At 32.7% G+C, this 72,089-nt stretch overlaps 6 protein-coding genes across 6 annotated transcripts in view; 2 read left to right on the forward strand and 4 right to left on the reverse strand.

Moving 5' to 3' along the window:
* Window positions 1–543: 543 nt before the first annotated feature.
* LOC132733443 (MAM and LDL-receptor class A domain-containing protein 1-like) lies at window positions 544–27,788 on the reverse strand (the record flags this gene model as incomplete). The annotated part of the gene is made up of 6 exons (XM_060720085.1): window positions 27,716–27,788; window positions 27,179–27,183; window positions 26,653–26,754; window positions 25,257–25,325; window positions 24,715–24,838; window positions 544–683 (listed from the first exon to the last, which is right to left on the reverse strand). Coding segments are annotated over exons 1-6 (513 nt in total), but the record flags the coding sequence as incomplete, so codon positions are not given.
* A 3,719-nt stretch (window positions 27,789–31,507) lies between these two features.
* LOC132733437 (uncharacterized) lies at window positions 31,508–32,744 on the reverse strand. The gene is made up of 3 exons (XM_060720080.1): window positions 32,620–32,744; window positions 32,121–32,273; window positions 31,508–31,746 (listed from the first exon to the last, which is right to left on the reverse strand). Exons 1-3 carry the CDS (start codon window positions 32,660–32,662, stop codon window positions 31,589–31,591), a joined length of 354 nt encoding a protein of 117 aa, XP_060576063.1. The 5' UTR covers window positions 32,663–32,744; the 3' UTR covers window positions 31,508–31,588.
* Window positions 32,745–62,991: 30,247 nt separating this feature from the next.
* LOC132733438 (uncharacterized) lies at window positions 62,992–63,618 on the forward strand. The gene has a single exon (XM_060720081.1). The coding sequence runs from the start codon at window positions 62,992–62,994 to the stop codon at window positions 63,616–63,618; it is 627 nt and encodes a 208-aa protein (XP_060576064.1).
* Window positions 63,619–63,942: 324 nt separating this feature from the next.
* On the forward strand, window positions 63,943–64,467 carry LOC132733439 (uncharacterized). Its single transcript, XM_060720082.1, has one exon. It carries the CDS (start codon window positions 63,943–63,945, stop codon window positions 64,465–64,467), a length of 525 nt encoding a protein of 174 aa, XP_060576065.1.
* Window positions 64,468–66,531: 2,064 nt separating this feature from the next.
* Window positions 66,532–68,117, reverse strand: LOC132733441 (uncharacterized). Its single transcript, XM_060720083.1, has one exon. It carries the CDS (start codon window positions 68,115–68,117, stop codon window positions 66,753–66,755), a length of 1,365 nt encoding a protein of 454 aa, XP_060576066.1. The 3' UTR covers window positions 66,532–66,752.
* Window positions 68,118–68,183: 66 nt separating this feature from the next.
* Window positions 68,184–72,089, reverse strand: part of LOC132733442 (E3 ubiquitin-protein ligase Midline-1-like) — a 7,021-nt gene continuing 3,115 nt past the window's right edge. The window contains exon 2 of the mRNA XM_060720084.1: window positions 68,184–68,570. Coding sequence (XP_060576067.1) covers window positions 68,184–68,558 — 375 coding nt within the window. The 5' untranslated portion in view covers window positions 68,559–68,570. The remainder of the gene's footprint in view (window positions 68,571–72,089) is intronic.

Here is a 72,089-nt window from a genome sequence, read left to right on the forward strand (position 1 = left end):
CGGGTTTTGGCTACTTTTTTTTGGCCAATTTGGGGCCTTTTTTAGCCCAGGTTATTATTGATTTGCCGGTATTCCTTTTCCAAAATGGGGGGGGTTTTTTGTTGGGCCCCGGTAACCAAGGTAATTTTACGGGGCTGCCAAATTTACCAGAAGCCAAACATTTGTACCAAATTTCTTTTACAGTTTCCCCCATTTTTTTTTTTTGGTTTAAAAATTTCCCCTGGCTTGTAACACGTCCTTATCTCCCACCCTTCGAGGGGGCACGGTCTCAATATATTTTAAAATTTCCCCTAACAGGAAATACAAATACTTTTGGGGGAAAAGCTAATAATAAATAATTACAATTTTTTTTTCAAAAAAGGGTAAAAATTCCTTTTTTTATAATTTCCCTCACAAAAAGGGAATGAAAATTTTAAAGGGAACGCTTGGGGTTGGTTGTCAAACCAACAAACATCCAGGGGTTGGGGTATAAAAGTTTTTTAAAAAAAAGTTTAAAACAGTCATGTGATACACATCTCAATTGCGTAAAAATACACGACGTACCTTATTATCTTTGCGGGTGTGGTCATACCGTGGTCCTGTTCTACTCGAGGTAGTTGTTCCATGTGCTATTATCCAATCAAAATCATCTGTTTTTAGATTGGTCCATGCGCACATAGTGTCATCGTCAAAGTTACAGTTACCTTTGTGAATGAAAACTAAGTTTTTTTAAAACAAGAGCGCCTTGACGACCCTTTTTTCGACTGCAAAGCTACCGAGTATTTTTAGAACTTTGAAAAAGTCGCATGAATTTGCTGCGGAATGACACGATTAACTTTGCGAGTCGTCAATAAAAACAAATGTATATTTAAATATTCACATTCATGAGCTTTTACACTTCAGGACCAATTTAAGATTTCTTGCTTTGTTACAAAACATTTTATATTAAAATTTATATATATGAATTATTAATGTCCAAGGTATTAGGATAAACCATTATATACGAGCGTGTCAGCTCTTTCTATATATAAAAAGATACATTGTTTTCGGATTGCTGACACAATACGACATTGATTAAGGGGATCCTACATGTCACAAAATAGAAGAGTACTACTAGTACAATGGTAGGAATACTATGTCATCCGCGCATCGCCTGTTTTAGAAAGCTCCGACTCGGACCATTTTATGCCAGAAAATCCGTCAGACTCGAAGGTAAAAACCCGATTTTATTATAAAAATAATAAGAGTATCACAAAGCGTGTAGCGCGCCAAAAAAAAATGGCTTATAAGGGGTCGAGATAATTGTTAAAAAAAGTGGGTATACATTTTTTGGGCCTTGGTATAGGCCTGAAAACGGGATAAGAGTTTTTCTCTGAATGCTCCCACTCGGACTTCTCCTGAAACATGTAAGAAATTAGGTTCAAAACCTTCTTGAAAATTATTTTCAACGTACCGGAACATAAACCGAGTCATGTTTTCACATTTTTCTAGATTGGTTTCAAATATTTCTATTTAAAAGTCAGTTTTTCTCGGTTTATGTTCCGGTACATGTTCCGGTACGTTGAAAATAATTTTCAAGAAGGTTTTCAATATTATTTCTTATATGTTTCGGGAAAAGTTCGAGTTGAAGCATTTAGAGAAAAACACTAATCCCGTTTTCAGGCCTAAACCAGGCAATAAATGTATAAACTTTTTTTTACAATTATCTCAAATACTATAGACATTCTTTGGTGCGCCCTAAATGCTTTTTTGATACTATTACGTTTTCTTATAATAAGATTGTATTTTACCTTCGAGTCGACGGATTTTCTGCAGAAAGGGAGCATTCAGCATGTGCGCGATGTAGTACGACGTATTGAAATTTTCGTGTCGTTATGCTTTCCCTTCAATTTCAACAGCTGCGCAGATCTTACCAGACATTCGTCTTTATGTATACGCAGCAATTTACTGGTTATTTTAAAAGAATGCAGTACAAAGCTGACCATTCCGCATTGCGTACAATCTCGCTTGATGGCATTCCGATTGGTGAAAGGTTAGATTTCGTTTATTGATTTATTAAAAACGAAACAGTAATTTTTCTCGCGCTATGGTAAGAAATTAACGAACCGGAATAAAAAGCAAACATATTCAACAATAAATTGCTTTCTTCATATATTTATCGAAAAAATATTAAAAGTGTAAACATAGACCATTTTTTTAAGAATTGTTATATTTTTGTATCATCATTTCGAATTTGTCCTTCCATACCGGTAATTAATATCTCCTTTCTTTTCTCAAGGTCTTGATTGCAATTCTGACATTTTTTTCACCTTGAATATTTAAATCGACCCTAATTTTTCGAATTTTTACTTTAAGAAGTCAATTCTATTTTGTTTCAAGGCAATCGAGTTTATGGTTATTTGAGTGAAATGGTGATTTGCCGAATAATGTGACGTTTTAACGACAGTAACTTTCGTCTGCAGTTTTAACATGAGGTGTTATGGGTTAATTGATGGGAATGGCGGGTCTGGCAAAATAGTAGATTGTTAGCTGTTATATCTTTGACTCGCATGAACATGATGTTTGTGACGTTCCTCACATCTGTCTAAAATTCAGGTAACAGTAACAGTAATCCATAATATTGAAAAATAAAATGTTTCACGATATCAACATGCCATAAAAATTTATTCATGATTTTTTTTAATTTTCCATTATTTTTATTAACGCGTATAACAAACCAACCATTTGAATTTGGTCTGTTTGACATTCATTCCATTTTTTTCCATTCCAGTGTGTGTTCTCGTTCAGAATATATCTGGGTCTTCAAATATAACTACATGTACTTCATATTAAGTCCCATGTATTAATAGAAACTTTTATTATAATTTGACATGAAAAAAATGCATGATATATCATTATATTAGTCACTTTTGTTACTATTTTGATACACTGTTTGTATATTTGCATTTAAACCATTACGCGATATACACGCATTTTAAGGCCTTTTTCAACCCCCCCCCCTTTTTTGTTGTCTCAAATGGTGGAAAAATGCCTTATTTAGGCCCATAACACTTGTTTTTGTTTGAGAAATATTGTTTAAAAGTGACGACTTTTTCGGCGCGGCCCCAACCAAAAGATACATCAGGGGGTTGACGGAAGGGGGGTGTGCCCCCTTGTGTTTTGTGGGTTTGAATTGGGCGGCAGTCCCCCTCATCGCCAAGAATGTTTTGGACTTTTGAGAGGTTAAAAATGACCCCAGAACGATCATAAGTTAACGTGTAACCAACACTGAAAAGCATTTGACTCAATCCATTGAGTAGTTGCAGCACTTTGAAATCAATTTTGATGGAAAAAATCAACTCAAAATAGTGATTTTTGGCAATTTGGAGATGTCCCTTCGTTGCTATGGTAACAGAAAATTTAAGCCTGAGCATGTTGTTGCAGCAGTATTGAAGCAGTTTTTATAGTTTTATAGCAATTTAAACTTGTAACGGGAGGCTTTTCAATGAAAACAGCCATTTTTTACAAAATGTTCATGAAGTAATGGGTTAATACAGAACAGACTTTGTTCATTTTGAGTTCTGTTTTGTATGTTCTCAAGAAAACATTACATATTCTAATCTCTAGCAGGTCTACCACAGTTCATTATGAAAAATGTCTTTTGACCGCCCATTTATCTATGATATACAATTTTTGTATAATCCAATTAACCATTGAAAAGTTAAGAAAAAGATATTTGGTCATCAGATGTCTACTAGTTCATCGTCACTTGCTTCATTTCTTGCATTTCTTGTATTTCTCACTTGAATACCAATACTCTCCATGAAAAGGAACAAATAATATTATAAACTACAGACGAAAGCAGATATAAAATGTTAACCTTAAACTGATATCATCAACAACATATTTGTTTCTGAAATAGTGCACTTGTAAAAACATAATTGGTTGCTATTGCTCATGAAAAGCAAAAGTTTCACAAGAAGCCAATGGTGGTTATACTAAATAAATGGCTTCCTTGGAAGTCAGTGACTGCTATGAAATTCACTCGTTGCTTTGGGGTAAAGTAAGTGTTTGCTGGTTGCTTTGAAAGTTTACAGATTGCTATGAAAAGACAATGGCTGCTATGAAATTATTTGTTGCTATTGAACGTAAGCTTTCTTAAAGTTTTAACTACACACATTTAAGGCAAATCCATGTTCCCCCGGGGCGGCACCACTTTTTGACCCCCTGGCTATAATTTGAAAAAAAAATTTAAAGGTCCACATTGCTATGTTTATACCAAATATCTGAGCTAAAGCCTCTATAACATAATAGATGAAGATGTTTTAAAGTTTGTACTATAATCATATGAGGAAAATCAAAGACCCCTATGGCAGGACCAATTTTGAACAAACTTAGTAAAGGTCTACTAGATAATGTTTCATAAAAAAGTAAGCTTTAGCTCTTGCAGTTTTATAAAAGAAGTGTAAATGTCTCTAGGTCAATTTTTTTTGGCTACATGTGCCCAAGTTGAAAACTAAAAAATCTTTTATAATGTTAAGGGCAAATACTACAAATATTGAATAAATCCACAAGAAAACCTAAAGTACACATGCTGACCAACATTCTTGTAAACTTTCAGGCCTTCAGGTCATAAACTTTTTGAGTTACGTGCAACACAAGTTAAGTATTGTAAATATTTACTAAGTCAAAGGCAATATCTCAAAAATATTAAAAATATCCACACAAAAATACCCAGGTGTACACTTACACATGCTGAGCAACATTCTTGTAAGGTTTCAAGACTCTAGGTCAAATCCGTTTTTAGTTACGTGCGACAAAGTTGAAAATTGAAAATTTTTACTAAGTCAAGGGCAAAAACTCTAAAAATACTAGAACTATCCACACGAAAATACCCAGGTGCAAAACTGCACATGCTGAGCAATATTCTTGTAAGGTTTCATGACTCAAGGTTAAATACTTTTTTTAGATACGTGCGACACAAGTTGAAAATTGCAAATTTTTTCTATGTCAAGGGAAATAACTCTAAAAATACTAAATATATCAACATAAAAATACCCAAGTGCACAACTTCACATGCTGATCAACATTCTCTAGGTCAATTACTTTTTGAGCTACGTGCGACACAAAAAGGGAACGGACGGACGAACAGGCGGAAGGAAGGACGGACAAGGGTAAACATCATCTTCCTTTGATTATGTATTTAAAAAATGTACCCGACAGCATGTTTGACATGTTTTGTTATTTGTTTTATATTATTTTAGATTCTGGAACTTTTCCTGAAGTTTGGAGTAAAGAGATTATTTTATCAATATATAAAACAAGGGTTGCATAGGAGACCTGGGGTAATCATTAATTGTAATCATTGATTTTTTAATTGATTACATGATTACACTGTAATCAGCATGTAATTGATTACCATGCCCAAAAATGATTTATTTAATTGTAATTAATCAATTACAGCTAAAATTCAGCCAGTAATTGTGATAACAATTTAATTGACATTGATTACTTTCAGATTTAACAGAAAACTATTTAAATTCAAAGGATGCCTTTATTTTACATGATACGGTTTAATTTTTGTTTTTCATTTATACAGTAAAAGCCCTTGATAAAGACCATCATCTGGGCTGGACAAAAGTGGTCTTAATTGTGGGGTGGACTTAATAAATTGTGAATATTCTTATCATTGCTTACAAACTTTATGACCATGGTCTGTTTAAATCATTTTGTATAATAAAAAACAGTATGTATCTTAAGCTACAATCAATATGAAAGACACAATAAAAGTATGCTTTGATACTCTGATGAGAGGAAAAAATATTACGAAGAAATTTAACATTAGATTCTCTTTGGTCAGGTTTCAATATAAATTATTAAATGGTGTACTTAACATCATTCAAATAAAATTAATTTTTCACAAAATAAATTTGCTGAAAGCAACATTAAACCACTAATTAATGTACCTTTTCATCTTATTAAAACATACAATAACCCAATAATAACAGTTTTTCACATCTTGTGAAATTATGTGTCAAGCAGATCATAACAACAAATTTAAGATCTAGATAGGTGTTAACTTTAATGGACCTTTTCGGTTTTTCATAGCGGAACATTTAGCCACCCCTTTTCCATTCATTGCTAGGTCAACTGCTCACAAACAGAATCACAAACATAACCACGTGCTCTTTTGTGCAAAGCAGGTCAACCAGTGACTATGTATTATCTCAGTGTAGCAATTGGATAACAAGTTAGCCAATTTACATAAAACTGTAAACACTGGAAAGGTCGATATCAGTGGTCTCAATAGTTTGGTCAAATTAAGAATAAAGCAAAGAATTTGGACTGAATCAGGCGGTCTTTAAAGTGGATAAGCAGTTGTTCTTAATTCTGGATCATGTAACCATTAACATAAAGAACCTTGTAAAAATAGTCTTATTAAGGGGGTGGTCTTAATTCAGGGGTGATTTGAAGTAGTGGTTCTACTTTACATTGAATGTAATCAATTATCAATCAATTACTCTCTTCAAGTAATTGTAATTCAATTGATTACAGAGGCAAGTCTAAGTAATCAATAATAATCAATTTCAATTAAATCTGAAAGTAGTTGTAATTAAATCAATTACTGATCAATGTAATCATCCCCAGGTCTGTTACATAGACGATCCACATAGTTATAGGGGAATCACTATACTTAGTTGTTTTAGGAAACTTTTCACGAATGTTCTTAACTCTAGACTCAATAATGTTTTAGAAAGTAATAACATTCTCTGCGAAGAACAAGCTGGATGGAGGAAAAAGTATAGCACCACTGATCATATGTTTTCTCTGAAAATTTTGATTAATTTATATCTGTCTAAAGGTAAAAAGTTACATGTATATTGTTCTTTTATTGATTATAGAAAGGCTTTTGATAGCATAAATAGAACTTCACTTTGGCAGAAATTGATTAGAAATAATGTTGATGGTAAATGTATAAAGATCATTTTTAACATGTATTTACAAGCTATTTATTTATCTCCCATACTGTTTTCTTTATTTTTAAATGAGTTTAACTATTTTCTGTCACAACATTTTAATGGTCTGGATATACTATCAAACATTGCAAATGATATCCTTAGTGATTTTGATGTTGAAATGCATTTTAATTTTATATTCTTTTATATGCTGACGACACAGTTATATTGCTGAATCTGCTGAAGAACTGCAAAAAGCACTAGATGCAATGTCAAATTATTGTCAATTATGGCATTTACAAGTTAATCCTAATAAGAGTAAAATTGTTTTTGTTTTGTAAAAGTAAGAGAGGTTTATGTAATATTCCAGCCTTTAGTTTTGAAGGTAATTTGTAAGAGATTGTAGATGATTTTTCATATCTGGGTGCAAGTATGCAAGTTCATGTAGTTGATAGCATGGTAGCACCTATATTGTTATATGGTAGTGAAGTGTGGGAAATTGAAAATGTGATTATCATAGATAGATTTCAATTAAAATTTTATAAATTCATATTAAATCTGAAACAAATACTCCAAAATCTATGCTTTATGGAGATTTAGGGATCTATTTTCAAAAAAGTAGAGTTTTGTGCTTGTGAAATAAGATTTGAAGAAGCAAACAATAATCAATAAGCCATATCTTGTATAATATGTCACACACTTTGAATTGTAGAAATGTGTTGAAACTCACACGGATAAATAGTGTTTGTAGATTACTAGATTTACTGGGTTTATCAAATTTTGGATTAATAATGTTGCCACATCTCTTCCATTGTTTAAGAAAATTGTTAAAAATAGACTAAACAATCAGTTTATTCAAAATTGTCAATGTGAAATGTTAGAATCCAGTAAATGTCTGGATTGTAGAATGTACAAAGGGAATTCAGATTTAAAAAGTCTTTAGATATTTTACCATCTCACTTAGCTTTGGCACTATTGCGTTTTAGATGTATGAACCATATATTGCCTATTGAGTCTAGTAGATATTGTAATTTACCAAGAAAAATTATGAGTGTGTAACTTATGCAATATTAGCTCACTTGGTGATGAATATCATTTCTTATTTTATTGTCAATTCTTTAATAGAGAAAAAAATATATTACTAGAGAGTATAGTACTAATGCTAATTCAATCAAGTTTTCTACGTAAATGAATAGCACAGATAGGAGTTTATTGTAAAAACTTGCAAAATTCAGTAATAAAAAATTATATCAGCATTTAAGTGATAGCTAAGCTTATTTTCATAATGGAACACTTTTGTTTTTGATTTATATTTGCCATGTTGTACATTAATATATTTTGTGGAACTCTTTTTATGATATTTCATATTATATGTATATTATTGCATATGGACTGATGGCTCTTAGAGGCCCAGTATTTCCAATAAACAGTTCGAACAAAATGTCGTTGTCGCGAATAACGCGAGTCATTGTTATATGAGCGGTGCTACTTTAAAATCATGGAACGGTAAATCAAAAGTGTGAATAAAAAATGTAGATCAAAAGATGTTTTAAGTATAAGAAGTGGAGTGAAACAAATATAATTAAAATTCTCTACATCAGAAAATGGCGAGTATTCAATATATTAAAGGTGTAAGGACCAGGTTCCGAAATATCTTAGAGTTGAAAATACAAAAGGGTGATGGTCTGTTGGACACAGAAATCGATGAGAAATATGATTTAGACAGAAAACTTAACGTAGTTTCGAAATGTTTTGAAAAGGTTAAAGAATATAAAAAAAGGTTGAGAGACAAAGTGAAAACTTAGTGGAATCGATTGACAAAAATGAAGGCGAGATGATTGAGGAAATTATTGACGAAGATCTTATCTTGTGTGAATAAGCCTTCGACATGTGTCAAAATTTACAAGTGTGCACTAAAACGTTGGTGCAAAGTAAAGAAAAATTAGAATGTAAAATTGATCAAAAAAATTACACCCATGATTAAATGGAGGTTCAAAAGAACATTCAACATTTACTTGAAGCTCCGATGAGACAACAAGAAAAAAGAAAAGAAAACGAGAAAATGTCATCAAACTTCCAAAGAAAGATATGATCTGTTTTAATGGTGACAAAACAAGATGGACAGAATTTTGGGACAGCTTCAAAAATGCTGTACATAATAACAAATACATATCAAATGTTGAAAAAATTAACTATCTGAAGGGAAAACTAGTTGGCGAAGCAAAATCTGCAGTGACAGGGTTAGCATTAACTAATGACAATTACATAGTAGCGGTAGATATCTTGAGAAAGAGATTCGGTTATACACAGGAAATTATTGATTTGCATAACAGTAAGCTTATTAACATTTCAGTCGCTACAAGTGGAGTCAATAGTTTACGATGTTTGCTTGATGGTGTTGATTAACATATAAGAAATTGGAAATTTTAGAATAGAATGTTAACCGGGACATAATAGTAACTATATTAAAATTAAGTTGCCTGAAGTCAGTGAATCTTCATCAATTGAGTTATTGATTGGAAACGACTACTACCTAGTAAAAAATTAGAACTTCAAATGGTTATTATTTGCTTTCGTCTAAGTTTGGATGGATACTGAGTGGTAGATCTAAGGGCACATACGATGATTCAAATAAAAAATATTTTGCTCATTCTAACATAAGGCAGTTAACAGAACAGTACAAATGCATTCACTACTGTAGATTATGTAGTATCACCAAAGACAGAACTAGAAGACTTTTGGAACGTTGAAAGTATTGAAATTGTGGATATAGAGTCACAAAAAGAAGACAATCTAGTCAGGAAAGACTTTACTAGAACGCTTAAGTATGAAACCGGCAGATAACATGTAAAGTGGCCGTGGAAAAATGAAAGACCCGATTTACCGAGAAAGAGAGATTTAGCATTAGGCTTATGAGAAACAATCTAGACATACTAACTAAGTATCATAATGTGATTCAAGATCAACTCCAGAAAGGTATAAAAGAAGAAGTCAAACCAAATAAATCAAACGGAACTATGCATTACCTAGCTCACCATGGTGTCATTACACCACAAAAACATTAACCAAACTTCGGGTAGTATATGATGCATCGGCAAAGACTTCAAAAGAAAATAACAGTCTGAACGACTGCTTGTATCGCGGTTCTGTTATGGTTCATGACTTATGTGGAATATTGTTGAGATTTCGAAAACATCTGATAGCAATTGTAGTCGACATCGAGAGGGCGTTCCTTCAAATAATACTTTCCTTTTCTTCTTGGTGACACTTTTCATAATGAAATTTCAAACAAAATAAAAAAAACGATATCTATAAATAACAGGTGCAAAAGACAAAGCAGAAGCGAAGATTCTTTATAAAGATGCAAAAACTATGTTCAATGCTGGATCAATGAATCTTAGAGAATGGGCTTCAAATAATGAAGAGGTCAATTCACTCTTTTCTCCGGAAGACCGTGCAGAAGTGAAATCAATGAAAGTCCTAGGGCTTGAATGGAACTTGGACAATGATACTATTTCATATCGTCTGTCATAGTCGTCATGCTACCAAAAGGGAAATTTTAAAATTCATTGCATCCATTTTCGATCCACTAGGCTCAATTAGTCCTTTTATCCTTGATGCTATATATATTTTGCAAGAACTGTGGAATAAACACCTAGACTTGGATGATGCTCTCAGTGATGATGATCAAAAGAAATGGATCTCATTAGAAAAACAGCTGATGAATGTGGAATATGTCTGTATACCAAGATCTAAATCTGCAAACTGTCCAAAACTAGTTAAATATCACATTGTATGATTCTGCGGACTGCGATGCATCACAAAAAGTGTACGCTGTTGCAGTATACTTACACCAACGGTCAGAAGATACAACAAAAGTAGATCTCATCTTTTCAAAAACACGTTAAGCACGTTTGAAAAAAACTCTCAATAACAAAACTAGAACTCTTTGCTCTTGTTTATAGGTTTGCGATGTTTACAGTTTGTTAAGAGTCATCTTCAGTTACCAATATTTGATTCATCCATATGGACTGATTCGCAATGTGTTCTACATTGGTTACATACAAAAACAATTATCAGTATTCATGGAAAACCGTGTTAATGAAATAAAGAAGATATCAGAAAATGCTACAATATCCTATGTTCCATATAAAGACAATCCAGCAAATATTGCATCACGTGGCAAACTTTGCCAAAATCTTATGAATAACAAACTTTGGTGGGAAGGACCAGATTGGCTCAAGAATGAGCCAGGTGAATGGCCCAAATATAAAGTTCCGCATAATAGCAAAGAAGATAACACTTATGAATCTGAGATACGTAAATTAAGGAAACCTAGTGAAATAAGTTTGGTACAACCATCTCGGGGCACAAAAACAGTTGAAAACACCAGTTCATATGAAAACACTAGTCCATGAAAAATACACAGCCAACGGTTCTCTTCACTGACAAAACCTCTTAGTTACTGCTCTTGTGCTTAAATTTTGTGAGAAAACTACAAAAGCAAAACACAACAAGGTATATCACATATGACGAAATAAAGATTCTGAAAACATGTGGACAAGACACATTCAAAGATTATTTTACAAAGACGAATTTGACGCCATTTATAGTGGTAAGCAAAACAAAATTCAACAAAAGCTTAGAATTTACATTGATACATACGGGTTCTTACGTTGGAAGGGGTGACTTGAAAATGCTGACATAAGTGAAAGTGCACGTTGTTCGATTCTCCTTCCAAAATATGACTGGTATACACGTCTCATTGTAGCTTAAACTCATAAAAAATCTTCATAGTGGTGTTTCACAAACGTTGTCTTTAAGGCGAAATCGTTTTTGGATTCCGCATGGTCGTGCTATTGTTAAATCAGTGTTAAAATCATGTATGATCTGCCGCCGATTTGAAGGTGGCCCGTACAAGATGCCATCGCTTTGCCCATATTCAAAATCCCTTGTGAACGAAGGTTTTCCATTTTATAGAATTGTAATAGATAACATGGGTCCTTTATATACAAGAAGAAATAAAAACAGTAGAAAAAAGGTTTGGATCTGCCTGTTCACATGTCTTTTGACGAAACGCAATTCATATAGAAATTGTTTTTGGCATGACAACATCTGATTTTCTATTGTGTTTCAGAAAATTTGTAGCACAAAGAGGTTCTCCTACCTTTATAATCAGTGACAATGCCTTACAGTTTCGTACGGCAGATAAAATACTTGATCATCAGGAATAAAATTCCTAAAAATGCTGAAGTGATGAGTTATGTTTCAAATGCTGGAATAAAATAGGTGTTTCACGTAGAGTTGTCTCCTTGGATGGGCGGCATTGAAGAACGGTAGTTGCTTTAGTAAAAAGGTCATTAAAGAAAGCCATTGGTAGAAAAAGGTTATCAATAGTGCAGTTACGCACTCTTATAAAAGAGATAGAAGCAGTTATACATTCAAGACTTTTAGTTTATGTTGGAGATGACCTGCATTCTAATATCCCTATCACTCCTGCTCATTTTCTGTGGAATTCCTGAATTAGAAATCGACAGTGATGACGATTATATCCCAACTTAAAGCACAAAAGATAATTTACTTAAACTATGGAACAAAATGCAAAGCTTATTGGATATATTTTGGAAAACTTGCAAAGACGAATATTTACAAAGTCTCCGAGAAAGGTTCCAAAACACGTTTAAAATCACCCGGGTCAAATGCAATTTAAACCTAAACTTGGAAATATAGTCTTAGTAAAAGATGAAACTTCAAGAGGAAATTTGAAGTTTGATAAAATAACACAATAAATTACAAGTAGAGGTGGTAAATGTCGGTCAGCTAAAGTTTTAATTTCATCTGGAAATGAACTAGGATGGCCGTTAAATTTTCTTTTCCCATTAGAAGTTTCGGGAGAAGTACAACAATCATAGTTTAAAGATGAAACTTCAGGACTTTGAAAAAATACAATTGATTCCGTTGTCAAAGACAAGCAGCGATAAAAGAAAAATGTAAAATCAAACAGTTGTTGAGTGATAACAATAAATAAATATACATAGCACTTAATAAATAGCTAAAAATTAATAGTTAGCTAAAAGTATAAATATTAAATTAAATAAAATCAAAATGTTTTATTAAATTCGATCAATAAATAACATTTAAGTATATAAACATGTTTTTAAGTAGTGCGATTCAATGACCCTTTTCAAAAAAGGTCATACGCATATTCATTTGATTATGCTTCAATTGCCATGAAAATTTCATGCGACGGTGGCATTGTTTGTAAAACATTGTATGTAAAACTTGATCATTGACTGCTGACCATCCATGCGCGAATTCTGTACAGCGGTACCAAAAATTGATTGGAGATTTAATAATTGCCAATGCAAATCCACGAAAATCCCGTGCGGTGTCCAAACATTATAAAAAAAATCTATTTTCATTCCATATTTACTTCATAAGATTTTGGATATTTACTGCGAAATTATCTATTCAAGATAAACTATTGTAAATTTGAATTCTGTCGACGCTTTTACAGCAAAAATAAATCCTTACAAACGACATGTTTAAGAAATTCATTCTCCGGAAAACAAAATAAAATATACACATGCATTATAAGTGGGTGCATAGTTAACTTTAAAAGAAGACACTACCTCATAAAACATTTAGAAATGGTGCATCAAATGAAAAAGAATGATGCAAAGAAATTGACGTACAATATCAACACAGAAATTATAGAAAATAACATCACAACTGAAGCAAAACCAGTTAGATCACCCTATCTTCCGATAACAGAAGTTGAAGAAAATACAAATACAGCCGATATTTTGCAAATGCAATAGAAGTATCAACACAAATAAAAAAAAGGATTTCAACAATAATGAAATTTTTTATGCAAGAAAGATAAGTGCTGAAGAATAAGAGTCAGATATTCAGGTAAAATATCATTATGACGATTGTGATTACACATTCTTTCTTGAAAATATTAGACCCTGATAATGTGCAACCCGTTAACAGCATTTTACTGGACAAATTGTCAAAATTTCAATAAGTACCGTCTGGATTACAGGACTACTTTAATATTGCAACCGACAGTCATTCTTATGATGGAGTTACAATTGTACTATACACATCTGGAATTTATATAAATATATGTTCATTAACTTAGTTTATTTCTTTTTGCGGTGGAATGTCGCGAATAACGCGAGTCATTGTTATATGAGCGATGCTATCTCGATTGTTTATTTTAAAATCATGGAACGGTACCGAGGACGGTACTTGTAGAACGCGTTATTATGTCACATGGCAAGTATTTCCCGCTCCTTTTCAGACGGTAAATAAGCTATCGCACATTGTTGAACAGGCAGAACGAAACGAAAAGTGCTAAAATAAACTGTAAAAGAAAAAATTAAATCAATTTTAAAAAAAGGAATTACATTTTACAAAAGTATTTTTTTTTTGGTTATACATAAAGTGATATGATGAATAAAATTAAGAAAACTGTATACGTTATTTTTCCATTTTCAGTATGAGATGACTTAAGAGTTTTGTTTGTTTGTTTGTTTCATTTTACGCCTTTTTCCAACAGTATTTCAGTCATATAGGCGGGTAGTTTCCTTACCATCGTTCCTGGAGAGTTACACCAGTACTAGACTACCTTCCTCCGCGCTAAACTACCAAAGCATCTCCCGGGGATCGAACCCATGCCAGAGAGTTAACTGGATTAAAAGTCATCGACTCTAACCCCTCGACCACGGAGGCGGTGACTTAAGAGTTAATACAGTCCTAAAAATAAAATCTGTCTCTACTACAGTCGTTACATAACATCCTGATCTTGGGGCAAACATAGATGATTTCAAAGTTTCAATTTCTTACAGTGTTAAAACGATTAATATGTACTAATCTTTTTTTTAATTTTTTTATAAGAAAGAAAGGAATTTGTTGTATAATTAAGATAAATGTTGTACATCATATTATCATAAATGGCAAGTCGACATATATACATACTTTTAGGCTTTTATTTAGTTTTGCAATTCATATATATGAATGTGCACAAAGTTCATATGTCAGAATGATTGATAATATATTTGAGAGTAAACGTATTTTGTAAGATCTAGGTGGGAAACTGTCATGAATAAAGACGGATTGAAGGGTGCAGTTGGTCAGTTTAGAGTTCGAATTTGGATTTGACCATAGTAGTTGTACGCTATGTAGTATTAAAATGTAAAACAGGTGTGCGTTTCATTTATATTACACCACAGGTGCTTGAAACAAACTTTTTAAAGTTTTATATGGGCTATATACTATAATAAGATATCTTTATATACATATATGGACCGGTTATGTAAAATATTTGATTATGTGACTAGCGCCTGTGTATTACACCACATGAATTCTACATGTTAAATATCTAAACTCTACACTTTTAGTTATACAAAAGAAGACTTTAATTTATTTTCCTAAATAAGTCTATTTAAACTAAGTGACCCCTAGCGTGGAGCCAATTTTACCCGATGGCTATAATTTGAACATAATTGGTTAAAAAAATCTGGAAACAAAGTGATCCCTCGGAAGCATTAATCACAACAAAATTACTAGAGAATTGCAGACTCGGTTTGATTGAGTCTGTACATGAGGGATAATGAATACGTGCAACATTCCTCACGCCCCCTAGCACCGGCTTGAGCGGTACTCAATTCTCAACACTTAACAGTGCTGGCATCAGTGATCCCAAAGGACCAGAAAAATATAATAACACTGAAGTGAAGTACGGGGCAATGATCCCGAAGGACCAGAAAAATAAAACAACACTGAAGTGAAGTACGGGGCAACTTTTAACAGCTAAATATACATATAAGGAAAACTAATGACCCACAGGGGTGGGGTCAAATTTGACCCAAGGGCTTATATTCGAACAAACTGGGTAGACACCCACTTTAAAAGTTTCATGCTAAATATCTAAGCTCTATTGCTTTGGCTTTTTAGAAGAAGATTTTTGTTTATGTTTTTTACTATATAGAAATAAAGAAAGAAACAATGAAAGAAACCCTGGACATGCCTAGCTCTTTTCTTTCTTTCGGTTACCATCGAAACCGGAGTTCTGCATGAGATGTCTTTTAAACGGATACTCAGTCAAATGAATGACAAAATATCAAATTTATCATATTAACACAAAGTACGCTAATACGACGTTTTTAAAAGTCCAAGCTTAGTGTATTCATTTTGAGAACACTTACAGAATATTTGAAATCGAATACATTAAAATTTTGCCTGTGCCTTCCTTTAAAGTAAATATTTACAAACGGACGGACGAATGACGGATGGACTGACGGAAGGACGTCGGACGAATTGTGATCTAAAATTTTTAAAAGTTCGATAAATTGCTTTATCACATGAAAGAATTGTATAATATTTAATACGGCATCTTAAGCGATTTGTTCTATATAGCCACCTGTCTTGACACAGATTTTTATGTTCTAATACAGTCCCCTGGGGCCCGTTTTACTAATATTTCGTAAGTTTTTCGTAATTATTTTCGTAACTTTACATTTACGTTCAAACTTACGTAAATCGTAAGAGTGTTTCACAAAACGTTCGTAAGTGTTTTCTTAAACTTATGTTAAAATAGTTCATTACTCTTCAATTGAGGTTAAAGAATTAGTCGATGAGGAGGCGTTTTGGAAATATTTATTGAAATAAACTTTCTTCCACCAGGCAATCAAATCTGTGACTGCAAAATAGTTTAAAATAAGGCTAAACTGGAATTTTGCATGGTCATTAATGGTCACACGGGAATGTTGCCCATCAATTTGTATTTTTAAGCACATATTGTGCCAACGGCCATCCATATCACACAGGGTTTTCTTATGATTTAAATAAATGTATTGATACAGAGTAGTAAGGAGAACCCCATATAATCCATTATTTGTCAATTGTTCGATTCATTTGTTGGTTCTATTTTAAATTATGCATCAGAAATATGGTGATTAAGTAAATGTAAGGAAATTGAAAGAATTCATCTCAAATTTTGTAAAAAATTATTAAAGGTCAAAAAGAACGACATGTTCAACGGCTGTATATGGTGAACTTGCACGATATCCTCTTTATATTATGAGTTATGTAAGAATATTGAAATATTGGTTTAAACTGACCAAAACAGACAATATAATATTACAGCATGCGTATAGAATTGCATATGATGATTGTTGTTTTTTGGGGGAAAGAAAAACTTGTTGTCAAATGTGAAAAAAAAAATTATATTATTATGGTTTTGCATATGTATGAGATTCGCCTGAAACTGTTTGTGAAATACTTTTATATTATGTTTTAAAAAACGGATTATCGATAGTTTTGTTCAAGGTCCTGTTTTAGAAGTTTATAATCATGTTAAAAGTAATTTTGAATACGAAAAATACTTGGGATATTTTACCTTGCAATTAAAGATGTTATTTAACAAAATTAAGGTTATCTTCACATTCTTTCAGTTTGAAAATTTAAACAGGTTGATACAGTACCCAAAGAATCGATAGAAATTAACGTTATTGTACATTTTGTGATAAGCACGACATTGAGGATGAGTATCATTTCATTTTGATTTGCTCATGTTATATTGATTTAAGGAAACCGTATATAAAAAGTATTATTTTGTTAAACCAAGCATGTTTAAAATTGTAGAACTATTAAAAAATGCTAAAAGAACAATATTTACAAATTTAGCTATTTATATTAAACGTGCTATGAGTTTAAGAGCATCTGCTACACATATTTAAGTCCATCCTCTTAGATTAGAAAACGATGAAATTGTATGCCTAAAATATCATGTAATTGTAATTTTATTAAATGTAAATGTATAAATGTAACTATGTGTTATTATTATTATTATTATTATTATATACCACATTTCTATAGCACTCTTTTCATAAATAATAAATGTTCAAGAGTGCAGTTGCGATTCGATACTTATAAACACTGGTTCATCACGTGACTGTATTAAATTACATGTAAATGTATCAATTTTGAAAATATGTAACGATGTTTTACTTATGGTACATGTTCTTATGGTACAAATCTAATTAAAAAAAAATGTTCTGTTCTGTTCTGGTCTATAATCCATTATGGCTGTAAATATTTGTTGAAAATATTTAGAAGGTATTTGTTTGTTTTGAGAAGTGAGAAAACTGTAACGTTGTCCGTAAGTGAAAATGTGGATTTTTCTCTCACTTTTATATAAAATAGTTAGCTTATTCACGTAACACCCATTTTTTTGAAAACAAATATTAATTAATTAATTAATTAATTAATTAATTAATTAATTAATTAATTTATTTATTTATTTATTTATTTATTTATTAAGTTATTTTTTTTCCTATCATATAAAGAAAACCGCGTGATCTTTTAAGGTTTGACACTAAAATATGAGAAAAATACCCGTAAAGAAAATGACATAAAACTTCTAACTGCTTAGCGTAAAATACTAAATGTACATGAAACAAAAGGTATTTAAGACTTTATTAATCATTGCAGTGTAACTATTCAGTATTTTAGTGTAGTAGTGGTATCTCATTATTTGCCATTAAAAAAACTGCAATTGATACTTGTGTGCACATAAAGTTTATAACTCTTGCAATTTAATTCGCACAAACGTTCATCATCATTTTTAGATACTCTCCCATTCTGTCTTCACTTACTTTAATATAATTAAACAACTCAGTTTCATTTTGCATTATTTATCATCTATAAAATTCTTAATAGATCTACATTTAGCACCAAAAGCTCACGAAGTAAAAAGAATATAAAACACTAAAAGCAGCAGGCCTCCAGATTCATGCTAATTTTCATGAGAATATGAGAATGTTTTTATACAGTATAATATTGTGAAGTTACCAAAAGCATGCAATTTACACATCATCAGTGGCACTTACAACCAATGTAAAATACCATAAAGGGGTCCAAATATCCAAAAATAGCCCTTAGTGCGTTATATTAGTAACGCAGCAGAAATATAGTTATAAATACTGAAAAAACGGTCATTTATCCCACATAACATGTAAATAATTACTATAGTCTGTCCCATCAAATTTAAATATTCCATTGTCTATTAAATATAATAGTAAAACCATTTAAATTAATGTCATGTTAACCCTGACGTCAATATCTCTAGGCATGTTTTTTTTCTTCTTCCATAAAGTCAATAATATGGTCAAAATGTTAAAATTATATTTTTTCCCGTTGACTTATGTTTTAACCTGACGTGACGTTCATTCCAAAATGGCGGCGCCCATACAGACGTCATTAAGGGTTCGTCTCACAATTAGCGTGAAATGTACTCGGTCATTATAAAAAAATGATCATTTTTATTTACTTACAGATCAATAGCTAAGTGTTATCATTAAAAAGGAAAAATGAGAACAAAGTTGGTGTCAAAAAGGCAATTTTACTAGCAAACCATTTAAAATAATCAAAATAATTTGAAGTGAAATATCAGTAACCGCTTTATAAATTCTAACAGACAAAGATTTTTATAATTATATAAATACCATGGGTACTTTCATATTTTATAATCTTTTTAAGAGAAAAAGAGCAATAAAGTGATTTGATTAGATAGCTTTTCAATTGAACGTATCTTGAATACAGCAACGCGTCGTAGGGGTATGGGAACACACTAGCTAGAACACTAAAAAAATGGTTATTCGCTAATGTTACTTAATTTACATAATTCTGCAGTCCGATGGGATACAAAAATATGTTGCCCTTCTTATTTCGGGTGCGATGTTCGTGCACTAAAACTTTTCGCAGGTTTTAACTTTCACAACAGAAACCTGACGTTAGAAATCGCCAACAAATACTACGTACATTATCATGCAAATCTGACAAGAAATATATAGAAGGGGGAACTGATTAACTATATGTTCAGTATTGGTTTGCACAGTGTATACTTTAACTAGCTCGTCCGCTTATGAGAGGATACAGACTCGCATGCGAGAAAATTGTAAGTTATATGAAAGTAATCAATCATGTTTTCTAGTTTGAGCAACCAAACGCAGGCCTTAACTCTTTAAGCTCGTAAATACAGATTTAATTTTCCGTCTCACAATTAAACAAAATGTCCAGAAATACGAGAATGATTTGAAATTATTCAGAATAAGTTTGAATTGGAGCGTTCAATAAGGGGCAATAATTTTTTTTGTAGACTCAAAGTGTTACATACTATGTTAATATGAAGGGAAGATCGAGTCAAAGAGAAACACAGAATGATGTTCTCTATAATTTTAGCCTTCCTAAAATTTGAAAATATTCAGTGAAAAACCAATAGCTCTTTTTTTCGGGGGAGTAAAAAATACCGCATATGGTATATTTTGGTATATTTTTGAAGCTAAAAGAGAAGGATTTACAGAAGTCTTGAATAACGTACGGTGGCACAACGGTGACATGTATGTGTTTTTATTTATCTCATGGCAACGAGATACTGTGTCGTGGCCACGAGTTACTTAGTCGTGGCAACGAGATATAGCTAAGTCGTGACCACGAGATACTATGCTGTGGCCACGAGTTACTAAAAAATGAAATCAATAAAATAAAATCAATAAATAAATACAATGAAAAATATAAACAAAGATAATTAAATAAATGAAATTTATTCTCATTTAATCAAAAGGTACACCCGCTAAATGAATTATTTCAACAGAAAAGCCCTTTAATCTTGAATTAATATTGGTAACAGTTTACAATCCGCCTTTAACATTTAATGTCTTTTGTATATTTTTTTCGGCAGCAATACAATTTGAAAAAAACTGCCTTATCATAAATAAATGTAATGAAGCTAACGATTTATTTATTTCTATTACAAAAAAGAAAAGCCGGGTCCGCTTGACGGAATTGTCAAATTCACGTAGACTCTCGGACAAAGATGAGTATATGCACACAATGCCCCAATGCTCTCTGAGGAAAGACTGTCATTCTGCACCTTCATAGGTAGCAATAGTTGGTTGTAAAAATATATTAATTTAAGAACGATAATGGTGTGAAAATTGTGATTAATTTCAGTGAGTGTTTTAGCCTGTTAAATATTTCATTACATTACAATATATAAAAAACGCGTTATATTACACGTTATATTATACGCAAGGATATTTCAAAATCGCCTTTCAGTAATGTCAGTAAATTAATTAAAAATTGTTGCATATAACATAGATCATGTGAATACCATAAATGACTTATTTAAGACCTTTTGTGATAAAGTAAATTCATTAGCAGATATATGCATGTACGACTTTAATAATGGTGTAACTTGCTTGATGACTCATCGCAATGTTTTGCTAACTACAGAGATATTCAACAGTTAATTTTAGAATATTACTTTTCTTTTAAATAAATGCATAAAATTGAGAAGGAATTGTACATTCTTTGTCTTTTTCTACCCCTTTTGGCACGGCAAAGTAATTCTCTCAATCAATTGATTAATATGCCATTGAGAAATTACACCAATTTGTTACTTGTTTTCTGATTTAAAGATGAGAACAAAAATCCAACATACAAGGCTACGTTGGCAGAACTCAGCCTACCTACACAACCCAGCCACACCAGCAGGGCACCCAGAAGGCACCCGAGGAAACAAAAGGGCCGATAAGGGAATAGTGAAAAGTTTGGGGAAAAAATTACTGCGTGCGACCTGCGGGCCGAATAAGAAGCACGTTGCGCAAAACGTGCCACCAAGCAAATGCTAGGGGAATATCTCGGCCAAAAATAGGTTCTGAACCAGACACCTAAAGGTTTCATAAATTTCCTTCGTTGAATCTATGTAAGATATCGCAATATAGATCATTTTAAAAGATATTAATTTATACTGTATATGTTTTGAAATATTTATATAATGAATAAGTCGAAAGAGTCAGTAGGCCTGTTTGTGCCCCGACCACACTACCCCCTATGTTTTTATCACATGTTTAGAACTTTAAGCGCATGTGATTTTTTAAATACAGAATTGATTTGTACGCACGGGCGTACAGAAGTACGCCTAGTTACATCACTGAATGGGAAAATGTTTTAATAATGAGATGGATTAACAGTTTAAAAAAAATCTGGATCATTAAGTGTAGGAGTCATGCCAATCATCAGTTTTGAAGTAAAAACATGGGATCTACGGAACTGGATAGAAACCGGCAATGAAGGAATATTCAGAATGCAAATTGTCGTGACGTTTATAAAGATCTTTTTCGACATTCATAAGGATTCTATTCAGCTTAAAAGTAAGTACAATTTCTAAATGCACTCAATGTGACTCGATGTTGCTGTTGCTTATTATTCATATTTTAAAGTTTTCCATCATGCATTGCAACTTAACTGTTACATCTTCTAGATCCAGCTTTATAAAATAATTATGAAACGACCCAAGAACATCATGTACAATTTAGAAGCATGGCACGTCCTTTCTCCCATTCATCTTCAAATGAGGAGTACTTTGGCAATGGCTACGGAAAATAAACAACAGAGACTTGCCGTAGAGAAATGAAACTTTGCTTTTACAAGAAAATAAGACACTTTAGAGAAAAGTACTGAAAAATCTGGAGGGTGACTTTTTTAAGTTTACAAAAAAGTCTTAATTTTTATTTAACGTCGTTTTGTTAATTCATACCGGGAAAAAGTTCATTTCCATTTTAAATGGGACAGACTTAGTTCTAATATAAACTGAATTGAATCCATAATTTTATGCAAACATAACGCAAGTCATACTCAGACCTGGGGATGATTACATTGATCAGTAATTGATTTAATTACAATTACTTTCAGATTTTATTGTAGTTGATTATATGAGTATAGCTTTTTAATCTTTACTGTATACTTTTCTAAAAATCATAGTACAATTTTCTCAGGTTTGATTTTATCGAAATATTTTTGCTCATCTGGAGGTGTGCAGCTTTAATAACTGATTAATAATACTTTGTGTCGAGGTCAACCTCGAATAAGGGCAGTATGGGATGCATATTCTTGAAGAAGATTGTAATTATTAAACGACTTTCTTCTCTAAGCTAATAGGATGCCTTTTATGATTATAAAATGATATTACATGCAAAATTTCTTTAAATTTGGCCCATAAAAAAGTTATTATATTCGTTGCATATTCTATATAAAAGTCATATCAGTGGCGGACAGAAGATTCCGAATATGACACGTTATTTTCAAACGTTTTTCTTGATTTTCTTTTTTTATATAATTTATAAGCTTAAAGTGATAATACATGCAAAAGTAATCAACGTTGAATACAACAATATTATGACGTATCATAAAAATAAAAATACATAATTATTAAGTCATTATTCGTTGGCGCAGTGCAATTTCTATATTCTATGTCTCAAAAATGTAGTTATAATAAATTGTAAACAGTTCTTTCATAAGTCGGGGATATTCGCATATGTTTTAAATTAAAAATATAATTTTTAATAAACCCGTAAAGCCACATTATCTTTTCCGAACTTTTCTAGAGTAGCCATAGAAATATCTAACCAGTTACGTCCTTCTCTAAAATTCTTTCTTACTTTCTCTGCCATTCTTCATAGAAGATGTAAGTCTTATTAACGAAAGTTTTAAAGTAAACAAATTTTAAGCGTAACTACGTAAAAACTTACGAAATTCTTACCTATGCAATTTTATAGGGTTAACGCACGTTTTTCCGTGTTATAACGTCTGCAGAGTCTCGAGGAACAATTGGTGCCCGAGCCCGGTAGGGCGAGGGCTCCAACAGTTCTGAGGGACTCTGCAGACTTTATAACACGAAATAAACGTGCGTTGACGCTGTTATAGCATAAAATTTTCAAACAGATTCGTGATGTATAGTTAATACAAAACACAATTACATTAAATTCTTGTCCTTGGACTGTATTTATCCAATTCTACATGTTTTACGTATGCGTTTTATTTTTCCGGGGCCAACAACTTGGGAAATTCTCGGAACCGAACGAAATTTGGAATTTTAATTGATTTAACAAAGCTTGGCCTTTAGAGATTTATTATCACAAGAAAAAAACAACGTTACATTACTCTACCCTCTGTCCAAGACAAAACATGACCCTCAGAAATTCTTAGAATGATTTCAGATTGACGGTAGAAAAAAGATCAGTGATCAGAATCGGTTTTGTTTTTTTTTCAAGCAAACAAGTTTATAAAAAATCAGGCACTAAGCATTATTCTCTCAAAGAAATATAAAGAGCAATTATCAACATTAACATAAATGAAAAACATTTTCTCATATTAATTTTGTGTTATCTAGTTTTGTAAGTTAATCGGAGTGTTAAACTGAATGACAGGTAGGTTCAACTGTATTTGTTTACATTGACAACTGTCCGTTTCTTAGAAAGGGCGACAACCAAGATTAGCACCGATGTCTATACGCCGTATTTCCGGCATAGTTACTTGAATTTGCGATTGAGGCCCTCGAATAAATTTCAATATAAAAAAAGCGCATGACTCTTTGGCAAACAGGCCAAATCGTCATTTTTTTGTTTGTTTACTGGGCCCTGTTTGTATTGCGCATAGGTGAAACCGGGCTATAACAAGAGCGCGTGACTATGTTAACACATGGTTTTGGTCCCGTTATAACATGGGCAAAAGAGGGAAAAATAGCCGATTTTATGCTACAATAGTGAAAGACGCCTAAGTTACGTAAAAAATCAGACGTAAGTTAAAACTTACGGAACTATTAAGGGAAGCTTTCAAATCTTGAAAGTTTTGCTTGAATCTTAAACTGATACCTATGATTTGTTTTTTAATTCTATGAGTTATTGTTTGAAATCATGTCTTGAAAGGTTATATCAATGGTAATATTTACATGGTGCCTTTGCGCACAGATATTTATTGCAATTGTACGTGCTACAGCATTCGTAACAGTCTTGCAACGTCTCCCGTTTATATCCTAACACAATTGATCCGCCATTTTGGTTTGATCCGCATTTCTAAAATGAAAAAAAAAACATTGAGACCTTTTACAACGCGCTTTGTTTTTGTAGGTGATAAATTGTCTTCTTATGTCGTCGTTTCCTATTGTATAGGAAACAATAAAAAACAATGCAATAAAATAGTTCGGTGCCATTTAAGTAACTTAAAACAAAACGTACATTAATGTATATCAGGTACAAATATTAGTAATCATTGATTTTAAATCATGATATTTGGCGTTTCATAAAAAATATTTCAAACATATTATTTGGCAATTTTCTTACGCGCTCTAATCCTTTTCCCAGCCAAATTATAAACTTTCTCAGTAATCAATTTCTTCATTTAAGAACTAAAACGTATTAATATGTTTTATTAATAAATAATCTTGCAAAAAACAAAATCCCTTTCAGTCAGTACTTTAAGTACTTTGATTACCTGATTATCTGTGCATCCCATTGAAATCAAAGCCAAACCACCATTGTCCTCTATGCGTTGGAAACAAGACTAGAACATAACACAGAAGTTGACAACCTCCCATGCACTGATCCTTTACAGGATTAGATCTTTGCCGTCAAGATTTTTGACGATATGATTTTTTTCTATTTAGATATTTTTAAAAGTTAACACGGATTTGCTTATGTTTCAAGACCATAAGATGTTAGATATGAAGTAAAATAAAAAAAATCGGAAACATACATATTATTTCAAATATCGCAACGTTTATTTCCAAACCAATGGCGAAATCATTCAAGTAATTAACAATTTCCATTTACTATACTGAACAAAAATGGATTTTTTTTCATCAATCATATCGACAGACTTGACACCAGAGCTCAAGTTATAATGTCGCTGTTTATTACAGGTAAAACAATTGTTCAACGATTTCTTTGGCGTATTCGCCATCTTAATACAACAATGTGATAAGACCATCATCGCGTGATTTATGTGAATCGTAACCCACACCGTGCAATCAAATGGGCAGACAGCAGTTCCAACGCCGACAGCTGTACCAGTATATACATGTCGGCGCACGAAACACAATTGACGGACGGTATGTATTCATCTATTTTTAACATATCCCGACAGTGTTCGAGTTAATCAATGTTATGGATTCATAGTCAACATCCAAAGGATACTAACAAATATCTGGCCCTGTGCAAGCTTTACTTCACGTGAATTTTAACTAAAAATAACCTCACTATCCGATGAGATGCGGCATTTTTATTTTTAAGTCACAAAAACTTATATATTCTCATGATAATAAATCCTTTTATCATACGATTCGTAAACGTCAACATTTCGGGATATGTTGAAAATAGATGAATACATACCGTCCGTCAATTGTGTTTCGTGCGGCGACATGTATATACTGGTACAGCTGTCGACGTTGGAACTGGTGTCTGCCCATTTGATTGTACGGTGTGTAACCGGTGCGCGAGTTTGAGAAGTTGAATGCCATCATCGGTTACCAAGGTATATATGCCGAACATGCTTCATTGTCTATGTATAAAGTACGGAATATATACCGTTGGTATCGTTCGATGAGGAAATGCAGACCCACTGAAATATGTGTGTAAACAAGACGTTAGATAGAAATAAAAACAAATAAAAAGATACCTAGTCAAATAAAATAGTAACAGATGAAAACAATTAACAAATTTCTTCATAGATTAATGATACTGGCATATGTAAATGATGGTGGTATAAAATCAAACGTTTTCATAGTAAGAATTAAGAAAAATATGATGTAGGATTTAATATTATGAAGAAACGATCTGATGAATTTAAACAAACAAAATATTACATGTAGAAAAATACGTAATTGATTAACCTGTCCAAACTGGCATTGAGTCACCTCTGTACACTTGCTCATGTCGGAGCTTCTAGAGCAATTAAAACATTGTAAACAATCTGGAAAATATGTCGGTAAGTTCTATAAATGTGAAAAATATATATTATATATAATACTCAAAAGCCTTTTCTTGTATTAGCGCGCTTTAACACAAGTAAGAACAATAACAAACGAGAATTAATCGCTTTCTTCTTTCTAAAAAACATTTTGCAGTGTCGAAGGTTCATCCCAACCAAATGATATTAAACAGCAGCAGCATCAGCAATAAAACAACAACAACACAGCCACCACTAACAACAACGACAGTATATGTTAATCTAAACTAGCATAGATGTTCAAGTTCTCGAGACACCTTTGACTCAGATTAATGCATTGCTCATTAGAAGACCAAACTGGGATTGGTACGTTAACCACATCTATGAAGACCAGATGACATTTCATAAATACATCATCTATGTCAGATATGTACATAACTTAAGCCAAATTGCAATAAATATTGACTTACAGTACCTGAAATAAGCAATATGTTTTTTAAATACGCATTTTTACAAAATATCACGCCTCTTATTGCCTAAAATTAAGCAATATTACATGAATTTGAGTACTATTCCCATAATTGCATTTCTATTTTCGCCTCGGTCAATATGTCATCTGCCGGTGAATATCACATCATATTCATACACACTGGTCAATATGTGTATTATTATCAATATCACGATTTACTCTGTCATGTTATATATAGTATGTTTGTAATATGTTTTCCTCATGGGCGTATTAGCCTACTGGAAATGAAGCAATAAATAAAATTCTAAAAAAAATCATGAATATCGCTCCGTAACATTCTTTTGCAAGATTTCTTTCGCAAATTACACAAAAATACTATTTTTGGACAAGAAATTATACCGGTATCAAATATCCTGTAAAGAATCAACAATGATTAAAACTCCCTTAAGATGGTCCAACGACTCGAAGTCTCTTAAAATACAGGCTGCTGCTAGAAATATATCAGCGCTGCTAAATCATAATAGTTGGGTAAACTTACATAAATGTACTCCAGATATTTTGATACACGGAGAAAGTCCGATTATTGGAGAGGTCATCAGACCTCTCCACATTGTTTAGAATGATTGCTGGCGGCATCCATTTTTGCGTATCAAATTGAATCTAATGCATCGTATTTTAAGCCTTTAAACATTAGAATAAGTCTACAAAAATGTTATGCGCATGCTCCGCCTCAAAATACGACTTAACTTAAACGAAAAATAAACATCGAAGTGAACAAATCGGTACAAGAAAAAATCGGAAAATATCATTTACGTTACTTAACGCTACGAGCAAAGATTCATTTCATTTTTAATCCTTTAAACTGTATAAATCGATACTTGTTTTCTGAATAGCGTTTAACTATTTCATGTTCCGAAAATAAGGAAGCACTATCATATGACCGAGTGTACGGTGTACCGAAAATTTGCTGTTACTTTCACTTTTGAACTGGTATGACTAAAATATGCAACGGAGATTTTTGGCGAAAATGGCACAACTTTTTCTCAAGTTTGATTTTCTTGCCATATTGAAGTTGAAGGCATACAGCAGTATATATTGTTTATTCCAATCAAATGATATATACAGTATTAAATCTGGGACTTAAAATTGTTTGATTAACATACTTTATGCCCGTTTTGGAAAATCTCTGGTGCCTTTTATATATCCAAATATTTTCGAAATTAACAAATCATCAACAGCTGCAAAAAGACCTCTCGCATGCTTCTTTTTAAAGAAGCAACCTTGTTTAGAGTGGTTTTGCTTGTTCACTCAACAGGAGACCAGGATTTAACTGATAGGGAATTCTTGGACATCCCTTCCTCTCAGGTCAATCACAACTATCGTTTGGTTAGGGCAACTACCATCACCAACACGGTTTATAAAAGTTTATCACCCAAAAATAAAAATTTGCAAAATCATGCTTAACTTTTATAATGAAAATCTTACCAACACTTTCTTTGATGACTAGGATCAGTGCTACCTGAACTGAAAAACAAAAACAAAACAATAACAACAACAACAAAAAAAAACAACAAACACTAACAGCACAAACAAACAACACTAACAACACTTACAAACAAACAAACAAAATAAACAGCACTAACAAACAACACTAACATAAAAACATTATCAAAATCCTTGCCAGCACTTTCTCTGAACCAAGGCCCTTTTGCATTTATATTACAACTGTTTCCGTAGCCTTGCAGCAATGTGGTGGCATTTTCTAGCCATTTAAATTTTGTCTACGTTAATCGCAAATCTGTGTCAGTCAAAATGCGGAGAGATCTTCCACCAAACATCTCTTTGTTCGCTCTCTACAATACTCAGATGATATCAGTATTTTTTGTTTGTCTTTAACTTTATAATTTACATTTTGAGTTATACAACAGTTCTGACAGACTATGAAAGGATATTCGCTTTGTTTTATCCCATGAAGAAGAAACGTAACTTACATATCATCCTGTTATATTTCATCATTTATTTCGTTTTTCGCAACAGGCCTTTGAGAGTTTATTTGCTATTTTGGTTGTATAAAATGAACGTTAAGTTTTTGTGGCATTTATCAATTAATGTACTAACATTGCGATAAGACTTGAACTACTTGGGCGAGATAACATCAAACCTTTGGTAATATGTTCAAACGTAATTTAAGTTTTTAAAATTCTCGGCAAATCAAATTTTGTTAGATTAATAACTAAATACGTGCATAAAGATGATTAAAACTATACTGTAACAAATGTGTCATTTGAGAAATTTACATGCATGTGTCCTTCGTGGGATTTATTATTTCTGTTCCATTATTTTGTTCTTACAAAGTTAATGAAATTCCCTTTCCTATGGTGGTTGATTTAGTACGCTTTTGTGCGTCTAGTTGGCGCTAGCGACAACACGACAAAGCGCCAAACTGTGACGCATGTGTGTATTTATTCTCTCATTTCTATTATACTGGTATCTTTATCTGATCCCACGAAGGAGAAAGTAAAACTGTATTGAATTTAATTATCTCCCTTTATACATTATCTGTCTAAATTCATTGTCCCTTACGAATCTACTTCATCTTGCAGATCCAGTTGACTTTCAGAAATAGATATACATGTATAGTTCTCTGGTCCCAATCAGTGAAAATGACAATAAAAATGTCACCGTGCGATTTGTGACTGGATATAAAGCTAAAAATCCCCATAATTTTTGTGATGGTGGATTAGCAGTGGCTATGCTTTCATTACTGTTCTGCTAGGCACTGAGTCGTAATTGGACTGGCATATCGATATGGTGGTATGTGTGTATTTATTCTCTCATTTCTACATATATACGCATATGTATCTAGTTAATGCTTAATGAGGGTCCATCCGCCTTTCGGCACAAAATGCAGCTTTCGCTGTCGAGTACGGACCCCGGACATGTCACCAGTCATGCCCTTAAAGAGTTAATTTTGATGCACAAAGTGGTGATAATTTACCTCCATGCAATTTCCACGAGAGTATTGGCCAAAGATATGAGCCAAAAGTAGGTCACTGTACGGCGGTCAATGAAAACCTAAATGTACAGTAACCTGTGACAATATGAAAGGTTAGCCCTGAAAAAGGCTGTTGGTGCCAGCAAAAGGCCTGCCTTACAAGCCGTCTATCTGTACTAGGTGCTCACGCTCCCTAGCACACCATCCTTGTCGTCTCAGCCTACTTTGTAGGGCCACTCCCCTCGGCATTAGTCAGGACACCGGCAGCTGGTCCGCAGTTGTTGACGAAGTAGCGATCTTGTTGTTACAGCCTACGGGGGGCTTCTATTTAGTTGAGTTGTGTTTGCTACAAGCCAAGCTGCAAATCTTCTGTCGATGCCCTGTGCCTTCTCAGCGACGTGCACGCTTCGAGGGGAAGTGAGAAGATATATACGTATATGTATTACAGAAGAATATATATCTATATAGTCAATTAATGCTCAAATCATTTTAAATTCAATAATTTAACCTTCAAGGTCAAGATCATTAAAGAGCCAATGTCAATTTGAGTTTAATAAATATAAAGGTCTTTCCCTAAGAATGTTCTGTTACAATATGAAGTAAATCCATTCAATAATAGCAAAGTTACAGCCAGTTACAGCCATGAAAGGTCTTGTCCCAAGGGTTGTTGTGGTCAAGTATGAATTCAATACACCAAGAAATTAAAAAGTTGTGATCCAGGTACACGCGGACGGCAACGGCAGTCGAGCTAAAAATTGTGCCTGATTGTATGTTGAAAGGGCCATTTATTTAGCTTAAAGCTCTAAATGTGACATGGATGGAAGAAACTTGACTAGGTGTAGACGAGGCCTAAGACATTAAAGGCATCAGACCCGTTACCAAATCTAGCCAAAATAAAACACCATACCTGTGACCTCGCTTTACAATATAAAAGTCGGCTGCCAGAACTATGTCCGCACAACACTATCCATATCATTAAAAAACACAAACTTTAAAAGGTAAATTTCTTCTAAACGAAATTGTTTCCTAGTTTTTTAAGTCAACAAATAGATAATTTAAAACTTAGATGTTATATATCAGCGCAATGCAACAGCTCTTACACCGATGTGTTTTGTTCAAATGCGAAACAGTTCCCCTTTAGGCGGAGACATTTTGACTATGCATATTTTAATTTTAGCCTGGTTCCACGACATTAAATGTTGGTAAACTACAGACAGTTGCACAGTCCAATATTTGTATATGGAGATTGTCTGTCCGTTTGCAGAAAAACAACAACAACAACAACAACAACAATCTAAATCTTATTTTTGTTATAAATTTAACTCAATAAAAAAGGTTTGGCAACTCAGTATTTTATAAAAATCAAAACGGTTCAATATTTGTTATTCTAGTAGCTTTTAATCTGGTATCTTATCGTTAGACTTTTGTCAAAAACTTTGAAGCGATGAAGATTCCACCAGCTGCCCATGTCGCCAGCCAGGCAATTATATCCAGGGCAAATCCGTAATCCAAATTAGTTCCATATAATTTACATTTATCAGCATATACTGCCATTGCAATCATCAAGAAAAATCCTAGAAAAGAAAAATTATTTCAATTCACAAGCATATACTCAATAACAATTTTGAAATAATGTAAAAAGATACTTATCTAAAAGAAATTATTTTGAATGATAACAACCAATACAAATATATATAAGAGAAAGCGCTTATCTAGAAGAATTCAAGAGCACGAACTTAAAAACAAATTTATCAGTAACAGGCGAAAATGAAACAAAAAATAGCGAGATTTTAGATACATGTAAATATTTTTGTGTCACGCTACTGGGCGTGAGGGGCATTTATAATAAATATACTTTGAAGGAAACATAAAAATCTGAATGCAATTGAATTTTGTTTTTTGAAAAGTATCAAACTGAATTTACGTTTATTTTTTTCTATATACTCACCAGAAGCGATGTCCAGGCCTCCTGCTATAAAGAGCAATTTCTGTTTATCCTTCATAACAACCATCAAAAGAATTGCACTCGCAATAGCTCCCGTTGTCGCAAATATGGCCAAAAATAGCATTGCCTTACAGGCATCAATAGACTTTCCCATCTCTGTAATAACATACGATTATTTAAAATTCAATTACAATTTATTTTTTCCTTTAAAGAGTCATACCATATTTCAAGCATCTTAAAATGGTATGATATTAAGCTTATTTGAAGAAAGTAGTAGGTGTAAACAATATTATAGTTAAGGATTTAGTATATGATCAAAAAGGAAAGTCAATGCTAAGGTTGTAAACCTGATCAGAGTTGTTATAATGCAAGAGATCAAGCAATTTTGATAGAAGGCACACATTTCTACCCTTATCTCCATCTGAATAATAAAATAAGGAATGCAAGAGATAAGTCATGGGAGCCTTCATCATGAATAAGAGAGGAAAAAAACTGCATTTACCTTTTTTTCCATCTTTAATATCCTGACAGATTTCCTTGCCCATGGATGTACTGCAACTTTTCCATAGCCCAATCTTAGATACAAACCCAACAGTATCGACTCTTTGCCTTTTATCAGCTTCTAATGCTATGATAGCAAACAGCAGGGTCAACCCTGATACTCCGATACCTACATACCATGACCGCACTGTACGCTATTCTGACACGAAATGACGATTTTTTGTCAATTTGTTTACTTTAGTTGCATGGTTACGAAGAATACTTTTAAAGGCAAATTCTTATTTCATGTTCGCTGTTTTTTTTTATTAATGTATGATGATTTAAAAGTTTGGAGCTTTCTCAAAACTTATTAGATATGTTTAAATAGTTTTTTTTTTCTTCATAGATATTAATATCTTCCACTGTTCTTCAAAGGATTATTTTCCAAATAATATTTTCTGGACCCACATTTTATTATGCATGTAAGATTAACAAAATCATTTCAGAAAAAAAAAGTTAGTGAATTCGTTTACAAGAGTATTTTTTCCATTTCTCTGTCTAAGAGGGATTTTACCGATCGTGATTTCCTATCTCTAAAACGGCTCAATGTTAATGATATAATAAGTAAGATTTTTCTTCTGAGAAATACACAATCCTATGTATTTAAATAAGAACAGAACAGAATAAAATTTCAAATAAGACAATCATGTAATTAGGACTGGGAATCAAAACTGCGTCGTATCCTACAGAATGTAAACAACCGCCGCCATCTGTGAACGAAAAATATATGTTTTTGTTATTACTCTCTTTGTTGGAAATGACTAAAAACCAGATATATGTATTAACACGCTCTTTGTTTGGTATATGTTGCTTGCACAACTATTTTGTAAAACAAAAGTTATAGCGAACTTGCAACTCGAAGCGGAGAAGAATTTTTATGAAAATGTGTGGATACGACGCAGTTCATATTGCTTTAACTATCGTTTTTTCCTTCAAATAAATTATATACTCATTTAAGAGTTTAGCATTAACTTCGAAATATAATTTTGCATCATTTACTGAAAGTTCATTAAAATAGAGATGTTTATTTTCCAAGAAAATAATGTTTTTAACGAAATGATACGATGCAGTTGAAATAAAATATGATACGACGCAGTCGTATTTTTTGGCAGTCTTTTCAACAGGGATAATTTTGGCAATATATGTTTATTCTATGGAATAATCACTTGCGCTAGATAAAAACCAAGATTATTTGCGCTGTATAACGATGTTCTGTTGCTTTTGATTATTTAGAATACATTGTGTACATTATTATCTGTATATATATTGTGAATTTGTTCCAAATAAACTATGTTTAAACTTGAATACATTGTGTCATATTCAATATAACACTTAATTTGAAAGTTTACATTGCGGAAACTACTTTTCATCTGTTCGTCGAATATTTCATACTCAGAATTATTATCCAAGTGTTTTTATTAAGTATTAACGGTACGCTGTCATGCATATTGTAATTGGTTTAGTTCGATTGGGAAATCACACCAAACTTGTTGAACAATGTTCAAAACATATTAATATGTTTATAATGGGACGAATTTAATTTTAAACGATAAATTAATGAAATACTTATTTAAAAAACATTTACAGCAGCATCTATTTGTAGTCATTTACTAAAATAAACACACATACAAGTATCATTCTATAAATACGAGCTGTTACGATTCACTTTACATGAACCACGGTTGTAATTAAAGCCGTCTGGGTAAACGTCATTCTTTATTGGCATGCATATTTCACTTATTTCACAAGTTATTTTCTTTTTATTGTTACCATAAACGGCAAATCAACAATATTATCATAACAAATAAATCGGTAACAACACCTTTTATTTTGTATCAATCAACCTTAATTACCTTTGTCACGATCACGAGATGTTAAAAACATGTCGACTTGCCTTTTTGTGTTCGACCGAAAAGGTGTGATTTTCACTATATTTCTGCCGAAAGGACCAGAGATCAGGTTCGAGAGTTCGAGCGATCGGTGTTCGAGCGATCCGAGGTAGAACAATATATATTATATAGGAATTTTACCGGGACTGGGCGATGAGTTCGAGCGAAGGGAGGTATTTTAGCGAGCCGAGTTCGAGCGAACGAAGTTTAACTGTATTTTCCTGTATGTTCAATATTATCCCTATTTTTTGAGGGACGGACCGATTTACTAATGTTATTTGAACTTGTGGTCCAACCCTTTTTCTTTCAAAATGTATTTATATATTTTTCTTTCTATATATTTGCATTGTACATATTGTAAAAATTGAAAGGAATAAAATATGTTAAAGATAAAACTAAACTATTTTTTTGGCAAAAAATATAGAAGTCTATGAACCTGAATTTATTTTGGCTAGCTACGCTCGAAGTAAACCGTGGCTCTGCATGTTCTGGGTAATAACTTTTTTTAGGTTTGCTTTCAAACTTTCACTCTACACATTACTTTACTGGGGGCGAAGACCTTAGGTGCGCCTTTGTGCATTATTTCAGGCAAAATGTTGCACCTGCAGAGAACCATCGACACTTTGAAACCATCTTGATAGGTTTCCACATGAAATAATCAAAAGTCCCTGGTGCTTTTCGAATTCATAGCAGTTCATTTCAAGTGATTTGAAATCATTAAACATAAACAGCTCGGCTTCGGTCGAAAACCTGTCTGATTTTTTTTCCAGCAATTTGTCAACGTCAGCTGTACAAATAAGCAGTTTTAGTTTTTTTTATTAAATTTTGGCGTGAAGTTTTTAGATTATAAATATTTAAATTAATTATAAAGACAATAACATTTAAATTTTTTATTGAAATGAAATATTTCCTTAATCTCTTTTTACTTTGATATTTCGGTGCGAATAGCAGAGAAATTTTCAATGTAAACAGGGGGTAATCCTCTTTAAAATCATTTCTGAAAAATAATTGTGTAATTTTTCAAACAATTAATTTTCAAGCAAAAATAACACTTTAGTTTGAAGGTATGTTTAGATGCCGTGTCTCTAGTCCTTGGAAAATTCGATGCGATAATCTGACCTAAATTTTCTCTTCAATATAGTGAAAACTTCTTCAATACTATTGAAACATCCTGTCGTGCATACATCTGTATCAAATTTATCGGTGCAAAGCGTAAAATACCTTTGCAAAACGGATAAAAAAATATGTAATGCACTGATGAAGGCATATAGCCGAAACGTATGCAATAAATAATTACTGATTCGTGTTTGTGTGGCTTGTCTGTTTATTTTGCAAAAAAGGACACCTTCTTTACAAAATAATTTGTAGTTCTATCATTTGTAACTCGATTTTGAAAATTTAAAGTTTTTTAATGGAGAAGACTGATACTTTAGTGCAAAAATAGATAATACATTCCGTAGATCAGTTCTCATCGGCGATAATAAATTGCAATACGATAAAATCGGCGGTAATGTTCCGCGGCGCTGAACATAAAATGACTGAACGGAACGCATACCGTACTTGTAAAAATATATCGTAGCTTTAACATTTATAATATAATTTTAAAAATTTAATGTTCAGTTTCAAATAATAAAGCTGATCTGTTTTCACCGATTATTAAGTAAAAGACATAAATAATAACGGAATTGACGGAAATTATTGCTAATTATAAGTAACAAAGGTAGGCATGCAAATTGTACATACTTCTCTTCAGATAGCAAGAGACATTTATAAAATTTTTAATTCTTTTTTTTTTCCAAAAAAAGAGGTCATTCCTGATTGATACAGGGTCCAGGAAGGGTTACCCTGGAATATTGAATTTTGTATCAAAATTCTGTAAATGAAAAAGTTACCACCCCAATTTCGAACTCACGGGAACAAGTTTATAAGCATGCTAAGGCAACACTAGAACACGTAGTCATATTGGTGTGCGATCACGTTATTCAATGTATATTGCATTTGATACAGCTTTTCGGAATTTGTACATGTAGATGCTTATGACAGGAACTAAAAATGCGGCCGAAAAATGAAGCCTTAATAGAATTTTTATTACATTTTCCATTTTCTTGGAACCAATGAGTGACCTCTGCTTTTGACTTAAGTTGTAAACAAGAAATGTTGTTGGACGTTATTAGCATACCTAGCACATAAATTAATAGCTGAACCAATGTCCAGCCTACAATGAAAATAAAACTGCGTCATATCATATTTTATTTTCAATTGCGTCGTATCATTTCGTAAAAATCAATATTTCTTGGAAAAATAAACATCTCTTTTTTAATGAACTTTTAGTAAATGATGCAAAATCATATTTTGAAGTTTATGGTGAACTCTGAAACGAGTATACAATTGATATGAAGAAAAAAAAAGATAGATAAAGCAATATGAACTGCGTCGTATCCACACATTTTCATAAAAATTTTCTCCGCTTCGAGTTGCAAGTTCGCTATAACTTTGGTTTACAAAAAAAATGTGTGAAAGCAGCATATACCGAACGAAGCGGAAAATAAATGTAGCGTGTTAATACATATATGTGTGTCGTATCCACACACTTTCATAAAAATTATTCTCCGCTTCGAGTTGCAAGTTCGCTATAACTTTGGTTTACAAAAAGTTGTGCAAGCAACATATACCGCACGAAGCGGAAAATAAATGTAGCGTGTTAATACATATATATGGTTTTCAGTCATTTCCAACAAAAATAGTTTTTCATTCCAAGATGGCGCCGTTTGTTTACATTTTGTAGGATACGACGCAGTTTTGATTCCAAGCCCTGGTTATAGGAATGAAACAAAGTAAGTTATATTTTAAGAACAAGGGTTCACGACGAGTCTTTACCGCTCACCTAGGCTGCAATTATATTTGTCTTCGACAATAACAATGTCTATTTTTATCATCGTTTACGTATATCTTGACCTTAGTGACCTCGGATCCAACGCACCGGTAGATGTCCATTTGAATCAAACACAATCATGATATCATATATTAAGTGAATAAATCATGATAAAACTGTTCAAGGCATTGAGCCATGTTACAATCAGATATCTGGATACTAGGTCTTATTTTTTCCAGGTAGAAATAATAAAGTACTGTTTGTAAATAAGTCTTTTATACCACATGCTAATATTTTGCGGGAACAGTTTTGAATTTATAGCCATGCTAAGCCAGTATTTTCTCTCCTATGTAAGTGTATATAATGCTAACTGTCCCTAGGACGGATATACAATTTTAATCCAAGGTCAATAAGTTTATGTCATATATCAAATATCCAAAACTGTATGTTCCAAAAAATAGTCATCATTTATATAGATTTCTATAAGAATTCAAATGTTTTCACAATCCAATGCCGTACAGTTGACAGATATTTAAAATTTAGAATTGTTTAACCTATTTTATTGCACATTGTTTTTGAAACAGTTTATTACCAACTTCATTTTGACATTGTTGTTTATTTCTTTTGCTTTGCTGTTTATTATCTCCCCTAACCGATTGGCGGAGTAAGCCTTAATAATAAAATTACAATATGAACACATAACATTAACATTTGCCATATAAACTTTAAGATGTCTGATGATAAACAGCTTTTCTTTAAGCTATGTAAGTGTGTCGTGAAGGACATGACCCCTTAGCACGACATTTTTTCCTATTGGTCATAGTGTAAAGAACCTTGGAGATAAGTCACAAATAAGTATGTCTCTCTAATATTTTCCGTTTCTACTATGTCTGTATGCCTGTATAATAACAAGATCATCTCCAAGCAGCAATCTCCGATTGACGATCCCAGTAAAAGATACGATACACGCCAATAGGTAACAATTCCATGTATCTCTCTCAGTGCCAGGTGAGCAATGTAATAGCTTATTCAAAAATAACTGATCAATTTATTACTCATCAAATAGAAATCGTTAAGATTTTAAATTTTATTTTGATAAACTTATAAACTTAGTATTATTAAAGTTATTATTATTTTATCCTAATACTTGACAATACTGTATGTTTGACTCACTCATTGATTTTTACCAGTGTTGAGTTAAATTATTTAAAATCGTGATTTAACGTTTTCCTACGATGACATGCTTTAATCAACAAGGTTTATTCATATACAAATGTGCTAACAAGGTATGCTGCATTTAAAGGCAACTCAAATTGATAGTTATATTGAACACTGTCCGTCTGTAACGTTTTTATTTGTTCAATAATCGCCACTTAAATATGGCTGCATTGCTGTAAGTTTAAAAGTAAAGAATTTCATAGTACAATACGTACTTTTGTGTTCTATTTACTTTCTCAGTGCAAAAGCTTATATGTTTTTACGGAAATTCAAGGCACATGACGCTAGCTTAATAAAATCTGAATACCAGATGCTTACATTGACGCTTCTGTGATTACAAACGCTATGAGAAATCGTGAAAAAGCATCGTTTTATTGACCCTAACATAACTTCCACATTGTTCGAATTTCAATATAAATTAGCCTTTGTAATCTGATTAAATCTGCACTATACGAACATATAAGACACACGACGTCAGCACAAGGAACATGGCTATAAAATGCCCGCATGCCATTGTCATTACTGCTGCAGTACGTTCGTTCTTTTTTATATAAAATGAACATGTATCAATATTCGGTGCCATCGATGCGTCATGTTCCGATTTCATAGCCAATTAGCCATGCAGAAGCTTTTATCTTTCACTTTACGGCAATATAAGGCAAATGACGCTAGCTGATGTAAACATATTCATTTGATGCCCGCTTGGGTTTGGCATCACCGCTGCAGCGCTGACTATAAACTTTATACAATTCGTACAAAATACAATTATCAGAGTCTACCGTGAATAAACCAATCGTTCTGCTTTTATAGCAAATAATCCAACGCAGCGACTTGAGGACTTAAATATAAGGAAATAAAATACATGTGGCGTTAGCTTCAGAGACATTGTTGCCAGATGCCCTCTAGCTACACAACAATATGTTATATAAGCATTTTATTAAACTTCCCGATACCGTTATGATATTTTTTAACTTAGATTACTCTTATCTTGATCGAATGGTGTCTAATATATATCCCTAAGAACTTCAACTGAATAAAAGGAATTCTTGAAATTTTACCACCTCATTTTTAGATATTACACCCGATAACAATACTATTCACATGAAAATCTATGATAAGAGAGATGACTTTGATTTGGTATAGTCAATTATCAACATTGAGATGGAGATATACCGATGCAACATTTAACGGGGATACTCAGTTTATTTAATTCGCTAGGGCCTGTAGACATACAAACAATTTTAACGAACGGGATATTTTCATTACTAGCATACTTCTCAATCAGGGCTACCGCTAACATAAACTACAGAAATATTTTAATTAATTTTATAATCGTAATTTCGATTTAATTTCAAAAATTCAATAGCGATCAAAAGCTCTTCTGTGACTCTGGGTTAGCGAACCTGATTTCTATGAAGATGCGATTTACAAACTTCGTAAGATCTTGGGTCATTGTAATTTTTCTGCTGCCTTTTTTAAAATAATTAGGCCGTTATGATCCTATTAATTTATGACTTACTACACGCTTAGTGTTAATTTGCTTTACTGTTGGACACTACGCTTTCCTCTTTTGATTACGTCTGACGCACCAGTACTCTATGATGGACAGTTCTTAAAAACCCATTTAGACTGAAATGTTTTGATTTTCGTCCCCTGCCTTGCTTCGCAGGTGATATTCTTGCTGCTTTTACTTCCTTTAAGACATTGAGTACTTTTGTAATGGTCATTTGGTTTACATTTTATATGTTTCTACATGAGCATTTCTGTGTTACTTTTATTTCACCTTTTGTAACCAAAACAACTGTTAGAATTTCGCTTGGAGGGGTTTATTTTATTACTCTGTCTCGTTTAGAAGGAATAAATAAATAAGGGCAAAGATTGACACCTTTAGTAAGGTGCTTTATTTAAATATTTAGAGGCATTATTAAGTGAGTTTCATCACTGTTAGTTTTGCTTAGTGTTTCTAGCGAAATGAGGTATTTGGAGGGGACATGAGCCCTCGATCGTCCAATTACACTTCCAGCTTTACTTTTAATGTTAAATCATCCTCATTCAAAATTAGTAAGGGTTTATTTAGCAGCTAGATGGTGTTTGAGCTATAGCAGTTATCTAGTATTGTCTTTAGCTCTTGAAGATTCTAGTAATGATTCTTGTCGTATGCTTAGATTGTCCTTGTGTCTGTCCATAAAGCGCCAGTACCAGTAAGACAATTACCTGCCATTTTACCTTGGCCTTTCTAGGTGAACTCTTATTTCCATATTTTTCACTTTTTTGCTTTTTGCTTTGCCAGATGTTGATGACATGGGCACATCTTTTTAATACAGGAAATTATTTCAAAATATTCAATAATTCATATATGGAATAAAAAAACTATTGCATTACCTGCTCACACACAAAGTTATAATTTTACAATCTAATTCTTTATGATCTTAATTAGTTATTAGTTTTGTTGTCATTTATATTTATTAATTTATATACGTGAATCTATGACAATTTTTGTCGCATGTGTACGTTTTATCATTTAAAGCTAATTTGTAATTGGCCATTTTCCATTGGCCGAATAAAGTATCCGAGTGTGTAGTTTTTGCACGAGATTTCGTGCTCAAGTAATTCGTAGCATCAAACATTCAGCTTTTGACGTTTGACTAAACAAAATAAGTTTTGTGCAGCTATTTCCTATTTTAATATATTATAGAGCTTTAGATGTAGTTTCTTATGTACATGATGTAATGTCATGATACAACTATCAATAATTTAATTTGATTTATTATGTTAATAAGTTTTATCAATCTCTCATATAAAATTGTATACGTGTTGCACTTAAGTTGTATATTATACTTTATTCCCAGAAATGCTTGACTTGCCCGTCTATTAAGTATTTGTTTTGTTAAATGTCTAACTCTTTCAATCGCAATACATACATGTATATATGAGGTACCACTTTTCTTAAATGCAAGTTAGCCCTGGATACTTTGAGTAAGACCACCACATCCAACCATATTCAAGCTTCTTTAATAATAATGAACTTTGCTTGAACAGTATAAAACAGTTTTAATGTTTTGTTAACATCTAAATACACAACACATTGTAGATGATAATAATTGTCAAAGTGAAACTATTGTGCGGAAATCAGACAGCATCTATTTCTGTGTTATGTCAATCTGTTTCTGTGTTATGTCAACCTACTTTAACAAACACCTTTATGATGATGAGAAGTATTCGTTATGAGGGCCCATGGACCCTTTCAGTCACTAAATGAGACATACACATTGCTACTACATGTATATAATTGACTTTATAATCATTTAAATATACATCATATGTACAAAGTTTTGTTGCTTTTCAAATCATTTTTCTTTTATAGACACATTTGAGTACTAGTAGTGTAAATACAACGAAGTTCCTCTTGCTGTAAATTCTCCATTAAAAATATTGTTCCTAAAATACACGAGAACGTGCTGGAATGACGATGAATGCCGTCGCTAAGAACATTCGGTGTTCTACACAAAAGGCAACATTTTCAAGCAATAAAATATTCAAATTAGGTAACAAAGTCAATGTACTACGAAAGACTGTGAAGTATTATTGTATAAATGATGTTTTAATAAACATAGATATCCAAATCATGCAAAAGCTGTATGCTATGTAAACACATATGACATTCTTTTAGCCTACCAGGAAACTATTTAAACCGTAGCTTTAAAATACATACTCTGCCCTTTAGAGTAAAAACTTAAAACAACGGTTAAAGAGAAATAAGTCATGCTTCCCACATTATCTTATGTTTTTACGACTGAAGACAAAATGTCTCACCAAAACGTGTGCGTTTGTATTTTGAATATTTCCAGTTATTTTCGAAAAAGGTTTAAATGCAAGCCATGCATCACATTTAAGAAATTCTGGAAACAAAGTGATCCCTCAGAAGCATTAATTACAACAAAATTACATAAGAATTGCAGACTCGGTTTGGTTGAGTCTGTACATGAGGGATAATGAATAAGTGCAACATCCCTCACGCCCTCTAGCACCGGCTTGAGCGGTACTCAATTCTCAACACTTAATAGTGCTGGCATCAATGATCCCGAAGGACCAGAAAATATAACAACACTGAAGTGAAGTACGGGGCAATTTTTACGGCTGCCACACGGCATTGACACCTGCTGTTGTGAAGTACGAAATTCTGGAAACAAAGTGATCCCTCGGAAGCATTAATCACAACAAAATTACATAAGAATTGCAGACAAGGTTTGATTGAGTCTGTACATGAGGGATAATGAATAAGTGCAACATCCCTCACGCCCCCTAGCAACGGCGTGAGTGGTACTCAATTCTTTACTCTTAATAGTGTTGGCATCAATGATCCCGAAGGACAAGAAAATCTTATTTTGTGTTTCTAAATCAAAGAAAGTTTCACAAGTAGAAATTTTGCTTTCAAATGGGCAATGATAAGCATACTTCTAGAAATGTCAGAATTAGTAATAAATTGCATAAAAGATAAATGTTTCCAGTACAAATTTCAAAATTCAACTTTGTTTATAACATGCCGACTAGTAACACAATTTGGGATGTTCATATGTTTTGTTGTATAAGATGATCACACGGTAAAAACAATATGCATACATGTACTTGATTCAGAACAATTAAATGAAACTGTCTGAATAGTTTCAAGACTAAAAAATAAATCGACATAATAATTTTCATTTTTTTTTATTTTAACATGTAGCTCTTATAAATGAAAGCCAAACAAATTTCAGAATAATTTCGACAAAATTACTTCAAAGACAAGAAGATATAAGAAAAAAAATATATATAGGGGTAAACTTCGGTTGTCGCAATATCAATAAAGATATTTATGGTAGATGATGTAGAAATATGGCGAGATGTAAGATTTTATAAATATAAGCACTAATCATTCCGTTCATAATATAATAACAGTAGAAATTATTATGCATATAGTAATTAACAAGAGCACCGCTAGGCGGAGCATTATATGCCCGAAAGTGATTTTTTTTAGTAAAGATGAAGCATTTGTAAAACATGGGAGTAAAATAAGTATTACCTCCTTCAAATAACAATCCTCCTTTGAAGTTTCAATATTGTGGTCCAAATGGAACTTTAAGTTATGCCCCAGAAACTGTTTTCAATTCTAAGGTAAAAGTGACCTTGACTTTTGACCTTATGACCCCAAAATCATAAGGGGTCTTCTACCCAATATGGACATTCATACTATGAAGTTTAAACACAGTAGGCCAAATGATACTTAAGTTATATTCCGAAAACTGTTTTCAGTTTTAAGGTAATAGTGACCTTTGACCTTGTGACCCCAAAATCAATAGGGGTCTTCTACCCAATATGGACAATCATCCTATGAAGTTTGAATATTGTGGGCTAAATGGAACTTAAGTTATGCTCAAGAAACTGTTTTCAATTTCTAAGTAATAGTGACCTTTGACCTTGTGACCCCAAAATCAATAGGGGTCTTCTACCCAATATGGACAATCATCCTATGAAGTTTGAACACTGTGGGCCAAATAGAACTTAAGTTATGCTCAAGAAACTGTTTTCAGTTCTAAGGTAATAGTGACCTTGACCTTTGACCTTGTGACCCCAAAATCAATAGGGGTCTTCTACCCAAAATGGACAATCATCCTATGAAGATTGAACACTGTAGGCCAAATGGAACTTAAGTTATGCTCCGGAAACTGTTTTCAGTTTTAAGGTCATAGTGACCTTGACCTTTAACTTTATGACCCCAAAATCAATAGGGGTCTTCTACCCAATATGGACAATCATCCTATGAAGTTTAAATATTGTGGGCCAAATGCGACTTAAGTTATGCTCCGGAAACCAAATTGCTAACGGACGGACGGACGGACAGACGGACGGACGGACTGACGGACGGACGGACAGACGGACGGACGCCAGGGGGTATAACATAATATGCCCGAAATTCTTTCGGGCATATAAAAATGTATATACATATATATAATGAATATGTAAGGGAGATAATACGGTTAACCTTATCGTGCATTCATGTACGTGTCGTGTATACCTAATGTTACTAAATATAACTTTAAATTGAGAACAATCAATAATTAGTTGACACTTTTTCTCAAAAGTGGTGTTCCACATATCACTTGATGTCAAATTTCTGATAATTTGTAAAAGATAAATAGTAATCCGTACCTACATGAGGCATATAAGAACATTTCTCATACTTCCAAAAAGAGATTGCATAACTTTGGGAACTGAAGTTTTTACCCACATAAAATCTCCATTATATGTTTAATCATCAACGATCCGCCCACGCCTCTATTATCCGTTTTATAATTGACCGATTATTGTTAAAGAATCACTAAGTTAACATACATATATATCATAAATATCAGAAATTTATATATTGAGGCTTTGTATTTTGCTACGAGCAGCGGTGGAAAATTGATAACTCGCGAGACTGAAGGATACCAATTTTCCAACGTTGCGAGTAGACAAATACATAGCCTCAGAAAGCTACTACAACATAACTTTCCTTTTATTATATACCTTTTCGTTTTATTCAGAAATTGAAATGTAGTTGACTGACGGATGAATACGTAATTCTTGCAAATAGAGAAAATAAGAATCCCTAAAGAAAGCCGACCACGCCTTTTATAATTTTGGTTCCCGTTTCCAAATAGCTAAGATCGGAACCAACGTCAAAAATAGTCCGACACTTCCGTATATGGTACCGTATTTGTCACTAACATAATATGGAAATTTCTATCCGTTGAAGCGTATTTGCGCTTCAAGATTTGCGTGTATTTTAGGGAAAAAATTTATAGGTATAATTATAATAAATAGAGGGTATTGAATTAGTGTAAGTTTAATACTGAGTTGAATAAAATGATATTATGAGAGCATAATATTGTTTTTATTCAACGAGTTCAATAAATTTAGTAATGAACTGACACGAATTTAATATTCTATTTATCACATACCGAAACAGTTTTTCATTGACTCGCCTAAAGTATAACGCTCACATTTAGCGTGTCTTCACGCGATGTTTATATAACGCTAATGGCGTCACGTCAAAATATATACAGGGCCGTGCAATACCATTTTGAAGGAGTCGCTAAATCAGCAAGGTTAAGTGATAAAAATGACTTTTGTGAGCTGTTAATCGTTCTTTTTTTATATATGTGATAAATAGAATACAAACAAAATGGCGGCCAAGGTGCATTGACAATTTTTATGTGATGGAATTCGATTGATTTTATATAGTAATACTTTACCAATCTGAATATGAAATAGCTCAAAATGTTGATGGAATATCAGTGATTTTGAAATTTGTGTGATTTAAAGTGAAAACCTTGGACTTATTTTGTAAAATGTGGATAAAATAGATCAAAGCTGAATCACAGGTATGATCGTGAACTGTTATCAAAACACATTCCAATTACGCCATGTTTAGATATATACAGTGGTTACTATCGGTATATTGAACTGACTATTTGCTATACAATTTACTATAAAACTAATATACCGTTAAAGTACGTGCATCACCAATAAATGAATTGTTTACATATCTTTAGTGATCATGATCGGTACATATGAGCTGCTTTACTGTAAATCTACTTGTCATTACATTTGCTACGAAAATAAACTTTAAGAATTATTTTATTCTATAATAATAATTCTATGAATATCATGGAAACCAATTCGAAATCCGAATCGCAAAAAGTGTATACATATACTATGGGAACACCTGTCAAACGCCGAAATGACGAGATCTTTAGTCCAACAACTGATAATGAAAATCCTTCATCACGTATGAAAGAGTATACATCGCCAAGTGCTGATTCTGTTCCCTTAATGACTTCCCTTACAAACATTGACTTAGCAAATATGAAAGATCAGGTAAAGGCAGTAATGAGCGATCCTGACGTCATGAAAACTATTGTTGTACATGTAAGTAAAGCCTTTGAAGACATGTTGCTACCATTAACAATATCTATAGATAAACAAACTACCAGTATAAAAAATTTAACTGAACAGCTTGTTAAACAAAATCAGGATGTTGAGGCTTTAAAATGTGAAAACAAACACCTCACAAATCGTGTATCAAGGCTTGAAGAAAAAATGGCCGAGTTTGAAACACTGCCAGAAAAAATTGATAACCTCGAACAGTACAGCCGTAGATCTTCGATCCGATTTCTTAACGTCAATAAAAACTACCAGTTAACCACTCAATCTGTAGACAAACATCTCATCACTACAACAGCTCCCCCTGGTACCCCTTCAGATCCAAATGATCAGAACACCAGTCAAGAAAAACCATCATACGATGATATAATACTTGACATATGCAACAATAAAATAGGTGTATTACCACCAATTACCGAAGATGATATCTCGCGTTGCCATCCAGTAGGGCAGGAAAAAAATGGTAAACTCCAGCTTCTGTGCAAATTCAGGAATGAAAAAATAAAGCACAGGGTATTTAGTCAAAAACGTAAGCTTAAGAACAAAGCATCTAGCAACTTTAAAGTTTTTCTTGCTGAAGATTTGACACCAAAACGTCGACGAGTTGTTTTAGCCCTAAATGAGGCTAGAAAGGATGGTGTTATATACACGTACTGGACTTCCGATGGAAGAATTTTCTTTAAGAGAACTGAAACATCCTCAAAAACGGAAGTGCAAGATTTTGGTGATAGCAATTTCATTGCCGACATGTACGCCGCCAAATCTATTGGCCAAGCGTAACAATTTAATCAAACAGACTGAAAAAATACTATAAAAATATAAAAATCTCTAAACAAATTAAGTAAACATTTGGGTTTCTGTTTCAATCCGGTAACATAACACTAACATGCATTTTAATAAGCTTTGTGATACATTTTCTTGTCTTATCCTCCATTTCGGCGTTGTCCAAAAGTCATTTGTATCCCTTACGTCTGCATTTGGCAGCAAATAATATATTAATACACATAATTTTAAATATTTCCATTCAAATATATATTACTGTTGATTGAAAGTCAAAACCGCTGATTGAAACAGTCACTCCGCACTTTGTTTACATAGTCAGCTGTTTTCACAAACTATTTTGATTTTGTGTGTCAATAGGTCAGACCGGTATGCGTTATTTGACTTAAAGGTTTATCACCACACTATATACGTTATCGATTGTTATAAAATGCTACTTATTGCTTACAACCAAAAGTGCGAAATTTCATGAAATTGTTATTAAATAATATCATTAAGTTGTACAAGAATCGCTTATTTTTTAATTGCATTACAAGAATACCATTTAGAAACCTTTTACAATTGAAGTTTGTTTTGTTTGTTTTTTCTTTCTCTCTGGTTTTTGTTGTTCCTTTTTTCGGTGAAAGGTTACTTTTTGTGGTATGCTAGCTATGCCCAGCAAATATGTTTATGTAAATAATTCTATTAAAGCAAATGATGCGCGATGCATCTTCATTTCGCAAGTATGCATATTATTAATCGTGAGTATACACCTTTAGTAATTACATCTCTTACAGGTAAATGTCAACCAAATCTATTTTTAAAACATGGTAAACCCAATAAACGGGATATCTAAATTTAGAACACAAATAGTAAAAACTTTTTACTTATTCATGTAACATTAGTTTACTATGATGTTAACTTATAAAGTGACTGTGTGCATTATTAAGTAGAACCTGTTGTAACTATGTATACTTATATTTCTTATTACCTCATTTACTATATAACCTGAATGTCTTAACTGCCTACTGATAATGTGACGACAGGCTTTCTATATTTAGCCTTATAGCCTACTAAAGTTTACTCTTGTTATACATTATCGCTTAAGCACTCATTTTATTAAAATAACATAATCGTTATCATTTTTTTTTTCTTTTCGAGTACGTTCCTTGCTTAAATACAGGTTTTGCAGCCTGTTTTGCTGATGTACATATTTTGATATCTAGTACCATAAATATTACAGTTCCTATTTTTAAAATACTGTATTATTGTTATAATTGTATAAAAAGCTGAACTTTATTTATTCTGATATAATTAACTTACACAAGTCATCGCTGATTTGTTTTTTATGTAAGTTTTCTTTCATTGTATTAATCATGACAGCCCTGAAACCATGTAATCAAAGATACATTTTAAATGTAAGCTTTCTCTCATTACACTAAATATGATAGCCTTGAACCTTGTAATCAATGGTACATTTTAAGCGTAATTTTGCATTAATTATAATAAATACGGCTTGTATGATACCATTGAAACCTAGTTATCGCTGGCGCATTTTTGATATAAGTTTACTCTCGTTATTCTTAATATTATAGCCTTGAAGCCTAGTATATATTGATGCAACTATAAATGTTATTGTACTCTAGTTATACGAAATATTATAGCCTTGCAATTACGTGTGAATTAATTCATTTATTTCTGACATGATTCGAACACATATGTCTGGCTGTAAGTCTAGTTTTTGCCGATGTACCTTTACTGATATGTAACTTTGTATCATACAATATAATAAATGTTTATATTTCCATATTTAATAATTGATCTAAATATGTACAAAGATGAACTGTATATACTGTATCATGTTAAGGCAACATATTTCTTTTCCTTATATTAGATATATAATTTATGTATAATATATAATTATGTTAAAAAGTAACTGTGTATATTTTGACATGTTAAGTTAATAATTTTTTTTCTTATGTAATGATTCATGATTCAATTATTGACGTGTATGTGTCACCAAACATTAACATTATAATCTTTTACTTGCTTTCAGCAAAATGATATTTCTATCACACATGTTCCATTTTTTGTTTGTTTGTTTTTTCATGCCTCAAAAATAATTCTGATATAGAAAACACACTGTTTTAAGAAAAGTATTTAATCAATTATCAAATATGTTCAGATATATCTTATTATCTCATCAATTCCATCATATCTCATATTATTATACCAATTTACATTTTTCACATCTATTCTCAAGTTCATTTTTTTCTTTCTCAAATATACTTCTAAATATGCTATCTTCCTTTTTAGCTCGACTATTCGATAAGAATAAGTAGAGCTATTGCAGTCACCCGAGCGTCGGCGTCGGCGTCGGCGTCGGCGTAACCACTTATGTTAAAGTTTTTGTAATAGTTCAAATATTTTCAAAGTCCATTGACATATGGCTTTGAAACTTTGCACACTTGTTCACCATCATGACCCCAACCTGTAGACAGGAGGAGGTAACTCTATCAAGCATTTTGACAGAATTATGCCCCTTTTTCGACTTAGAATTTACGTTAAAGTTTTTGTAAATAGTTCAAATATTTTTCAAAGTCCATTGACATATGGCTTTGAAACTTTGCACACTTGTTCACCATCATGACCCCAACCTGTAGACAGGAGGAGGTAACTCTATCAAGTATTTTGACAGAATTATGCCCCTTTTTCGACTTAGAATTTACGTTAAAGTTTTTGTAATAGTTCAAATATTTTCAAAGTCCATTGACATATGGCTTTGAAACTTTGCACACTTGTTCACCATCATGACTCGACTCCAACCTGTAGACAGGAGGAGGTAACTCTATCAAGCATTTTGACAGAATTATGCCCCTTTTTCGACTTAGAATTTACGTTAAAGTTTTTGTAATAGTTCAAATATTTTCAAAGTCCATAGACATATGGCTTTGAAACTTTGCACACTTGTTCAACATCATGACCCCAACCTGTAGACAGCAGGAGGTAACTCTATTAAGCATTTTGACAGAATTATGCCCCTTTTTCGACTTAGAATTTACGTTAAAGTTTTTGTAATAGTTCAAATATTTTCAAAGTCCATTGACATATGGCTTTGAAACTTTGCACGCTTGTTCAACATCATGACCCCAACCTGTAAACAGGAGGAGGTAACTCTATCAAGCATTTTGACAGAATTATGCCCCTTTTTCGACTTAGAATTTACGTTAAAGTTTTTGTAATAGTTCAAATATTTTCAAAGTCCATTGACATATGGCTTTGAAACTTTGCACACTTGTTCACCATCATGACCCCAACCTGTAAACAGGAGGAGGTAACTGTATCAGGCATTTTTTTTACTATCAAGCACTAAGAATAGTCGAGCATGCTGTCCTACCGACAGCTCTTGTTACTTCATCTACTCACAATCTCTTCTTCAACTCATTTATCTCAAATCATAGTCTCAAGATCTTCATATAATGATAAACAAATAAATAATGTGTACATTCTTCTCAAAGTGTCTAACCTTTGTATGGTCCTGACGGCGGAATCCATTATCCTGATACTCTTATCATCTATAACATAGTCAACTATAAATATCATACTGCTGTCACTTGTCCATACAGGTATTATGGGTTGTTTCCTCTATTCACTCATTTGTTGTTATGTCTATATACATTTTTCTGCCCTATATCAACTTTGTCATTACAGTATGGTTTATTAGTTGCTGCCAACAAACATAGGTTAATTAAACTTCCTTATAAGAATGTAATTCCAAATCTTGACAAATTTGAATTAAACATAAAATTTACATATGCATTTATAGAGTCCTTATTTATAACTGTCTATTGTATGTGGCTATACTTACTTATTTTGATGGCCGGCGATGTCCATAAAAACCCTGGCTCCGAATCATTGTTTTCAACATGCTCTGACCAATCTCAGTCCGATTTTACTAATATTCAACATCACCTTTCGTTCGTCCACTTAAACGTCCAAAGCATTCGTAATAAACTTGACTTAATTTATTCAGAACTTCGTGACTTTGATATACTGGCTTTCTCTGAAACATGGCTTTGTCCGAATATTCCTACCGAAGATCTCGCTCTTACATCATACTTTAGTCCCGAACGTAAAGATCGCGTACAAAATACTTATGGAGGAGTTATAGTATATATCAAAAATAACTTACATTACACCAGAAGACGTGATCTTGAACTTAACTTTCTTGAAAATATCTGGATTGAACTTATTCTCGAAAACAACAAACATATTCTTTTTGGAGTTTTTTATCGCGCACCAAACTCGGATGCAATTTACAACGGTCTTATTGAAGACTCAATTGCTCTTGCTGTTGATACTAATATAACAAATATAATTATAACAGGGGATTTTAACTATAATGCCTTAAACAATTTATCAAATAGAAAAATTTCAGCACTTACACAACAATTTAGTTTGGCTCAACTAATCGAAGAACCCACACATTTTACTGAAAATTCTGAGTCAATTATTGACTTGATATTTGTAACCAACAAAGAAAACATTCTTCATTCTGGTGTTGGTGAACATTTCCTAGATCAAGATTCGCGATATCACATTCCAATTTAATGTTTTTTGAAATTTAAAAAGTATAAACAAAAATCTTTTCAAAGATTTATTTGGGAATATAAGCGTGGTGATTATGAAAAGTTAAGACATGATATACAGATTACTAACTGGAACAATTGCTTTGATACTGACATAAATATATATACTAACAAAATGACAGATAAATTATTAGATATTGCCAAAGATTGTATTCCTAATAAGATGATATATATTCGCCCTTCCGATGTTCCGTGGATGACAAGTACTATACGAAGTCATATTCGAATAAGAAAACGATTATATAAAAAAGCTAAACTTAAACAAACAACAACTCATTGGCAAAAATTCAGACAATTTAGAAATAAAACTACGTTACTGATCAGGGAAACAAAATCCAATTATTACTGTAATATGGCAAATAAACTAAAAGAACAATCATTATCATCTAAGGATTGGTGGAAAACTTTAAAAACATTCATTTCATCTACAACAAGTCAAACAATGCCCCCACTTAAGAGCAACACAAACAAATTACATTTTTCTGACGAAAAGAAGGCAAATCTCCTAAATGAATATTTTCTTCAGCAGACTCAAGTCGACAACTCAGATAAAGATGTCCCCGATCTTGGTCCTCCATTGAATGGTAATATATTATCTGAACTTGTTCTTACTCCAGACGAAACACAATCTGTCCTTAAATCTCTTAAAACCGATAAAGCATCTGGTCCTGATGGAATCAGTAATACAATTCTTAAAGAAGCTTCTCAAGAACTTTCTGTCCCCTTATGTAACCTATTCAACTACTCTCTCCAAAGTTGTATCATACCATCTTCTTGGAAAGAAGCTAATGTAACTGTAATTTTCAAAAAAGGTGATCCATCCCTGCCTAGTAACTATCGTCCTATTTCACTTCTAAACACCATGGAGAAAGTATTTGAAAGACTTATATTCAAACATCTCTTTAACCATTTGCAAAATAATAACTTCCTTACTCCAGTTCAATCAGGATTTATACCAGGCGATTCAACAATCAATCAATTAGTGTCTATTTACGATACTCTTTGCAAAGCCCTTGATAACGGTCTAGAAGTACGAGTTATTTTTTTTGACATTAGTAAAGCTTTCGACAAGGTTTGGCACAAGGGTTTACTTACTAAATTGAAACATGCTGGAATTTCTGGAAAGGTCTATACTTGGTTTCTCGAATATTTAAAAGATAGACAACAACGTGTTGTCCTTTCTAATTCTAAATCTTCTATTGGTTACCTTTCAGCTGGTGTCCCCCAAGGCTCTATTCTTGGCCCTCTCCTCTTTCTCATATTTATTAACGATATTGTTAAAGATATACAATCTTGTATCAATTTATTCGCCGATGATACTAGTCTTTATCTTGTTGTTGAAAATCCACAAACAGCTGCTATCACATTACAGTCGGATATAGACAGAATTTCATTATGGGCAGATACATGGCTTGTTTCATTTAATCCTTCTAAATCTGAGTCTTTATTAGTCTCTAGAAAGAGAAATCCAAATCAACACCCTGAACTACAAATGAATAATCAGACTATTACTGAAGTTTCCGACCACAAACATCTTGGAGTTTTAATTTCGAATAACTGCACATGGCACTCACATATAGATTATATATCAAATAAAGCATGGAATAGGGTAAATATTATGAGAAAACTTAAATTTCGCCTAGATAGAAAATCACTAGAGACAATCTACACTTCTTTCATTCGTCCATTACTTGAATATGCTGATGTTATATGGGGAAATGCTACAAATTTTGAATTAGACGAACTTAACAAAATCCAAAACGAATGTGCTCGTATTGCTTCCGGATGTACAAGACTTGTTTCACTCGAAAATCTTTCAAATGAAATAAACTGGGAATCTCTCGAAGAAAGACGATATATACATAGAATGATCTTACTTTTTAAAATTCAAAACGGACTAGCTCCAGATTATCTTTTCTTAATTCTCCCAACAACAACTAATGATAGGTACAACCTAAGAAATAATGACAATATTCTGGGAATATATGCAAGAGCTACACTTTATTTTAACTCTTTTTTCCGACTGCAATAAGGGAATGGAATAATCTTCCACACGATGTCCGTAACCTTCCAACTATCACATCATTCAAACAAAATTTTAAGAAAAGCAGACGGCACACGCCTAACTATTACTTTTCTGATGAAAGAAAACTTCAAATTCTTCATACAAGACTTCGAACAGAGTGTAGTTCTCTAAACTACCATTTATTTTTGAAAAACATAACTGCATCACCTTTATGTCTTTGCGGCCAAATAGAAAATAACTTTCATTTCTTCTTCGAATGTACACAATTTGACACAGCTCGACAAAAGTTACTTCGAAATTTAAATAACTTTGACATTGATTTAAATGTTCTACTTTTAGGCAACCCAGACCTTTCTGACCAAACTAATGACATAATTTTTCACACGTACACACTTACATCCAAGAGACAAAAAGATTCATTTAACACCCAATCACTTAAACATTATATTCCTTTACTTTATACCTCATTATTTATCTTTCTCCTTCTTCACTACCTTTTCACCTTTCTGTGTTATTGTCAAATACTTTTCTACTTTGTATGATAATATTTATTTGAATGTTTATTCAATCTATTGATATATTCATTCTAAATATGTATTCATCCTAAATTTATTCAATAGAACATACATGACATATACAATGTTTCTTAAAGCATTTGAATACATATCAATTTCTGTGTTTTCTTTTTCTCTAATATATTTTGTTTTCAAGATTTTTTTTTCTATATTATATTCGTCTCAGATTATAAAATATGTAATTATTTAAGCGCCTATTACATGTCAATTACTCACTTAGGAGAAGAATTTCATAAGACATGTTGTCTTTCATTCTAATCCTGTTTTTTAAGAATATTTGAATTGCATCTGTATATTGTGAATTATAACATGTATATATATATTCTGAGAAATAAAATATGTTTAAACTAAATAGAATATTATATTCGTGTAGATTTAAGAAATAATATCCGTCTGAGCGGCTATTTAACACCGGTTTAAAGCGAATGACGGTAGAAAGGATATATGATAAATCACAGCGAAAGTGGCCTACATCGTGCAGGCATCGATACCGGGTCTCCGATTCACATTCCAACGCACTGCCTATTGAGCTAACCGGACAATTGCCTAATAGAACGCATTCTGGATAGGCAGCATTTTACGACATACTAGGGTTTTTAATAATAGATTTTTATTATCCCCTGCCGAAAAGGCGGCGGAGGATATAGTAAAAGTTTCCGTCCGTCCGTCCGACCTTCCGTCCGACATTTTTGTCCGGTGCATATCTCAAAAAGTATTTGAGTTATCAACTTGAAATTACATACTTAGGTGGATAGACCTCATTGAGGAGGAGTGCAGTGCACAAGAATTATAACTCTACCCTGCATTATTTTTGAGTTATTGCCCTTTGTTATTTTTCGAAATTAATTTTTGTCCAGACCATTACTCAAAAGGCTTTGAGATATCAACATGAAACTTCATAGGTGCATAGATCTCACTCAGGAGGTGTGCAGTGTACAAGAATGATAACCCTACTTATCATAATTTTCGAGTTATTGCCCTTTGTTATTTTTTATACCTTATTTTTCACCCGAGTGGAGCATAACTCAAAAGTGATTGAGATGTCAACATGAAATGTCATAGGTGGATAGATCTTATTGAGGAGGAATGCTGTGCACAAGAATGATAACTCTTCCCTACACAATTTTTGAGTTATTGCCTTTTGTTCTTTTTCATTCTATTTTGTCCGGAGCTTATCTCAAAAAGTATTTGAGGTATCAACTTGAAAATTCATAGGCGGATGGATCTCATTGAGGAGGAGTGCAGTGCACAAGAATGATAACTCTGCCCTGCATAATTGTTTAGTTATTGCCCTTTGTTATTTTTCAAAATTAATTTTTGTCCAGAGCATAACTCAAAAGGACTTTGAGATATCAACATGAAATTTCGTAGGTGCTTAGGTCTCACCAAGGAGGTGTGCAGTGCACAAGAATGATAACTCTACATTTTATTATTGTTGAGTTATTGCCCTTTGTTATTTTTCATACCTTATTTTTCACCTGAGTGAAGCATAACTCAAAAGTGTTTGAGATGTCAACATGAAATGTCATAGGGGTATAGATCTTATTGAATAGGAATACTGTGTACAAGAATGAAAAATCTTCTCTATATAATTTTTGAGTTATTGCCCTTTGTTTTTTATATACTATTTTGTCCGGAGCTTATCTCAAAAGTATTTGAGGTATTAACTTGAAACTTCATAGGTGGATAGATTTTACTGAGGACGGGTGCAGCACACAAGAATGATAACCTACCCTGCATTATTTTCAGTTATTGACCTTTGTTATTTTCAGCCATCAGTATTCACATAGGTTTCAAATCTGTAATCACTTCAGCCATCAGTTTTCATTACTAAAAGACCTCTTAAAATGGAATTATTCTGCTCTACTACATATACATTCTTTCAATGAGCAAACACATTTGGCGGGGGATGGCCATGTTGACATGGCTCTTGTTGGAAGATAAAATGGAACACATTGCCAAGGTCTTGGTAAGTTTACTTATTAAGTTATTATCCCCCGCCGAAAAGGCGGCGGGGATATAGAAATAGTCTCCGTCCGTCCGTCCTTCCGTCCGTCCTTCCGTCCGTCTTTGTCCAACATTTTTGTCCGGTGCATATCTCAAAAAGAATTTGAGTTATCAACTTGTATCTTCATAGGTCGATAGACCTCATTGAGGAGGAATGCAGTGCTTAAGTATGATAACTCTACCCTGCATAATTTTTGAATTATTGCCCTTTTTTATTTTTCAAAATTAATATTTGTCCAAAGCATAACTCAAAAAACCTTTGAGATATCAACATTAAACGTCATAGGTTCATAGATCTCACTCAGGAGGTAAGCAGTGCACAACAATGATAACTCTACCTTTCATACATTTTGAGTTATTGCCCTTTGTTATTTTCAGCCATCAGTATTCACATAGGTTTTTAATCTGTAATCACTTCAGCCATTAGTTTTCATTACCAAAAGACCTCTTAAAATTGAATTATTCTGCTCTTCTACATATACATTCTTCCAATGAGCAAACCCATTCGGCGGGGGATGGCCATGTTGACATGGCTCTTGTTCTATTTGAAAGACCCTGATCTAACACAGCTGACTTCATTCGACTTTTTATTAGTGTCCATCTTTATTTGCCATCTAATGAAAAAATCTATATTTCTTGAAAAGATTGTGTGTAATTTATAACGTCTCTACGCGGTTCTATGAAGTACTATGAAAAATAGAAGCGACTATGAAAAGAATTCGATATAGTATCGTCTTTTGTTCTCCTATGAAAATTAACACACACAATTTTTAAGAAATACAGCGTGTCCATTGGATGACAAATAAAGCTTGAAACTAAGTAATATTATTTTCCCCATGATGTTTTAGCGTATATAGCTTGAGATGATAATAATGTGTGAAATTAGTAAAAAGTGGAAAATAATGCTTCAAGGAACTCTAACTCTTTATTATGTTACTGAATATCCTGTCTTGGTTGTAAACTATTGAAAAATTTAAAAGTGGTTTTATGATATTCTTTCATTGTCAAGTTGGGCTGACTTGTCTCTATATATAAAACAGATTGACCTTTAACAATGATTATCATCAGTTGATGTAGAAAATTTTAAGTATAAAATATAAATATAAATAAATCTGCCTCAAATATAAAAATTTGCCCCACTCTTTTTGTAAATTGCACGTTGAGTTATTCATCGTTCATGTGATGAAATTATGAAATTGAAAGGAGTTATGGCAGAACATGAACTTTGCGTTCATTGAACGCCGCCTTTCCTTGTTGATCTTGTTTATCATATTTTACTTTGACTCACTATATAGCCTTTGAAGTATTTTGTCACTTTCAATTTTATTGTGGCGGTCGGAGTTGCTTTGTTTTTTGTGCTTTTTGTTGTTGTTTTTTATTGTTCTTGATGTTTTTGTTTTGATTCTATTTTTCGAATTTTTTTCCTGGGCGGATATTAAGAAAACTGTGTCTTACTGACGAAATAAATGTTTTGAATAATTTACATATAAATTCTACATATATCTATATAAAGTTATATATACAAGAAAGTCGAAACGTGGAATAAAATGTGAAACTTTTTATTATATACAACTTATCAGTTTAACATAACTTTTTCTGAATTTAAATCAATCACTAAAGGCAATTATGACAAGATTTCCCCAAACAGAAAGCTAAATCTCATTTTTATTGTTAAACATAATTTACACACCGTCTTTTATCAAAGACTAAGTGTATTTTGAAATCATTTCCAAAAATAAATGTACATAAATCACGACGTGCACATGTACATTGATATCACTGAAAGAATAAACTATTGATAGAATATTTGCGAGCCTCCATTGCAATAACGAAAGACATAATCATATAAACTTTATTTAGAACAATAACTTAAGATTTCCTCCTAATTAAATTGACAAACATTATTTACTTTTCCTAAAATAAATATACATAAATCACTACGTGTACAACTACATTGATATAATTGAAACAAAATATTGACAGAATATTTTTTCAACTGTTACATCGAAACATGTAGAAGTTCAAACTATAAATTTCATCATGATGTTATTTAACACCAGTCAACCTTAAAGATTTTTATTCGATGTTTTGGATCAAAAAACTCTCTTTCAGAATAAGACACATAAAGTCTTCTCGATTTCTTACAGTATACCACAGCTTCCGGGTACCAACTATCAATCGTTAATTTACATGGCTTACAGCTGTCTGATACTCTCCGCAAATTATTGTCTCTATCTTGATTCATACAAACAAGAAATGTGCCATCATTTAATTCACAAATATTTCGTAGATGTCCTCCCTGTGCTGGTTGATAGGTATTTAAAACATTTCCCTGCCAGTCTAGTTGTTTGACAGCCTTCACAGGATAACCACAGTCACTAACATATATAGACGTTCTTGCTGTATTAACCGTGACATAACGATGATAGCTGAACAGACTATTATCTCCACAAAAACTTTGAAATATTTAACCTTGTAGGTCAAAAACTAAAACTTTTCCTGGATTAACATTACATGACACAACAAGCTTATCTCTGCTGTAAGCAATACCATAACATTCCTCGTTGATATTTACCTTACGATCAGAAACTATGCGTTGATTTCTCAGCGACATGAAATGAATACTTTTGTCATCAGGTACAGTAACGAAAAACTTATCATCCGTTATAGCTGCAACATCAAACGGTGAATAATCTAGTTTTATCTCTGAAACAATTTTTTTCTGAACTATATCATAACATTTTACATTTTTATTCGCTGTGATCACACATAACTATCTTGTCGGACTTGATAACTTCTATCCCGGTTATATTACATTCTGTGTTTCCCGATAACGAATTCAAATTTATATCTTCAACAACCTCAAGATTCAGCATCATATCCTGAAACGGTGCTGATGTAGGTTTCATCACTGGAACATTTTCACCCATGGATCTTATCATATCTTATCAAAGTGAGTTTAATGGTAAGTTGCAAAATATGCAACGACAGCTAAATGTTTCAAAATATCAAAACGAAAGTTTGATAAATAGACATGTTCCTGAATTAACGGGGAATCAGTGAAATGTTTCAATAATATTGACTCATTTTCAAACCTCTGTTGTCGTATTACAGTGAAAGAAAACGTAGTTATACCTTCAGAAACAGAGGTTATAATTACTGGTAAAGCAGTTGGCACTGTCACAGATACTATAGGTATAGTAGAACCAAATCTCAAATTTGCAGAGAAAAGTGGTATACTTGTCGCAAAGGCATTGGTAGACTTAAAGAAAGGTGAAATACCAATACGACTAGCAAATTTTAGCAATGAGCCGTGTACTGTCTATAAGGAAACACAGTAGCAGCTTTTTATGAACCTGTTAAGGTTCCTGAAGAGTTTAAAATGGTAGAATTAGTTGCAATATCGTCTAATAAAGGTTGTATAGAAGTACCAAACCATCTAAAAGAGATGTTTAACAAGGCAAAATGTAATTTTACAGACTTAGAACAAGAGAGTGTTAAGAAGTTGCTTATGAAGTATCAAAACGTATTTTCAAAGCCGGACGATGATTTAGGTAGAACACATATTGTGGAGCACTCTATTGATACTTCTAATGCTAAACCAATTAAGCAAGCACCATACAGAGTACCACTAGCAAAACCGTTAGTTGCTGAAAAAGAGATTAGGGACATGGCTGAAAAGCAAATAGTCGAACCTTCCGTAAGTCCATGGTGTAGTCTTGTTGTGATGGTAACCAAGTCTAAGGGCTCTATTCGTTTTTGTTGTGATTTCAGAAAGCTTAATGAATGTACTGTTAAGGATATTCAGCCTTTACCAGTATAGACGATACTTTAGATGTTTTATCAGGTTCGGCTTGGTTTAGTACACTTGACTGCAAATCAGGCTTTCGGCAAGTTGGTTTATCTGAGACAGATCGTCCTAAAACAGCATTTTCTGTACAAGGTAGTGGGCTCTGGCAGTTCACAGTAATGCCATTTGGGCTGTGTAATTCGCCAGCGACCTTTGAAAGGTTAATGGAACGGGTACTTGCTGGACTTACATGGAAAGATTGTCTTGTATATTTAGATGATATCATTTCATATTCTAAAACCTTTGATGATCATTTAGCTACTCTGGAAGAAATTTTTCGTAGAATGAGTGAAGCTAATCTTAAGTTGAGTCCTGAAAAATGCGTGCTCTTCCAACGTCAAGTAAGTTTTCTTGGGCATGGTATCGCAACTGATTCAAGGAAAATTGAAGATGTCATAGATTGGAAAACCCCCAGAAATGTTAAAGAAGTAAGAAGCTTCTTGGGACTCTGTTTTTACTACAGAAAAGTTGTTAGAAATATTTCTTCTATAGCTAAACCGCTACATAAATTTACAGAAAGGGGAATAAACTTTAATTGGTCAAATGATTGTGAAAGTGCTTTTCAAGCCCTAAAGATTGCTTTGACCAATGCATCTGTACATGCGTACCCCTTGACAACAAGTGAATATATCCTTGACGTGGATGCCAGTGGGGTTAGTATAGGCGTAGTACTCTCACAAATACAAGATGGAGACGAAAAAGTGATATCGTATTACAGAAAATATTTATCGAAACCTGAACGACAGTACTGTGTCACAAGAAGAGAGTTATTGGCTGTAATCAGTGCTGTGAAACATTACCACCATTATTTATATGGGCGACACTTCATGGTAAGAAGTGATCACGGGGCCCTGAGGTGGTTAGCGAACTTTAAGAGTCCCGAGGGACAAATTGCAAGATGGTTGGAAATATTATCAACTTATGATTTTGAAATAAAGCACAGAGCAGGCCGTGTGCACTCTAATGCTGATGCTTTATCTAGAAGACCATGTAGTGATTACAAATGTTCTTACTGCAATCGTGCAGAAGACAAGTATTCTTTTTGTCTTAAAAAGGACAGAGAATTTAGAGATGAGATGAAGGATTTTAGCATGAAAGATGATGATTTCTGCCTGTGGGTGGGGACAATTCGACAGATAGTTCCCTGAATTGTCATATTCACACTCAAAATGTCCAGAAGCTAGCAGAACACGCTTGTGTGAAAACCATCTGCGAGTCTGTAGATGTTGGTGATCTTTATGTCAACAATAAGAGTGATGCAACGTTGATCGATTGCAACTCTATTGTTAAAGGTTGCTCAACGAAGGAAGGTAGATTAGAATTTTTGAAAAATACTGGTCCTTTATCTTTGGAAAGAATTGCAATGGATATCATGGGGCCTTTACCAAGGACAAGTTTAGGACATAAATATATACTTAATACAGTAGACTACTTTACCAAGTGGATAATGGCCATTCTAATTAAAAATCAAGAAGCTGTTACTATAGCTTCAAAATTTGCTGTAAAGTTTGTTTCAGGGTTCGGGGTGCCTAGACAGATTCATTCAGCCCAAGGGTCGAATTTCGAATCTCAGGTTTTGAAAGAAATGTGCCAAATACTTGGAATAGACAAAACAAGAACGACACCATACGGCCGCAATCGGACGGCTTAGCAGAAAGAAGTCTACGTACAATTCAAGCAATGTTGTCAAAATTTGTAGCATCTTCTCAAAGGGATTGGGATAAATACCTACCTATAATGACATTGGCATATAATGCATCAGTGCAAGAAAGCACTGGTTTTTCTCCGAGTATGATGATGTTTGGGAGGGATATGACTTTACCAGTTGATTTAGCTATTGGGAAACCTGAACAAAATGCTCAAGGGTCTAAGACCTCATTTGCGGTAGATTTAGAAAACAAACTCGAAAAAGTTCATGAACTGGCCCGAAATAATATGACAATTGCAAGTAACTCCCAGAAACGACTTTATGATCATAGGTTAAATCAAAATAAATATAACGCGGGAGATATGGTTTGGTTATATACACCACAGATTAAACCGGGGTTGTGTTCGAAACTGTCACGGAAGTGGACAGGGCCTTACGTAGTTGTTAAAAATATAAACGATGTTGTCTATCGAATTCAGTTGAATAAACGGTCGAAGCCAAAAGTCGTGCATCATGATCGTTTATCGTTATATAAGGGTAGAATAGTATCATGGTATCAGGACGTATCTAACTAGCCTTGTGAGCTCACCTCAAATAATAAACTATCCAATACTGATGTTGATAAATGTTAAATGATAATAACAATAATGTCCGTTCATTGTTTACGATGTTTTTATTTTTTTTATTTGTCTTTCGCTTCAGTTTTTGTTTGTCGTCTGTCAAAATGTGACATTTCAAAAATACCATCAGGCTGCCCGACACGTTCAGGAACAACACAGTCATTATATTTATCAGTATCTAAAATGCAGAAAACTCTTTATAAGGAGGTCGGATAGACATCAACCCTGTGAACACCTAAACATTAGTGATTTTGATTAGATGGATACAAATGGAGTCAGAGATAAGGCCTTAGATCGTTTCTTAAGATGGAAGAAAGAAACAATGCCGAGTTTGATTAATGAAGTCGAGTCAGGATATCTTATACAAATCCGCCTTTTAAGACATAGTTATGACCCCACTCAGTTGGAAAATGATCGATTTTCTGGTGAGGAACTTGACCACATGCTGAAACAACCTGTGTCTCCTCTGAGATCTTCTCCTCTGAGGTCTCCAAAGAGGATAATCAAACTGAAGGACCTCGAGGACATAAGCTCAGAAGAGCTTGACTATGAAGACCACACAGATAGTTCTTCCTCATATTCTTCTTCATCTAGCTCCTCATCATCCAGTACATCTTCTAGTGACTCTAGAATTGAACCTAGGAAAAATCTATCCACTGGCACTCGGAAACGTAAACGTGCCTGGAAAGTTTCACATTTGTCATCTTCCAGTGATAGTGGATCTGAAAACGAATCATCTGTACCTGAAAAGAAGAACAAATTAGTAATGAATGATGATGAAAATAACAAATCTAAAAATACTAAGAAAGAGTGCAGAATAAATGTGGTACGCGAAAAAGAATATGGAGATAAGAAAAAATGCAAAACAAAATTCAGATGTAAGTAAGACTGTTTAGTCTGATAAAAACAGAAATAAGGAAATAACAAATGAAAAGAAAAGGGAAAGCAAGGAGAAAGAATAAAAGAAAAATAAAGGTGAAATAGAAAGTGATAAAGGATGTACTAGACAAGAGAAGATATATAAGATAAGAAAAGTGAACGAGAAGGAGAAAACTTGTGAATTAGTTAAGGTTAAGAGTAAGAATGGACTGTAACTGAAAATACCAAGCAAACCAAAGGTGAAATAGAAAGTGATAAAGGGTGTACTAACCAAGAGAATAGAGATAAGTTAAGAAAAGTGAACGAGAAGGAGTAAACATGTGAATTAGATATGGTTAAGAGTAAGACAGTGACTGTAACTGAAAATACAAAGCAAAATGATATGCAAAATGAAAGTGAAATAGAAAGTGATAAAATGTGTACTAACCAAGAGAAGGAGAAAATAGGTGACATGAATATGGTTCAAGGCCAGACAGTGACTGAAATTATAAATAAAAATGAAGCGAATTGTGATGAAACCCCGGGTGAAAGCGAAATTAATACAGATGCTAGCACAGGTAAGGATATTGTGGAAGGTACACATACATCAGGACAGCACACCTTATCAATTCAGTCAATTATACCTTTATTACAACGGGCCCAAAATAAAAGGATAATTTTAAACATTGGGGGTCAGAGGTTTGAGGCATCTCGTGTAACCCTACAAAGAGTGTCTTGCTCAATTCTATCAGAAGTTGTGTCTGAGGGAGGAATGGTCCCGAAAAATGGAAATATTTATTTTATTGACCGTGACCCAGCCCACTTTCGGTTTGTGCTGAACTACCTAAGAAATGGGGCGTATGACCCCATGATTTAAGGTACCTATATGAGTTGTACTACGAGACTAGGTACTATCGTTTGCCAAGTTTAGTGCATGCTATTATAAGTAAAATTGAACAAGTAGGTGTTGTTGTAGTGTAATAATTATGTTGTTTTTTCTTGTACATTGTAAAAGAAATGTAAGAGTTTCGGGGACCAAAACTTTTGTGGACGGGGGCAATGTAACGACCCAATGTTATTAAAAATAATATTGTATTATTATGTTGTATGTAAATATTATGTTTGTACTATTGATTATGTTTAAAGATGTATTTTGATGGAATTAGTTTAAATGCATTTAATTTTACCACTCCCCACCCACTTTTATATAAGTAAATGCACCCCCGTATATTTTGTGTACATGCATATTTCTATCAATATGATACTGAATATGGTTCTGTTATTACTGTTGAAATGTTTTCTATGTCATTGTTTTTACATTATATAACTTAAATAACTCCTGGGCATTGTATTCACATTCATATTTGTTTAAATATATTTTCTTGTCAGTGAATTTATTATTTCAGGGACAGATATTTCACTTATTATATGCTTTCTTGTTTAAAATATCATAAATATCAATAGACTTACCTTGGTTGCTTGAATTTCCATCACTGTAATTCTTCTAGATGTTTTTCAGATGATGTTATTGATGAAATGTTAATAATTTTTCACTTACATCCGTGTTTTGGCATCCATTTTGGCGCATCATCTACTTAGAATTGTGACGTCATCGGTGACGTAATCTTTTCGCGAGATATTGTTTTTATCTGCGCTGTATTCATTTGGTGAAGGGCTAGCACCCAGAACAGTACTTTAAAATGATTTAAAGTCAATCTAACCTAATATTTGCCAAGATGTCCCAACCAGAGGTAATAAAAAGTGAAAGTACCTAAATATTGTGTTTAGATGTTAAAATTAGCCCATCTCCAGTGTTACGAAATGTGAACCTAAAGTTTAAGTTTAACTCGGTAGTGTAAACATGTGAAATGTTCTAAGTACCTAAACTTTGGGTAGTTTAACCGTGAAAACTGTTGGGATTTCTTTAGGGATTCCGTATTTATCTATTTTCTAAGTTTCTTAACTTTAAGATTTCTGATGTGGGTGAAAAAGATGTTTATCGTGAGGAAGTGTCCAAGTTTTACCAATGTAATTATTCATGTGTTAATTTAAGTAAATACCTAGCTCCGATTAAATTATCTAAATGTATGCAAGTGTTAAAGTTGCTAAATCTCTATGTTAAACGCGTATACTGTACATGTTTAAATACTGTGCCTTCCCGGAACTATACTGTATTTACTAAATAACGCTTTCAAGTGTTGTTAAATTATCGTAAGTTATGTAATTAAATTAATGAGTGTCTTGGAGTTTGACTGTATTATTGTTTAATGTAGCTTGTGTTTCTAAGTGCCGTAATTTTCTTGTGATGTGTTTAAACGTGTGTGATTTGTAAATACGTATATCTGGTGAAACAGTGCGTGTGAGATGAACAATTAAATTGGTTAAATATTACGTTGATTAATAAACTCAGTAAAGTAAGAGATATTGCTCTATGGAACAGCTCTGTGAATCTAAGTGTTTAAGAACGCTAATTATTATACTTAATTAAGTTTACAGTGATATTTACTGACAATTTATATTAGATCTACGTAATACATGTAATGTTATATTTTGCTAAATGTTAGTTACTTGAATCTACTTGTCTTGTATGTATTACTCTATGTGGTTAAACAATTAAAGTTAATAAAAGTTGTTTAAGTGTTTATACGCCTCAATTATAATTTACCCTACCAAAAGCCGGGCCCAGACGAACTCGTGTGGCACTTCTTGTGTAGCAAACAGGCCAACGTTACACAAGAGGGACGTCACATTTATAACCATATTTGTACTCCGTTATAAGCGCTATAGAGACTATTTTTGTATATTTTGACTTCTTTTTGGTACTGTACTTGAATTTTAAGTGCAGATTACATCGTGTCAATTACTTTCTTTGTTCACTTTACAATATTTTACTTTCAAAACATTTTCAAAATTTTCATGAAAATTAGAATGAATCTGGAGGCGTGATGCTTTAACATTTTATTTAAAATTTGGTATGTATTGAATTCATTCCTAAAACAACTATATAACTATTGATGTCATTGAAACAAAATATTGACAGAATACAATTTCAAAAGTCATTATCATATAAACATCATTTTGAACAATATAATGTCTTTTAAACTGTTACATTGAAACATGTATAAGTTCAAACTTACTGTATAATTTTCATCATGATGTAAATTAACACCAGTCAACTTTGACCATTTTTATTCGACAGTTTGTGCCATAAAGACCTCTTTCAGAATAAGACACATAAAGTTTTCTCGATTTCTTACAGTATGCTACAGCTTCCGGGTACCATCTACCAAGTTTTCCATTTATAATTAACTTACACGGCTTACAGCTGTCCGATAATCTCCGCAAATTGTTTTGATTATCTTGATTCATACACACAAGAAATGTGCCATCATTTAATTCACAAATACCTCGTAGATATTTTCCTGCCTGTGCTGGTTGGTATGTATTTATAACGTTCCCTTGCCAGTCTAGTTGTTTTACAACCTTCACAGGATAACACCAGTCACTAACATATATATACGTTCTTGCTGTATTAACGGTGACATAACGAGGATAGCTGAACAGAATATTATCTCCACAAAAACTTTGAAATATTTTACCTTGTAGGTCAAAAACTAAAACTTTTCCTGGATTAACATTGCATGACACAACAAGTTTATCTCTGCTGTAAGCAATACCATAACAGAGCTCGTTGATATTTACCTTACAATCAAAAACTATGCGTTGATTTCTTAGCGACATAAAATGAATGCTTCTGTCAACAGGTACAGTAACGACAAACTTATCATCCATTAAAGCTGCAACATCAAACGGTGAATTATCTAGTTTTATCTCTGAAACAATTTTTTTCTGAACTATATCATAGCATTTTACATTTTTATTGTCGCTGTGATCACACATAACTATCTTGTCGGACTTGATAACTTCTATCCCGGTTATATTACATTCTGTGTTTCCCGATAACGAATTCAAATTTATATCTTCAACAACCTCAAGATTTAGCATCATATCCTGAAACGGTGTTGATGTAGGTTTCATCACTGGAACATTTTCACCCATGGATGTTTTCATTGTAATAAGTTCTCCCAGCTGCTTGTTATTATTTAACATATCGATTATATCACTGTTTTTGACAAATGATACCGTCTGGAAAACATCTTCACGAGTATATTGTTTTTGCTTTAGCCTCATTTCTTCAACTCGTTTCTTTGTTTCTTTTATTTCAACAAACAGTTTATCAAGGCAATTTCTTTGTATAAGATTATCTAAGCATTTTTGTTTCTCAGTCAGTTCATCTGTGATTTCTTGAACATCTGTTGATAAACTATTTAGATCCGTTTGTTGTTTACGAAACATGCTGTCGGCTTCTTCAACAACACGTTTTTCCATTTCGTCCAGTAGCGTGCTGATTTCTTTTCTGAATTGATGAATCGCCTTCATTACGCCATCGTGGTTTTGAGAAATAGCTTTCATCTCATCTTTTACTCTTTTTATCTGTGATTTATAATTATCCTCCAGTGCTTTCATTTCTGCAATTATTTCATTAAGTTCTTCACTGTCAAGAATATGCTTCGAGAGTTTCGATATGTATTCCTAATTACACAACCTGTGATTCAGCGTTACACAAACACTGCAAACAACGATGTCATGATCTTTGCAGTAAAATTTCAGTTTTTCGTCTTCATGATCATCACAACTATCAAGTTCGTCTTTTACGATTGGAACGCTTGGTGTAGTTGGCATGGAGTCTTGATCTAGTAGAATATGATGACATGAATGAGTTTGTTTCTTGTGGTGCTTGTAACAAGTGCCACAAAGATGTTTATTGCAGGTTGAACAATAACCTTTTGCTGGTACCCGGGCACCATCTTCATCACACGGGATACAGAACAAAAGAAAGTCCTCCTCATCAGAGCCCCGTGAAGCAGAAAATGTCTTTTTTGGTTTTTGTTTACCAGGAACTTCCATTGATGGTTCGTTCTGAAATTTATTTATTAACAAATTGTACAAAATACAACGATCTTATTTCTTATTTATAGATTTATAGTTTCTTCATTCATTGCCCTGAGTTGTCAAGTAGTATGTCAACCCCATACCATTTTTAATCCAATCAATTAATATTAACCTAATAACACAAACATGGATTTACAATTGATTCGTATTTCTTAATTTCAAATATTAAAAATAACAATCAACGCGAAGTTTCTTTAAAAAATGAACTCCATTTTAATAGTAAACAAACAGTCAGTCCTCGTTATGCATGAAAAGTGTTATTGATACAATTTAGGGGGGTTTCTAAAGAATTAAACCGGGCCTATGAAATGTGTGATAAGTTAATTTGCCGAAAAAAAAGCAAAAAAAAAAAAAAAAAATTGTGACAATACATTGTGTCCGTAATCATAATCAAAAACGTTTATTAAATTTGTTTTTCATTGTAATATTCCTTGTAATATTCCTTCGTAAAAATGATAAACGCGGAACAAAAAAGTACAAACTCTTCATATTGAAATAAGATACTATTTTAATACATACTTATAAATGAAGTATTGAGAAATACATATAAAATAAAATGCGTATTTTCATATATTTTTTAAATGTTCGTATTTTCACTGTAATTTTTTTTTTCACTGAGTGAAACATATTTTCCCATATTTTGTCCAGAAAACTTGCGACTTCTTTCTTCTTAATTCGACCAATACACAAAATTATAGGAGAGGTCTTATGAATTGTAAGGTCAAAAAAGAGAACAAATATATAATAAACATAACATTCAAGTTCTTTTCTATACATTTAGAAGTTATTCAATTTTTTTTTCAATAAATACAGGATTTATTTTTACTGAGTGTTATGAAAATAAATATTCAAAGAGTGGTGGTAGCCACGAGTGATATATGATAATTTTCATATAACAAGATGAAAATAAATCCTGTATTTTTAGAAAAAACTTAAATTTTCTGTTTATTATATACATTTTTCTCTTTTTTTTTTGTCATTACAATTTGAAAGACATTCCCTTGAATTTTGTGTAAAGGCAGGATTAAGAAACTTAGTAGTTCGGCAAGACACCAGTGAAAATACGGAAAATATGTTTCACTGCAGTGAAAAATAAATTTTTACAGTAAAAATACGGAAAAGGAAAATATGCATTTTATTTCATCAATGTTTCTCAATATTTCTTTAAAAAGTACATAATCAACTGGATTTATTTTCATCTTGTGATATGAAAATTACCATATTTCACATGGAGTTACCGCCACTGGCGAAAAATATTTTTTCATACCACACGATGAAAATTGATACTGTATTTATAGAAAAAATCTTGAGTATCCTCTATTTATACATTACAAGGTATATATTATTAGAATAAGTAGAACTGTAGAATAAGCGATACCGTATAAGTACTTTTTTCTGCGGGAACTTTATTTCTGCTATTTCTGCGATTCATAACGACATCGCAGATTTAATCAAAGCACAGAAGGCGCTGCATTTGTTTGGGTCTCAGAATGTCAGAAAGGTGAAGGTTGTGAGGTTATAAACCAATTGGTTTTTTCTATAGTGCCACCAATGCTTTCCAGTGTTTTAACTGTAGTAAATTGGCTATAAGACTAATTGCAACACTGGTATTCAATTCAATGTTTATTTGACTTAAACAATTTAAAAGAAAAATTGCCTTAACTGGGATTTTAACTCCAGACCTCTAGATTCCTAAGCGAGGGTGCAAACCCCTCGGCCACGGTGAAGTTACATGATAAAAGAATATGTGCTGAAGAAAACCATATTATTCTAAATTAGTGTTTGTAACTCTTATTATTTCGACGCTAAACCTGTTGTTTAACACAGATATATAATCACGGAGCTTACTATAAGCATGTATATCTATAAAGAAGAAAACAATATTAGAAATATTCGACCATTCGGGAACTACTTTGCTTGAAAATAATGCGCCTATCATTTGACAATATTTACGCAGTGATGTCCCCTGAATTTTTCGGCGTTAATGTACATATAAAGTGAAGTAACCGCTTCAAAAAAAGTGGACTACTTTCGGCATTTGCAATTAACAGCATCAGGGTCTGAAATTTCGCTACCATTATTTGTTTGGTCTGACGACCCAAACAAAAAAAGAAACGCAGAAAATTAAGCCTTTCCCTATGTCTATGTCGGAATATGTCAACTACCGGTATTGTATTATTACATTACCATGTACCGTTATCGGCTTTTGTAGATGAGAATTTTTCTTTATGTATCCGTCATGATTAAAATATTAGAAAAAAGTACTTTACTTGTTCTTTTTGTTTAAATAAATATCAAGTTTGTATGATTTTCGCTCACCCTAAGCTTGATTTTTTTGTGAAATAAAAATGTTATAGTTTGACGGGTGCAATAAACATACCATTTTGTATTTGTACAATATCTTGTGGATACGTGCGATTTTTCCATTATTATTATTCACACTTCATATTGATACGCATGCAGTATTACAATAAATTGATGTCATTGCACGTTGTTAATTTCTTTTATCAACGTTTGTATACGGATACATGATGATTACGATGAAACACATTAGAAGTCGTCTGCTTGTTAACCGGAAGTAATGTTCATGTTACATCAACAAATCTTGAAATGTTTTTTGTTTGTATCGGTTAATTTTGTAAAAATATCTTAATTAAAACGCAGAAATACAAGAGCCCGGTTTGAGCCGGGTGATGCTCCCCGAATAGGTTTTGGACGCAGGAAAGTACACCTCTTGTAGTGCCAGAGTTATGTCCCTGGAAAAAGTTCAAAGTGCAATAATTACAAAATTAGGCAAGGCAGAGTGACTTTCTTTGCACTGCATTTAAATCAATGCGATCTATGAACCTACAAAGTTTATTGTTGATACCTCGTATGGTTTCAGAGTTATGTCCCGGACAAAGTTCAAAATGTAAAAAATGAACAATAACTACAAAATTTGGCAAGGCGGAGTTCAAGTTCTTATGCTCTGCACATCTAACCATTGAGATCCATCTACCTACAAAGTTTCATGTTCATATCTCCTGTAGTTTGAGAGTTATTTCCCGGACAAGATTTTTTTAAAACGGGAGATAATTAAAAAATTGGGCAAAACGGAGTTATGTTTATTTTTTGTACTGCACTTTTTACTCAATGAGATCTATCTACCTTACACAAAGTTCAAAAAGTAAAATAAACAAAGGGCAATAACTCCAAAATAGGCAAGACAGAGTTATGATTCTTGTTCACTGCACATCTACCCATTGAGATATATATACCTACAAAGTTTTATGTTGGTATCTCTTATAGTTTAACAGCTGTGTGTTTTGGACAAGATTTTTCTAAAAGGGGAGATAATTCAAAATGAGGCTTAACAGAGTTATGGTTCTTTTGCACTGCACTTCTACCCAATGATATCTATCTACATACAATGTTTCATCTTGACATCTCTTATAGTTTTAGAATTATGTTCCGGACAATGTTCAATGTGTTAAAATAAACAAAGGG

The sequence above is a fragment of the Ruditapes philippinarum genome, unplaced genomic scaffold (assembly GCF_026571515.1).
Source record: "Ruditapes philippinarum isolate M1 unplaced genomic scaffold, ASM2657151v2 ctg2808_1_1_1_1, whole genome shotgun sequence".
Classification (NCBI taxonomy): domain Eukaryota; kingdom Metazoa; phylum Mollusca; class Bivalvia; order Venerida; family Veneridae; genus Ruditapes; species Ruditapes philippinarum.

Coding starts and splice junctions, on each gene's coding strand:
- LOC132733437 (XM_060720080.1), bottom strand. CDS start 32,662: ATGGGCAAGGAAATCTGTCAGGATATTAAAGATGGAAAAAAAG. Junction 32,274..32,619: donor TATTAAAGATGGAAAAAAAG/GTAAATGCAGTT, acceptor ATGTTATTACAG/AGATGGGAAAGTCTATTGAT. Junction 31,747..32,120: donor AGGCCTGGACATCGCTTCTG/GTGAGTATATAG, acceptor TTTCTTTTCTAG/GATTTTTCTTGATGATTGCA.
- LOC132733438 (XM_060720081.1), top strand. CDS start 62,992: ATGGATACAAATGGAGTCAGAGATAAGGCCTTAGATCGTTTCTTAAGA.
- LOC132733439 (XM_060720082.1), top strand. CDS start 63,943: ATGGTTAAGAGTAAGACAGTGACTGTAACTGAAAATACAAAGCAAAAT.
- LOC132733441 (XM_060720083.1), bottom strand. CDS start 68,117: ATGAAAGCACTGGAGGATAATTATAAATCACAGATAAAAAGAGTAAAA.